We start from the raw sequence: 72,089 nt of genomic DNA, 5'->3' as shown, positions 1-72,089 counted from the left end.
TTATCTGTTTAGTGTGATTAATGTTCAAATAATTTTTCTTGCAGTGTTGTTTTTACTGTGTCGGTTACATGAGGGGAGGGGTGAAAACAAATTTTATCGTAAAATAAAATTTGTACTAGTGTAGTTTCTCTTTCTGATCATTTTTCTATAAAATGTTTTTGCGTTTTCAAAATAAAATAGCGTTCTCTATGCCCAACAGCTCTTGCTAAATTACATCTGTGTTATATTTTGGCGTTATTGGAAATTATACCTTGAATAAATATTATTTTGAAGTAAATTTCTTGATCAATTTAGGATTGATTATATGTTTGAAATATTCCCAAAAAAATTATCTATATTTTGTGCCAAAATTATCTTTCTAATAATTTTTCTATTAAGCATAATAACCACAAATTATAAATGTTTGAAAAAGGTTTTAAACGTAATTTATCTTGTTTGAGACAATGGAGAAAATCGAAAGTTTCGAATGAAAAAATGCCTGTAAAACATATCTAGAAATCGAAAAAAGAATCTCTTACACGAAGAATGCACAATTATGATTAATTAAGAACCTTTTATAAGTATATTTTCTTAATGCTTTAAAGCATTTATTGGAAGTGTTGCCAAAGAATATTATCTAATTTATCACCGCTCTCAATTTTAAAACTTCAATGGCAGTTTTTAGAGGCCAAAATAATGAATTGTTTTCGTGACAATACATATATTAACTTTTTCATTCTGCCTGAAGCAGAATGCATCATCAATAAAGACAAATTAAAATCATTTTTTACATGCTGTGAAATATTTGTTCGTGCTGATGATAAAAGTGAAGGGTTTTTTATTCTTTGTCGTAAACAGAAACAAAATTATACTCTATCGTTGAGAAATATTTCCAAATGAACGCTTTGTTTATTGCGTCTTGTAAAAAATGATTTTGCAGCATTATTTGCAGTTTTTTTTTTCTTATAAATTTAAAAAATCTAAACATGAGAAAACGAACGAGCTCCCTGATAGATTAAGGCAGAGAAAAAAAAAAGAAATCTGGTGATTTGGAACAATTTCGTATTTTTCGGTAATGAGCAGGCTAAATATTTGAGTAACTTGATTTTGAACGAAGGAATTAAACTTTCAAACATACTGTGGATTTCATAGTAATGCTTATTGCAAATTGAACTCCGAAGTGTTTTCCTAGATTTCAAAATAAGAGTGAAATTACAGGGGTTTGGGGCAAGATGGATACGTCACGCGTGTTTTTCTCCGGTAGGCCAATTTCCAACTTTTGAAAATTCTATAAATCATTTTTTGTATTATACATTCTATATTCTGCAATACTAAAACCAAAAACTTTTTCTGACAATGATATAATTCATTGTCATGTTTATTTCAATTATCAAAGCAGCATTTAGAACGAAAAACTCTTTTTTTTTTCAAAAGTGTGGCTTATCACGTTCTTGCCCCAAGTCATTCAATTACGGTAGCATAAGACTTCAAAATAAAAATCACTGTTTCGTTCTGAATTTTGGTTGATATAAATGGCTGTTGTTACTCCTCAAAAACACTACTTACACGAAACACTCTCAGTATCAGGTGATTTAAGCACTTTTGTGCAGTAAGGTTAAAACTTGTACGACCACGAACTATGTACGAGACTTTTTTACATGATATATATACTCGTATATAAAAAAACAGTTTTATGTCAAGGTGATAAATTCCCCCACCTTGATTACCTAATAGATGTTTCACATATTTGCCGATAAATATCTGTAAGGATATTAATGGAGATTGAGTTAATCATCATGTTACGATCAATGCACAATCATATGAGAGACTCGAAGCTTTTCTTAAGTATGACTCTAGTCAAGTAGTGCCGAAGTATCCAGCTTATCGTACATTGCTTTGTGATTTAAGAATTCAGGTATAAAACATCAAATGCATATACAGTGAAACCTGTGCATAACGATACTGTCTATAACAATAACCTGTCTATAACAATATTTTTTTTTTTGGCCCCAGCAAAATGTCAGCATGAATAATCAAACTGTCTATAACGATAACCTCTCTATTTCGATATTTTTTTAGGTCCCAACAGTATCGTTGTAGACAGATTTTACTGTACTTTGATTGATGAAGGATTAGTTGAAGCCATTTTAGAGCTTTAAGTAGTATTTATTGCAAAAGATGTTGAATGCATCTTGGATTTTTATTATCTCGAGTAGCTTTTAGGTTTTCTTCTTTTATGTACTAGTCGGAAAAATAGTTAAAATTAGATTCTTAATAAAGATTATTTTCAGGATATTAAGTTAACCACACCAATAAGGTAACGGCACCAGTATCAGACACGCTTAAGACATCGCTCTCAGTTAAAGTATTAAGACTTTTTAACCTGTTTTTCTCTCTTGCAACCAGACCTCATATAACGTTTGGCTGCTTCTGGATCCTCTAAATTAGTTAATTCTATTTTTATTTGCTCATTTTAGAAAAAAAGGTCCGACCCCTCAGTAACAGACACCGAAAAATATGATGATATCTGTAACAGATAAGTTCAATCACCGAAGCTCAATCACCGTGACAGACCTGCCTTATTCACTCGATTTAGCCCCTTGTGACTTCTTCCTGTTTCCGAAATGGAAAATGGTGCTCGGGGGCGGCACTTGGAAGATGTGGAAACCATCAAGGCAGAAACGACACGGCATCTGAACAGCATCACAACTGGAGACTTTCACAACTGTTGCCCACAGTTAAAACAGCGTTAGCAGAAGTGCATCTTGTCTCAGGGAGAGTACTTTGAAAGAGACAATATTTTAATACCTGAATAATTGAAAATAAAGTTATTATTCAACTTTTATACGTATTTTCCGGGCAGACCTCGTACACTTTAATATACTTCTTCATGTGCTCCTTTTGCAGCTCTGAGAAGATTTAGACGCGTGTTATCTTAGCACTATGCACTAGCGCAGCCAGATTTTTCCTTCTGAAGAGTTTGGGTTTGATCACAACGGGACTTATATGGGCATAAAATGTTACACAATGTGTGTTTAAACCAAAGGTTCTGGATGTTGACCCTCGAAACTCCGCTTACGGCGACCCTGGGAGTATTTTTATTAGCATAGACGCCATTTTCAGATTTTAATGTTAGCGCCAGATGCATGCCTTTAACTTACATTGTACCAATGAGGAAAAACAAAACGTGATGCGATAAAGATTAAAACTACAAAAGCTTATGTATTATACAAATCTCTAGTTTTTTTTTCCCTTAATTGTTCTTTATCCGTACAGAACTTTATAAACACCCTGTATAAATTTATACTTACGTACGATAAGTGATAATATGGTAAGTGAATCATATACCATGGTCTGTTTTATGGAGTTACTTCAATCGTGAATAAGATAAGAATACTAATGATCTTGAGTAGGAATAGTATTGATTGTGCATCTTTCTAAGGAGGGTTCATCATATTAACATTAAATGCACATCCGAGGACTAATTTAATATCAAGACTGAAGCGTACAACTAGGTCCTCTCTGATCTAACATGCTGCTAGTGTAAAAGTAACGCATAGAGTCATTAAAACTACATTAACCCATTAATCAAAAATCTTTTAAAATTGTATCTCTGCATTTACCTTTCAATAATGAGATGAAATAATGCAGTTATTTAATTCCTATTTTCTAAGAAATCATTTAAGTTAAAATACATTAAAGTAAATAATTAAAAACCGTCAATTAAAACTAATTTTATGCTGCCTTGCGTTTAAAACATCTCTCCTCGTGCTAAAATGTTAATCGAATTCAGTGGGAATAATTTACTTTCGGCTTTTACTTTGGAACAATTCCAGCAATTTCTTGGATTGATTAAGAAATTTGCACATCTTTAGCCTCATAAGCACTTTCATGATTTCGTATGCACTACGTCGCTTATGCTTAAACCTGACACTCATTTAGCCTTGTCTGCTTTAGAAAAGCTCCGAACTAATGAAATAATTCAGGGTCTTGATTTAACCGCTCAATCTTCTGAGCGAAGACTTTGTCTCGTAATTCTTGGGTATTTGTATTTGTTTTCAGTGAAGATAGCACTTGATGAAACTTGCAAAAGTTTCGAAAAATAACGTAACATTTATTAGAACTATATAATTTATTAGATGCCCGTAACTTAGTTTAATATTACTTACCATTATAATTATGTATGTGATTTTTTAACTTAAACATGTTGGTTATATGAAACACAGTACAAATAATATCATCACTAAACTAAAACAAACTTTTTGTCGGATGTTTTTTTTTAAATCCATATGCTCAAACCATTTTATATCAAAAAATGGATTTATTGTAACCCGAAACACACGCCTGCGATGTTTTATCAATTTATGCTTTTGTAACGTCGTTTATTCTATTTGTAAATGAAATAACCCTTTTTCGCACGATGTGCATTTGCACACTTTTTTGTATAAAATCTTTTTTTTTTAATTTTTTTTTATGGACGTATAGATTTGTAATTTAAAAAAATATTCTATTTGTTAGTATTTTTTACATTTTCATTTATAGGTCACAGAAAATTGTAAACCAAAATATTGTTTTTTGTCAATTCAAATGAACTTTTCCCTCATATTTTATAAGAGCATCAAATGCATCATTGTGTCGCACCCAATTTTTTCCCCCGCTAAAAACAATTGTAACAAAAAAACGAAAAAAAAAAATCAAGGAAATTATATTAAGACTACTAATTTTTCATGATCTAATGAAAACTTATGATGTATAGCAAATCAGGGGCGTGCACAGAAATTTTGGTGCCCCTCAAAAATGACTTCTTCATCCCCCCTCCCATATATTTCACCATTCATTTAAAAAATATAAGGGCCCCTTCAAGATCGGTCCATGCCATGAGGTGTCCCTTCTCCCCCCCCCCTCTGTGCACGCCCATGTAGCAAATAATAATCTACTAGCTATTATAAATCGATGATATGATCAAAAATTTAGTAAACTCCCAAAATGCTTTTTATCTCCCAAAACACGCTTTATCGTCTTAATTAAATACGACGTTATTAATTTCATATACCAAAAAATAGCATGACCAATGCTTTTACAAACGTTTTTCGCTTATAAATAATGCCACTGTAGCCCATAATTTTTTTCAAAAAGGTAAGTTTCGCTAATAGGAAAATTTTTTCAGCAATTTCAATTCATCGCAATTTTTCTGTTAATAAGTAAAAATATTAAATCTGGGTTCATTCATTTATACTAAAGTATCGTACTTTCTGTCACTTCATATGTTATTTTTTCTAAATGTAAAACTCAAATGGATTACACTGCCGTATGCAAGTAAAGGGCAGTAACTGCAAATTTTTTTTTTTTTTTTTTTTTTTTTTTTTTGCATTTTTGTCATCTATTGTACGTTATCTCTATTTTGCAGGCTCGCTTACTTGGTCTCCGCTGAAAAAAAGGGGCGAAAAAAAGTCTAATTTCAACATTTCCCTATTGTTAGTATTAAATCCAAAACTCGTTTCTTCAACTATCTCGGAAACTCATTTCTGAAGATACTGCCGTTTACCTGCACATGGCAGTATAGTCGTGTCCTTTTTTGTGAGGTGGCAATACAACTTAAATGAAAAATTAATTGCTTTAAGTGTTTCTATTTCATCAAATTCTCAATATAATTGTTATAAAATTTTTACTATTATATTTCTCTTGTGTGCTCTCTAGTTTTCTGAAAATTCGATAAAGTTTGACGGAAAACTTGTGTTATGAGCCATAATAAAGGAAACAAATTGTTATTTTGAAAAAAATACGTTATCTTCGTGAATATAAGTGATACTTGCACGAAAATCCATACATTTGTTGTACGTAGTAATTAACTAATTACTGAAAATTGTAGCTTATTCCCTGGCGTTTTAGATGAAAATTGATCAAAAAATGTTTTTGGTTTCCTCTATTTGTTGCTAGTCCCATAAGTGCATGGGTAATTTAATTTATATTGAAACATTTGAACTGAAGCATGCCTTTTATGTGACAAAAATTGCAAAAAAATTTTTTTTTTCTCTCGAGAAATTCCTTATAATGTGCATTTTTACAAATGATGGTAGTTTTTTTTTCCTTTGTCTGCCACTGTATATGTACAGTCGAATCTCGATATCTCGATGCTTTTATCTCGAATGCTCCTTTATCTCGAAGTTTTTCTTCGCTCCCAAACGTTTTCAGACTGTTGTAAAAACTTCCCGTAACTCGAACTACCAATATCTCGAACGTTTTATCCGGTCCCTTGGGACTCGAGTTATCGATTTTTAAGCTAATTTTTCTTTTATGCGTAGTTATTGGAAGGATGTATTGAGGTTCTGTTTTTTTCTGTTATTTCTAAATAGCGTAATTACAAATCAACTTTTAAGAACTGTTGAGAAAATACACCTCCAAAACCTGTGGCACCATTTTATTAAAAATACGCAAATGTATTACGCAAATTCAAGTAAATACTTGATATAGAAAATGTTTTCCTCGAACCGAGAAATATTTCTTAGAAAAACAATTTAAGGAGCTTTTTTGCAGCTATCTGAAGTTCGAGAAAATTTTCCTGTGATAAATTGAGGCTATTTGTAAAACATCTTTAAGCCACCTGAATAGAAATATGCTAAAATGTTAGCGAAAAAGTGTTTTGCAAGTTGTTATGTACTCAGATACATGCTTTTTGAAATGTATGGTTTATAAAATTAATGAAAAGTGGAATACTAATATGAGAAGTTTAAAGCCCAGAATCTACAGAAATAAAATTCTTGGATATTTGAAGAAACTTTTTGGGTTCCCTCTTCGTGCTTCATTTTCAGCGGAAACCAAATAAGCAAGCCTGTATATTAAAGATTAAGTACAGTAGATGAAAAAAAGTAAAAAAGGAGAAAAAGTGTAAAATTTGTAGATACTGCGCTTTATTTTCCCACAACAGTAAGGTAGATCAGGGCACGTTTTACGCGGGTTTTTTTAAATAAATTTCGAAAATTCTAATTTTTGTGTTTAAACTTCGAACGTTTTTGACATTATGGTTTTATGAAACAGTTAATGAAGTTAAAATCTGTATATTCAATTGTTGCTTAGTTTGTATTTTTACCGTAAAAAAAAAAATATTTTTGAATCTAAGTCGGTTTCGTAACTTGCCCCGAACACGGGACAAGTTTACGCATCGAATGGGGCACGTTTACGCACATTAAAATGATACCAAGAAGTAAGTGAAATCGATATTTAACCAAATTAAAATTTTTGTTTTCTCTTAAAACAATATTTAAAAAGATGAAAATTACAAATAATTCTTTAAAGAACATTTAATAGGCTAAACTAAAACCTTAGAGCTTATTGCTAATTAAAAACAGAAACTATATATTCTTCTTCATCATCACTGTTAGATATAACTATTAAAAATAAAGTTTTTCCTCTCCTGTCATGTCCCTTTTTGAAGTGGTTGTGTGCTTTCAAACAATACTTAGATACGCACACAATTTTCTATTTCGTCGTCAGAATTGTTCACTAATTTCCTCTTCACAGAGTGCACTAAATTTCGTAGTACTAGGTTTTTGATTTCATACTTGTTATTTGCTTTACTTTAGCTTTGCTTCAATAGAAACTTGTATTTTTGTTTTGTTCTGCCACTATTATTATTATTCTTTTTAGCTTCTAACTGCTCTTGTCTAAGGTACGATAATATAAAATTAGCCTCAGAAAATACACTGCGCGGCAAAAAAAAAAAAAAAAAAAAAAAAACATCAAAATGCTTCTGGCATCCCCCCCCTTCCATCACGGCCCACTTTTGTAAATAGAGCCAGCCCCACCCCCCTTTTTTCCCCAGTTTTTGACAGTTTTATTGCTGTCAATTTTATTTGGAGGGGAATGGACCTTTCTATTAACCAATAACATTCTTCTGAGGGATAGAGAGGTGCAAAGTTCAAAAGCATCATTTAAAGCAAGTAGGGAACTTATGTGAGTATTCCTCCTTAGATATTTAAAAAATTACTAAAACCGATCTTTTTTACAAGGGGTTTATTTAGCTATTTTTTAGCTTATTTTTCGGCGTAAAACCAGAGTATCGGCTCTTTCATATGAGGCTCATGTCTAATTTTCTCTCCTTTTTTTTCTTTTTTTCTTTTGTAAAAATCGTTTTTAAAAAATGTGGGAAACATCGCATGTTGCATAGTCAGAGCCGCATCTTCAGTGAAGAATAGTGTTTTAAACAAATGTCAACGGGGGAGAACCTTTTAACATCTAACGTTATTCTGTTAGTACTTCGAACAAATAACTTATCATCTTTAAAATAAAGAAAATTTATTACAGGCTGAATAGTATATAAAGTTAAAATTGAAGAGGCATAAAGAAAGATAACTATAAGTTACGAATCTGTTACTAAATTACAAATTAAATGGTGATTTTTAAAACTAAATTGCCTGAAAATGTTAGAAAGTTTTGCGACAAAACGGAGCCAAAAAAAGTGTCAAGAGCACGTTTAGAAGTAAGACAGAGTAGTAAAACACAATAAGAACGTGCGTAAAGGTGCCCCGATGTCAATGTGTAAACTTACCGCGTCGCCAAGTTTGGATTTTGTTTTAACGTATAACGAAATTCAATAACATTTCTGTTCATACAAATACAATTTAAAAAAAAAAATAGGATAAAATTCTGTGAGTTTTCTATATATTTGTTTATTTTTAACTACGTATTATTTATTCACAATAAGCTTCAAAACGCTCAACATAAAATTTACTGAACTTAGTTAAAAAAATAAAAAAAAATTCCTTTCCGCATACTAGACCGAATGTCAACTGACACTCAAAAACTTGCGAGAGTATTTCCTAAAGAGCAGCAACAATCTGTTATGAAATCTATTGGAAAAAGGACACTGCGTAAACGTACCCCAGTCAGCCCTATAATAAAATTTCGGAAGAAAAATTTCTAAAACTTGCTCAAATTTTGGTATTTTTCTATCTTTCCTTCGTCGATTACATTTTTGTAATTTTACTTCTTTCTTTTTTTCGGTCGCTAAATGCATAAAATGCTACACGACTATACTACCGAATATATAAATATTTAAAAAGCTTGCTATAAGTCTCCATGAGAAATGTATAAAATAGTTTAGATTATATATAGTTAACGTACAAATTCAAATAAGGAAACACGGATGATAATAAGACTAAGAAGATTAAGTCAGTACGAAAGAAATTTTCCGAAAAAGTCAGAGAATATATATAAAATATTTAATGCCTTCTACAAATAAGGAAATACTTTTTGCATTAATTTTAAACCAAAAGTATAGTTAAATGCTAAACAAATGGTAGGAAGTATATTTTTACATAAGTTAGTGTATGAGATATCTAAGGCTCATTACTTTTCCAATTAAGACAAAAGAAAAAAAGAGATAGTTAAACTTTTCTTTACGTAACCAAAAATAATACGATTCTCTTCTGTAGCAAAGTCGCTTTCTTAGAGATAACTCTCATTTTAATGTTGTCTGAATACTTTTTCCTCATTTGTATTTTTAAGCATTGTTACCCCTGTTTCCAATATGCTTTTTATTAGAAAACGCTTTTTTAGGTTAATTCCAGATGTTTATAATTTGCTTATCTATTTATGTAAACATACTAAACTCGGTAGTACAGCAGCTCTTGGGGGTTTAGGTCTACAGTGTCCTATTCAGTTTTCCTGACTGAGGGCTCTGGGGTTCGAAAGCAAATGCTACGGTTAGGTGGTCAGTAGGACGCGGAGCCCCCAGTGTCTAGTTTCCAAGTACGCTTGATACTCATTTTCTCTTCTCACTGAAGGGACAAAAGACTGAGTTGACCATGTCCGACCCAGCGTTGCGGCGTGGAAGGACAAAGCGCTACCACTAAGCCACTGGGCTTCTATTTATGTACATACGCTAATATAAAAATTGTAGTACTGGGAACGAGAACATCAGAAAAGTTTTTAGTGATGAAAGAAAGCAGTACATTTTTCAGCGATCTAAAACAAAATTAAATGCTTATAAAAAGAAAATGACAAGGGTTCAATGCATGCCGTAACTACGAGTTTGTATGCTGCCATTATACTTGGTGGTTGAAAAAATAATATATGCATTTTAAAAACAGTTCCAAATTCATTACATTAAATAATTTGGCAAGAGAATGAAATATTCATCGATTTGTGTTTTCCGCTTTTTTTTTACTTGAATTAAATCACAATCACTTATATGAAGTTACTTTTTTGCTCTTCTTAAATGAGAAATGTATCTGAAAATTAAAATAAAAAAAGGAAATTAATATTTTTTTTTTAAATGTAAAAAAGGAAGCTTTATGTATGTGATTTTTTCATAAATCGTAATTATTTTCTGATATTAAAACCATGCGGACGGACTCAAATTTTAATTGAAAATATTACACTTCAGTATTATAATAGATATACCATAGATTTTTTTTCCTAATAACCAATTGTTATCATCACATAATGTTCTAAAAGTTAAACACAATGCGAAAAGTATTTCAGATTTATATAAAACTAATGCTTCACCACGAGAGCCAGAAGCGAACTTTTTATTGTGCGACTCAGATCCTTTTGATGCCGTAAGTTCCCAAAAAGAATTTTCCGGTCAGTTAGATGCACCTGAGTCCGAGTTCTGACCTTTAGCTGGTAGTTTGTAAAGATTTTGCCAGGAATTTCTGAGAGTCGAGGATCGAATATTTGCGGTGTTTTCATTTCGAAACATGAGAAAAATATTTTACTCATATCAAAATTTTTGGCTTGAAATTATTTTTAGTTGTATTGCACGTAGCCGAAATTACATGTCATGTTATTAACAATACTAATCACTCAGATATTACAGTAGGACTCTTTCAAAGAAAACCACATTTAAATTTTTTGGTTCAACTACTGCTATGTGTGAGCTGTGTTCAAGACGATATATTTATCGAACTTTAAAGATATGTGGAAAAATGAAACTCAAGTTGTCTTCCACGTCAAGCGCCTGAATTAAACTGTCGATCGGGCCGTCATGTCTCCAATTTTAGCCATTATTTTTTTACGAATAGACATCTATGAGAAAAGCTCAAACTAATTTTTTTTTTAGCTTTTTTGAATGAAAATCACGCTTTTGGAGAATTTTTTCAAGAGTTTGATTTTTGATCATTTTTCGGAGTCACCGAGTTTTAGCAAGAATTTAGAAAAATCCCTTTAATTTCTTTATCTTTCAACCAGTTAAGCTGAATTTGGCATAATTTCAAGCTAATACTTTTATCTTTCACTGTGAACAACAGGGGAGTGTTGGGTTTGCCACTCCTTATCCAAAGTCGGTTTTTATGCTTTTTCAATACAGAGATTAAATAAGTCATCTCTGGAGTTCCAACTATGATCTGCATCAGATTTTTCTTTTTTGCAGCATATTTCAATCATTCTCTTTCTATGTAGAAAAAATTAGAAGGGTGTTTTTTGTTGTTTTGAAATTCAAAAAAAAAAATTGTTTTGCAGACAATAAAAGTTTCCTATTACTTTAAAGCCCTTTTCAGCTTAAAAACACCCAAAACCTTTTCAGAACAATGAATACTGGAATGTCAAAGGATAAAAATTGATTTGTATGAATAGTTAAAAAGTTGTTCACTTTGGAAAGAATTGTGCAAAAACCTCCGTTTTAGACTTGACATTTTTTTGTCAAGTTTTGACAATTTTTTTTGGAAGAAAAAATTAGTTGAAAATATACTATTTAGAATAATAAAAAGAAGACTAGTGCAAAAAAAAAACATTTCTACTGGCATTATTTTGCATAATTTTCGTCATTGAAACACAAAAAAAAAATCAATTACATTTGCAAAGTTTTTATATCATGAACTTGTTTAGACTACGTAACACCTGACAGTGATCATCCACTCTTACATTACTCATGCAGCACAACTCTAGATTTATCCGAAGAACATTATTTTTGCTGATTGAGGTGTATTTTTAAATCTCTTCGAAACTAATTTAAAAATTAATAAAAACTCGGGTTTTCTCATCTTTTGACACCAAAGTTGTGTTCCATCTGCCATCTTTTTAAAGAGATCAAACAGAAAATATTGAAGGAAATTTTATAAGTTTTGCAAAAAAGAAAAAAAGGGGGTAAGGTAGCTTTTAGTTTAATTAAGAAATAGAGTAATTTTTTTAATAAACGCAGTCCGCACAATCATGCCTTTCACTTCACATTTTATAATCGACGAAAGCTATGTGTTAATTCACTTTCAAAGCGCAGAAGAATGGTGTGTACAATGTTTGTATAATGTGTGTACAACAGTATTTTTTGCATTATTAACACAACGTAAACAATTGCTTGTACTCGTACCAAGTACAAAAATTACGTACTTCTTACTGCAATTTTTTTTCTCAATTTTTCCTCAAAGTAGTCATAATAAATTAATTTTGAAGGTAGTGAGTATGAATCAGATCATTTAGGTAACAGCGAAACCATTGCAAAACTAAATGAAACCTCTGAACTAATAATGATTTCGCCACTATAGTTAAAAGTGACCAGGTTTGTACCTGGTACTGGTACTAGTACAAGCAGTTGTTTGTATTACTTTCATAATGCAAGCAACAGTTTGTAGGCCATATTACACATCATTCTTCTAATGCTTTGAAAGTGAACCGACACATACCTTTAGCCGATTTTAAAATGTTAAATGAAGGGGATGCTTATGCGCTTTGAATTTATTTTAAAAATTTACTCTATTTCTTAGTTCAATTCAAAATTATCTCACACTTTTTTTTTCTTTATTGCAGAACAACTTACAAAATTCCCTTCATTACCTTCTGTTTGATCTCTTTAAAAAGATGGCAAATGGAACACATTTCCTTTGTGTCAAACGATGAGAAAATCAGAATTTATATCAATAATTTTAAAGACATTTTAAAATCTACTTCAATCAGCAAATATAATCTTCTTCAGAGAAATCTAGAGTTGCGCTTCATGAGCATTGTAAGAGTGGAGGATCATTGTCAGGTGTTACGTAATCCAAACAAGTTTATGCTATGAAAACTTTTCCCCCAAGAATAACAGTAAAATATCATTCTGTCGTTTTGAGGCGACCTTATATATTTTTCTTATGCTTGAAATGAAACTATTTTCTTTTCTGGTAGTCCTTTATTAATGATTTAAGTACCTTATAAATTTTCTTCCTCTACATAGAGAACTTTAATGCAGTTGTATTCACAGTTAAATAACGTTACTGCACTAAACGCAATTTGAATTTATAATTAAATGGCAATATATTTTCTACGATCGAGTCGTTCAAGAAAATTTGCTCTCATGTACTTAAATCAATCAAATATTTTAAACCTAGAAACGACATGCCTCAATTATCGTACTGCTTTTAAAACATCCTTGTCACGAAAATAACCCATTAATTTATCTCTGTGTTACCATCGGAGTCTTAGAGATTAATTGAGCGATAGAAGACAGACGCGTTTCATTTATGAATTGTGCTACGATTGTGCAAGAGATAACTGTATTAAATTCAGTTAAAACTTTTCTCTCTAGAGAGCTGAAATCATTTGTGCAATCAACGTTTTGGAAGAACATTTTCCAATTATGCTAAAAATTTGGGAAACCGAAAGTTACTAAACTGCTATCTTCTCAGTGTTGAATACATATTTTTTTCTTGCTTTTAGTTTTTGATAAGCAGGAGAGATACTTCAGCAAATAGTCAATTAGATACATAAATTATACGTTAGGGTGGGCCGAAAAATAACTTTTTTTTTATTTCGATGATGGGTAGTGCGGAAATGGTGCCATTGGTGGAGCAAAGTGCGCATAAAAAATTGTGAATTTTTTGGCACAATTCCTTGATCTGCCGCAATTGGGTTGAAGTTTCGAAAAAATGCTGTTTTTTCATGCTTTTAGCCAAAATTAGTAAAAATTTTATGTTTCCATTTTCAATGATGAGTTGCGCGGAAAAGCTGCCATTGGTGGCTTTAAACTCCAATAAAAAATTTGAGGTGTGTGGTATACTTCTTTCCTTTTCCAAAAATTAGTAGACGTTTTGGCAATTTTCAGTTTTTTTAGCATTTTCAACAAATTTTCTAAAATAGTAAAAATTTTGTTTTGCATTTTTCTCTGCCATAATTATATAGTTTTCTCACATGTGATGCATTTTTAGATGCGTGGTGTTTTATAAATTATCTACTTATTGCGTAAGTGCTATTCGTAAACTTTGTGCTGCTACGTTCTAAATTAAGGTTAAAAAGCACAGAACTCAACAAAGAACAAACGATGGTGTAGATGTACAGTACATATCTTCTTATACTTTCAACGGAGAGTTTTTATCTACACTGTTTTAGGTAATGAAAGTTTTTTTCGAGTTGAATTTCTGCATTTTTGTGCTTTTACTTCTGCTACGGTATTGCTACAATGAAAGCATCTTTTCCTGCGCGGCCATCTGCAAATTCCGTGCTAATTTAGTAGTATATTTCTATTTACTACACACAGATGGCGTAGGTCTTCAGATTCTAAAATTGTTTCAGATGCTATGTTTATTCCAGTTCCTTGTGACGAAAGACATTTCGTGATTCAAGGTTGACTGATATCGGTTGAGAACCAGACCGGAGCATATCGTTGTATTCAGTTAACCTGAATTTTAATTTTGAAACCTTAAACCTTAAACACTCGAATTTCTCGATCCTTGTTTCTTCTTTTATAATTGCTATTTATTTATTCAATTAATATTCATCACATTGTTTCGATACCTTGGCTTTCGTCAGTTTCCATTGCTGTGGTAGCATTGTTGTGAATTCTTAGGATGACCGTGTGTATTTACTTTTTTAAATCCCTTTTGCGTACCCTGTTCGTTTCTTTAGGCGAATCATACATGTGGGCAAATCAAATAATATTTCGAACAGTGCGAGACATCGTAATTCATCTTAGGGTTTCGACGTACTTAAGTGCAAGCAAAGAGTTTTGTAGGCAGCTGTAAGCCATCTGACTACGTAATAGGCCCTGGTTGGCTGTCTGGAAACTCTGGAGAACACAGTCCAGTTGAAACAGTTGCACAACTATAAATTACGTGTTTTTCGTCTGTGCTCAAATTTTCAGTTTTCACTATTGAGCAATCACGATTGCTTATTGTTCTCACTTGACTGTTTTTGACGTTCCTTTGATTTTTCCCACCGCCACCCTCCGCACCATCACCGTCGACGGGCTCCTCACGATGCTGCTCCTATAGCGAAAGCCGTCTCCAGGTTGCATCCATGTCCTACACACAGGCGCATACATACACAACTACACACACACACACAAACACATACACACACACACCTACACACACATACATATACACACATACAAACACATACACACACGCATACATACAGACACCCACACATACACACACAAACACATGCACACACACATACACACAACTACCCACACATTCATGCCTTCACACCGACAAAAACACATATACCTACACACACATACACATACCCCCCCACACACACACATTCATACACACAACTACCCACACACTTATGCCAGCACACAGACACAAACACACATGCCTACACACACATACATATAACCCCTACACACAAACACATACCCCCACACGCAAACACACACGCCTACATACACACACTCGTGATTGCGAAGAACATAATTTGAATTCAAGATGTCAAAATTCAATTTTTTTTTCTTGTTCTTTTGCCGATGTAGAAATACTCGACAGAGGTAACCTAGAATAATAGCATCAGTAGATTTTTGCATGCCATCAGCTTGGGTTTGATTGAACCAGAAAGTACTTAGGTTCAGTACTTTCGCTATCTTATTTATAGGGTGTCAGACCAGGAGTTCGTTCGTATGAAAAATGTACACCAAATGTAGCAGTTATTTATTTATTTACCTATTTTTTTAACACCTGCAATGGCACCGTTGTGTTTTATTTTTCTTTTCATGTTCTTACGGAAGTGTCAATTCACGCGACTGTTTTCAGTTCTGAGATAATGACTTTGTTCTTATTTAAAAATATTTACCTGTGATTAAGAACGAATTCTGCGTTACTCCCGTTGGTTTCTAACGCAAATCAAACAGAGAGTTGCACTATTTTTTGTAATAGTGCATATTTTAAATTAAAAAATTTACACGCAATGAGTAGTTAATTTATAACACACCACGCATCTAAAAATGCATCACATGTCTTAAAACTATATAGTTATGGCAGAGAAATATGGCGAAAACAAAATTTTTACTATTTGAAAAAAATATTCAAAACGTTAAAAACACTTAAATTGTTAAAATTTCTACAAATTTGTGGAAAAGGAAAGAGCTATACCACAAACTTCAAAATTTTTATGCGAGTTTAGTGCCACCAATGGCACCTTTTCCTCTCAACTCATCATCGAAAATAGAAACATAAATTTTTTACTAATTTTGGTTGAAAAATGAAAAAAACAGCATTTTTTCGAAACTTTAACCCAATTGCGGCAGATCAAGAAATTCTGCAAAAAAATTCAAATTTTTTGTGTGCACTTTGCTCCACCAATGGCACCTTTTCCGCACTACCCATCATCGAAAAAAAAAATTGTTTTTCGGCCCACCCTATTACACATATCATTGGAAAATTCAGATAGTAATTGAAGGTTTTAAACGAAGAAACATACACAACGTTGACTTTCAATTTAATAATCAAAATGTTCAATCACAATGCGTTTCTTTTTTTTTTTTTTTTCAAAGGACTGATTTGAATAATGAACACATAGACGTTGTTAGAAAAATACGTTTATTTTCTAATATCCGTCTTTATTAACAGCTTTATTTTGTGATCATAAAATTCTTTTAAAAATAATAATTTCGTATAATTACAAAAGATCATAGTGAGGACCTAGGAAAACTTAATGAGATTATTTTTTGTAAAATTAATCTAAAAAAATATTTTAAACTTTTCAGAAAACAAAGATTGATATAAACGCATATTTTTACTTTGAGTGTTCTTAGAAATTATGGCATGTTTGTTGCTGGAGCTATGTTTTGTCTTTTCTGAGAAATTATGAATTCAACCGATAAAGACTTCACAAAAACAAACGCAACGGACTATGTGTGCTATGTACATTATGCGATTAAAATGAAAAAAAAAAAAAAACTTAAATAAAGCCCAACTTGAATGTAAAACTTGATTTTGATTTTCTTGACAATTTGTGCTTTATTTCTACTGTTTTTTTTATGTTAATCATATTCCAGGTGAAAGCGTTTTTTATACCTTTCATTTATTATATTTTTTCTAGTTGAATGCCAAAAAAATTATAGTTATTTTTCATGTGTTTTAATGTGTGTCAAAATACATAGTTGAACTTTTTAAACTGAAGTATAATACATTTTTGAGGCTGATTCAAACGGAAGTATAAGTACATAATACTATAATATTGTTTTAGACATTTCAGTACATGCGCTGGAATGTGAAAATGCTTAAAGGCAATTTAGATGTTACGTAACATTTTTATTCGATTTCAATGCATTATATGAAACTCTGCTCTTTGCTTTTAAACCGTTCGCCTTTTTGTAAACCGTTCAAAAAGTTTCAGTACAATTTAGTTTCTCTCTCTTTAAATCTTCAGTCATTTTTTAAGCACACAAGCAGTAGTTTGAGGTTGTCATAAAAATTAATATACATTTTTTTTTGTTTTCTTTAGATTAGCATGATTTAGTTTTTAAACTTTGAAATAAAAGGTAAATAATATAAGGAGTGAAATTTTTGTCTACTCAGAAAAATTGAAAGATTTCAGTAGGAGTAAATATGCATTACAGCATATTCAAAGAAATTTTTAGTTCATTTTAATGCAGATACATGAATCTGGACATCATTTTTGATGCTGCAACAAGAATTTCTATTTTATTTGAAAAACAGTATGGACATTATATAGTTCGCTTTATTGTGATAATATAGTCAGGGGTTATGAGTTTTTCAGCTCGCATAGCTTTCGCAAAATGTGAATCTTTGAATTGCATGTAAACATTGAAACAGTCAGTCTTAAACCTTTTAATGGTCAAAAAGTTACGGGTGTAACTGTGATGCTTGAATTTTATAGGTTTGGCTTGTGTAAAATAACTTTCATAAATGTATATCCTACATGAAATGAATCTCTGGTAATGGTTCTTTTAAAGATTTTTTTTATTTTATGCAGTAATATTTTTATTTCAACTATTCCCTCAGTAACACCATGTAAAAATTTTTGAAGTTCATGTTTATAACATCACCATTTCCTACATTCAGGTTAAAGGCGATAACAACAGATCGGTTTTTAACCGTTATTTCAATTGGGAACAGAAATTTTCATGTGAATTTGCATCACAAACCACGTTTACACCACCTTAAATGAAAATTGTTACATTGGTGAAAATCACGTATATGTTGAGAAAGAGTGACAAAGAGTGAGAAGAAAGATATTGAGATAGTAAAATTTTATTTTAAGATATTTAGATAGTAAAATTTCATTTGCCCAACTATTCGATAGTAAAATTTTATTCCGGGAGAACGGTAGTGTACAAAAGGATACAAAAACACTATAAAAAAGCATACAGTAAAACCTGAGAAGTTGATCACCCTTGTAAGTTGACCCACCTGTCTAAGTTGACCGCTTTTTTCAGGCACGGAATTAACCCTTATCATATAAATCAACCTCTGTAAGTTGACCACCTGTTTAAGTTGACCACTAAAGTGTTGCACTGCAAGTGGTCAACTTACACAGGTTTCACTGTACATACATTTTATACAATAGTTATTATTCCGCACAGAGTAATTGTACAATTATAAATTTTCGCTATACAAAACAATATTACCTGAAAATAAGTATGAGTAAAATAACTACAAAATTCACGTTATACGTGGTGAGCCAATGCATGAATTATTGAGAAATCGACAATCAATCAAAGGCGAGTTCTCTTACACTCTCGACTTCATTTCAGTTCTTTGCTAGTTCGCTGTATTGCACAAAAATTGAGGATGCATTTAAAATAGATAAACGTAGATGACAAATAAAGAGCGCGAGTAAAGAACGTGGGTTATCACTATAAAATTGCACGGAAAATAAGAGTAGGAGTGAAATATCTCCGCAATGTGTTTAGATTTTAGATAAATCTTGTTCATTATTTAAGCCATTATACATTTTGCTAAAGCAAAAACAAAGTTTAAAGCTCATTAGCACTACGGGCTCAAAAAAATGACAAAATAAACGAATTTAATTTTCACTGCAACATGTTAGAAATAAGTTTTTGAATCCACCCTCAAAAACAAAAACAAAAAAAACCTCGACGCACCGAGAAGGAGTCGTACGAATAAAACGAAATTTCACACGTGTGATGTATTAAAATTAGAAAGTGATAACAACTGAAAGCAAAATATTCATATATCACTAGAAAAACCCAAACGAATGGAGGTTTTTGGTGGTTTGTTGAACCAGCTTTAGCTTGAATGTACGAGGCGACACAGCCGAGCATTGAGGTATAGCAGTCTTATACTTTTCCCTCCATCATTTCGTACCACATTTTCTGTAAACGCGCCACTATTTCACTCAAACTCTTATGTTTTCCAATTTAACATCTCAAATGGTCCCAGATATGCTCGATTTGGGACTATTTAGAGCGTCGCGCAGGCAAGAGAAGTTGATAATGTGGAAGAGGAAGTTCCTTGATACAATTACTGTGCGTGACCGAGTATTTTCCTGTTAAAAAGCGGCTCCTGGGAGCCCCGACAGGAGCGCCATCAAATGTGACTGAAGTAGAACACTTACGTACCATTGGGCTGTCATAGTGCTGTGAAACAGTATTAGGCCTGATCATATTTCGTGTACGATAATACCTCATAACGTAACTCCAGCTGTGGGTACCGTGTGCAGCTGAAAATCAAACGCTTTATTAGGGCATTCACACTATCGCATCCACTTGGAGCAGTGTTGAGTTTAACGGGATTTGATAGCAACCGAATGCATCCAAATCGTCTTTAGCGATTAATCCAGATGAAATTTGGAAAATGATGACATTTGTGTACGCTTAAGGAGAACCCATTGTAAACTCCAAAATAGTGCCTTTGCTTTTTGGCTGCACACCGCACCCACAGCTGAGGTAATGTTGTGTGGTGCCATCATATACGAAACATGGTCACCCCTAATATTGATCCATTGCAACGTGACAGCATAACGGTATGTTAATGACATGCTTTCGTCACATGTGTTGGCACCTATGCCTGGGCTCCCAGGAGCCATTTTTATACAGGATAATGTTCAGTCACACACTGCAAGGGTTTCAGAGGCTTCTTCCTTCACATTATCACCTTGTCACAAATTGAGCATATCTGGGGTAATTTGAGGCGATAAGTTGGACAAACTATGAGTTTGATCGAATTAGTAGCACGTTTACAGTAACTGAGGCACGAGATGACGTAGGACATCACACGAAACTGCTATACCGCAAAATTCGACTGAAGCGCCTCGTACATTAACTCTAAATGTGGCTTAGAAGGCTAATAAACCTCAATCATCTGGGATTTTTCCATTGATAAATGATCATTTTGCTTTCATTTTGTAATCACTTTCTTATATATATTGCCCTCACGCATGTAAAGTTTCGTTTTATTCTGACAACTCCTTCTTGGTGCGTCAATTTCTTTGTTATTGATTGCATATAACGTGTGTAAAATTACAAATGTTTGCGAACATATAATTTATAAACTTAGTGGAAAAACACGTTTTGTGCAGAAACAAATGAATTTCTTAAAATTATCTTTAAAGTTTCTAGCCTGTTGTCTGTCTTTGTTTCCACCTGTCAAACGTTTTTAAGCATGTCACGTTGAAACGATGAAATAACAAAATTTTCTGATACAATATTTTATTTTGCAACTGTACATACAATATATCCTTATGCCCCTTTCATTCATTTCTTTTTTTTTAAATTTATGTGGATCTTGTCGCATGACTGAAATATATTTTTTTCTATGGCCCAGTGAAAAAAGCAAAAATTAGTGCTTAAAAGAGATATCTGTATCTTCATTGAACCATTCTTTTCAATTTCATCTCAAATGTCAAGTAACATGTTCATCCATTAAGCAAAATTCTTAGTTTTACAGATTAGTCTCCATTCACTCAAAGCAACTTGAAGTGTAACCAGGTAGAAAAGTGAAAAAAATCTCCTGGCATCCTTTACTCGACAGTTCACTCATCAAGAACGCCAGGCACATGTGCCGCTACCTTACTCTTCCCGATGAAATGAATCAACTGTTTAGCTGATTCAACTCTTCAGGACATTACCAAGCATTCGCTCTGCACACGAGTACACAAGTTGAGTCATCTCGGTTCAGTTTTAACTGCATTGTGAAGCAGCTACTTTGACAAATTCGGCTTATTAGAATAATAAAGTTGATTCAACTTAGTTGCGTCGTGTGAAGACAACGAAAAACAGTTTTAACTGCATTGTGAAGCAGCTGCTCGGACAAATTCGGCTTATTAGAATAATAAAGTTGATTCAACTTAGTTGCGTCGTGTGAAGACAACGAAAAACACAACTAGGCAAATTTTCAAAAAAGTTATTTCAACTAACCGATTCGTCTGTAGAAGGATTTAGAGCACTTAATATGGTCTCATAGGTTTTGAAATGTGCTGAAAGGATTTTTCGTGAAATGCCTTACCTTTAAAACCTTGCTTATATTGCAAAATTTCTTTTTCTCAAAACCTTTGCGAACCTATTGGAAATTTTGTGAAGAAGTAGATTAATTCCAAAATATTATTCAAGCTATCGTAAAACTCTTATCTATTTAGGGTTGTTACGTAGGTGGTATCGCTTTTGTTTAGCAAATATTGAAGTTTATATGCTTACAAATTCCCAAATGTTAGCTTTAAAGTTTTTGTTTTTAAATTTATATCTGGGGGGGGGGGTATAGTTCAAGGAGTTCGAGTCATTACTAACACCAAATATACTAAACGGATGTTCTGTTTACTTATTTTCTAAATTCCTTCCTTTCAGAAAATTAGAAAAAGAAATCGACTAAGAAGGTTTATAAAAAGGTAACAGTTCATTTCATGAATAAATGAATCATCTGCCTATGAGTACCTTGTTTATCTTTCCAAGAAGTTCATTTATTTTAATTATCTATCGGGAAGCTTTATTCAATTGAGGTTAAAAGTCCAGTATCAAAGATAGTGGGTATGGACAGTAAAGGTAACGTCATTATGCTAATGAGGAAGAGGAAATTTCATTATCTGATCTTTTGCAGCAAAGTGATAAAAATGCGCATCATTCAGTGTAATTGAAAAATAAAAGACCATCGCGAATGTATTGCTAAAATTATTGCTATTAAAATTTTTAAATGCTAGAGTTATTCACCTTGAAAAATTTAGCACTTAAAGTAGTTATATTTATCCAGTCATTTACCGTGCTAAATTAAAAGTGAAAGGTTAGAGCCGTCGAGGCAACAATTTCTTTTAATTTCTCCTTAGTATTTAATTTTCTAACAACTTGGTGATTTTTTTCTTTTTAATTAATTTAACTTTATAATATATATAATTTATTCGTTGATGATTTCTGCTTTTGCTATCACTTTGACTATGATTAGAAAATTATGCACACTTTTTTTCAAAATATAGAAAATTATCACTAAGCAAGTACACTACTCCATAGAAGATTTGCCCGTAGTAACAACTTCCAAAACATTTTGACAAAAATAGTATATGGTACTGTCGCATTTATCAATGAACGACGAATTTGCTAAGAGCTATAGGTTATTGGATTTTAAATGTGTGTGCATAATTGATTAATCGCTTGGAAAGGAAAATTCTAAAAAGTATAGCGTTCAAATTCAGATGAACACATATAGCTGTCTAAAGTAATTTTATAAATACTATAATTCTGCCGGGGGCAGGTAAACGACAGTATCTGCAGAAATGAGTTTTCGAGATATTTGATGAAATGTGTGTTGGCTTTGATTCTAACAATAAGGGAATGTTGGAATTAGACGTTTTTTTCGCGGCGTTTTTTCAGCGGAAAACAAATAAGCAAGCTTGTAGAACAAAGCTAACGTACAACAGATGACAAAAATGCAAAAAAAAAAAAAAATGAAAAGTGAAAAATTTGCAGTTACTGCCCTTTACCTGCACATGGCAGAATTGTCATGTGAGCGTATGTGTGTTGAGTTGACATCATTCAGATTATTTTTAGCTAAGGTCAGTTGTGGTAAATGGAAACAAAATGTTAATTTTTTGCCCTCTTTGAAAATGACTGGATATGAATAATTTCAATTTATGACTGTATTTGTCAGTAAATGAAATCATGTTTCCTTTTGCCCCAGGGTGTGTGTAATGAATTTGAATCAATAAATACACACAAAAGTGTACACACAAGAACACACAGAAGTGTAATTTATATAAAAAAATGTAATTTCCCCAAATAGTCGTATCAATTTACTCTAGAGTACAGCATGTATTGGGACGCTTTAAAAGTAACAGGGAAGGTGAAATTCAAAACTAAATGTTTTTAGTAACCTTCCACGTAAAACTAATTGAAACGAATTACCTCGCATCTTGTAGGAAAAAGAGAGCGCACTAAACTTTTTTTAATAACTTTTTTCAGTGCCATCCTTAAGAAATGATGACGCCTACCCAATTGTTTGGAAGCACGCATAAATATCAGAATGTCTTTTTATGTTGCATCTTTACGTTTTTGTTTTATGTTGTCACTTGTTGCCTTGTCTTCAGTTTTAAAAATCACCGCAAGTGTCACAAGATTCCAACTACGCCATGTTTTCGTCAACCTCAACTGTTCATAAATAATCATAAACATATTTCATGAATATCACTGCAAAGTTAAACCAATATATAATACATTACTTTGAAAGCTGGGAGAAACTAATAAAACATGCTACGTTGCTAAAAACTAGAAAATACCTTACATAAAAATTATGATAAAAGCATGTGTATACTACGAGTGAGAGATTAAAATAAAATTTTGTGTGAAGGCAACCCAAAAACCAATCGCAGATATATATATATATATACATATATATATATATATGTTGTAAAATGCCATTTAAAGCTATTTTAGTTCGCTGCGATTGGTTTTTGGGTTGCCTTCACACAAAATTTTATTTTAATCTCTCACTCGTAGTATACACATGCTTTTATCATAATTTTTATGTAAGGTATTTTCTAGTTTTTAGCAACGTAGCATGTTTTATTAGTTTCTCCCAGCTTTCAAAGTAATGTATTATATATTGGTTTAACTTTGCAGTGATATTCATGAAATATGTTTATGATTATTTATGAACAGTTGAGGTTGACGAAAACATGGCGTAGTTGGAATCTTGTGACACTTGCGGTGATTTTTAAAACTGAAGACAAGGCAACAAGTGACAACATAAAACAAAAACGTAAAGAGGCAACATAAAAAGACATTCTGATATTTATGCGTGCTTCCAAACAATTGGGTAGGCGTCATCATTTCTTAAGGATGGCACTGAAAAAAGTTATTAAAAAAAGTTTAGTGCGCTCTCTTTTTCCTACAAGATGCGAGGTAATTCGTTTCAATTAGTTTTACGTGGAAGGTTACTAAAAACATTTAGTTTTGAATTTCACCTTCCCTGTTACTTTTAAAGCGTCCCAATACATGCTGTACTCTAGAGTAAATTGAAACGACTATTTGGGGAAATTAAATTTTTTATATAAATTACACTTTTGTGTGTTCTTGTGTGTACACTTTTGTGTGTATTTATTGATTAAAATTCATTACACACACCCTGGGGCAAAAGGAAACATGATTTCATTTACTGACAAATACAGTCATAAATTGAAATTATTCATATCCAGTCATTTTCAAAGAGGGCAAAAAATTTTCTCTCTCAATTCATACAAAAGAAAGGGAAGGGTCTCAACTTGAAACAATTAACATTTGTTTCCATTTACCACAACTGACCTTAGCTAAAAATAATCTGAATGATGTCAACTCAACACACATACGCTCACATGACAATTCTGCCATGTGCAGGTAAAGGGCAGTAACTGCAAATTTTTCACTTTTCATTTTTTTTTTTTTTTTTTTTTTTTTTTTGCATTTTTGTCATCTGTTGTACGTTAGCTTCGTTCTACAAGCTTGCTTATTTGTTTTCCTCTGAAAAAACGCCGCGAAAAAAACGCTTAATTCCAACATTCCCTTATTGTTAGAATCGAAGCCAACACACATTTCATCAAATATCTCGAAAACTCATTTCTGCAGATACTGTCGTTTACCTGCCCCCGGCAGAATTATAGTATTTATAAAATTACTTTAGACAGCTATATGTGTTCATCTGAATTTGAACGCTATACTTTTTAGAATTTTCCTTTCCAAGCGATTAATCAATTATGCACACACATTTGAAATCCAATAACCTATAGCTCTTAGCAAATTCGTCGTTCATTGATAAATGTGACAGTACCATATACTATTTTTGTCAAAATGTTTTGGAAGTTGTTACTGTTGATGATTTTTAGAGAGTAAACTATTGAATCACATTAAAATTGCCAGTAATGGGGAAATGACATTAAATTGGAGTAAAAGGAAATCATGTGATGCACACATCAGCTCGTTTTTTTTCTCCCTTGAAAAGAGAAGGATCTAAAACTAAAACTGATAAACTATGCTTTCATCTGCTTTTCAATTGACCCTACTGCATTCTGAACAAAAATACACTCAGACGTTCTTGTCTTTTTCTTTTCTTTTTTTTTTAATCTGATCGCTCTTTCTTACTTCCGATTTTCATGTAAAAAATCATGAGAGGAATTATTGTTGAAAACAAAAAAATAAGTGATCGATAGTAGAAGACTTCCGGATTTCAACAAATATAATCATTAAACCATTTTAACGGAAAGCAAATGTCTTCTTGTTACAAAAGTCAAAAATATTTTAGTCTTTCGAATGAAGTTTCCCTTTCTAATTTAAACATATCCATGTCACGAAAAGTATTCATTATTGAGCTTTTCGTAGAAAAGCAATTGTAATATTTTCGAAGGGTCGTTATTACGATATTCGGCTCGTTTATTATAACTAACAATTGCTTTAGGGTGAAGCTTATCTAATGCTACAAAAATAAAAATTGACAAATGTTCGTGAGACAGTGTAATTGAAGTGCAAGTGCATTGTCTTGTAAGAAGCAAAGAAATTACAGCCTAATGATATCTCTCTTATTTTTGTATTTGTATTAGCGGATATTCTTTTTAAAAAAAAACATGCACTTGAAAGGTCAATAGAAAGGGAATTTTAAGTTAATGATTATGAGTTTAAAATGCATTATGCATTGTTTACGCCCATTTCTTGAACGAACTGGGAAATAAGAGTTTATTTTTTAAATGATGAAAAATATATAAATAAAAAATAAATCTCGTCGAAGTTTAAGGAATTGTCCAAAACTCTATGTTTGACCAAGTTTCAAAACCTGATTTACTTTTTCTTTCCTTTTGGTCTCTTACTAATAAAGTAGGTTTCCCGACACAACTTTTAAGTTTTGTATTAGCAGATATTCTTTTTAAAAAAACCATGCTCTTGAAAGGTCAATGGAAAGGGAATTTCAAGTCAATGATTATGAGTTTAAAATGCAATATGCATTGTTTACGCCCATTTCTTGAACGAACTGGGAAAAAAGAATTTTTTTTCAATTATGAAAATTATATGAATAAAAAATAAATCTCGTCGAAGTTCAAGGAATTGTCCAAAGCTCTCTGTTTGACCAAGTTTCAAATTAAACTTCTGAACCATTAGGGAAAAATCTGATTTACTTTTTCTTTTCTTACTAACAAAATAGGTCTCTTACTAATAAAATAGGTTTACCGACACAACTTTTAAGTTGTATCTTTTCACTTATATCACGAAATAATTAACTGGAAATTCTAGTTCTCGTCGAATTTTTTTTTGTGAACTTCGTGATGTTTGCTTGGTCGTTGACGATACAGCGTGTATTACACGTTTTACCTGAAGAACTTCTATTTTCACATATGTTAGTCCTAGATGCAAATGAATCTCCCTGAATGAGAAGAAAATGTTTAATGTTTTAGACAACTAGAAGCGTAATAGATAAATTACACGGCTATGAAGAGAATCGTGTTGATTAAAAAATATGGCATTTCTGCAGAGAAATAAAGTATCTGAGTTTTTCAGTAAACACATAGAAAAATTTGTATAAAAAATAACTGAGATTAAATTTTAAAATGGATTTAATCTCCTGAATGAAGAAAGAGTTTAATATTTTAGACAATTAGAATTGTAATGGATAAATTACATGGCTATGAAAAGAATAATGTGGATTAAAAAAATACAGCATTTCTGCAGAGAAATAAAGTATCAGACTTTTTCACTACATACATAGATAAATTTGTAATTTAAAAAAAAAAGAGATTAAATCTTAAATTTTGTTTAAAATGTTTAGGATTTTGTTGACGTTTTTCAGAGACAATTTAAGTTGCATGTTATTGAAAATTTATATCATGGTGTTCCTTAAAAAACTGGTTCTCCCTCTCGTTTTTATACTGGTCTTTGAAAAACACCTGAAGTCCGTAAACGTTAGATGGCCGGAAAGTATTGGATTGTTCAAAAGTTAAAAGGTGTGTCGTAAAATTTTAGAACTTCCGCTGAAAATCTCATCAGATAAAAGACTGAAAACTGAGGTCATCACGATGAACTTTTTTTTCCCCTTCCTGCTTTTATATCTCTTCCAAGTAGTGTTTTAGCTTGTGACTCATCAAATGAAAAGGACTTCGTTCTGGTGAAAGATTTAAGGAATAAAAACTAGTTTTAGAAAGTAAGTTTTGTTAAAGAATTTTTCTGTTTTACGAAAAATTACAGCACATTTTGTTACACTACGAACAATCCAAAGTAGGTTTCTAGATCATTCTTAGATTTTCCATTTTAAAAAACAATTCATTAGAAAATTTACAAATGTATCATGTTTATTTATCTGTTTTGAGCATGGTTAACGCATTTTGTTCTCTCATTTTTGCACTATTCAGAATTTCTCCTATTATTCGGTGCATTATAAACTACTAATAAAGAATTGCTCGTCATATAAGTCACAACAAACAATCAAATTTCATAAAATAATAAACTTTTGAAAAGAAATTCACTTGTAACGATCTAATACAAATGTACAAACATTAAAGTAAATTATATTATAAACAGTCTGTACTCACACTAAAGCTCGTTAAAGCTAACATACATAAAGAATTTCATTGTCTTGAATTAAAGGTTTGTAAAAGAAGGTGGAAACGATGCCAAAAATGTCCTTTGAGTAACTCGATACCTGTGTAATAGTGAGAGAGTTGTCTGTACTCTCAAATTTTAAATCAACGGTTTTCGTTGCGAACTTATGAGCAATCCGTCGAGGTTCGAATTACTCTTTTAATTTCAACTCGTATCAAATTATCCAAAAATGTCCAAATTCGTCAGATCTGGCTGTTTGAGAATCTTTCCACATTGTGAGGAAGTGGTCTATTTTAGAAAACAATCCTACTGCAATTTCTTCTTATTATTTTTTTTTTACTTTGTCTTCCATTTGTAATTTATTCTTGTTCACTTTTTTTTATGTGAATGGCATCTCCCTGTCATTCCTTATTCTTGTTATTGGTCTATACATTTTCCTACTTTTATTTTTTGATATTCGGCTTATGTTTTTTTTTCCCCCTTCGATCAACTGTTTTTCCTTCACTCTGTTTTTTCTGCCTTTCTCTAAATGTAACATTAGCTTCGTTGCATAATTTATTCAGAAGTGGTTTCATGCAAAGGACAAAATTTATTTCTTATTGGATTTCTAAAAATTTATTGCCTAACGATTTTTCTTCTGATGGAAATTGTGTATTAAATTTCAGCTCTGGGTTGCATTTTGTTTTGTTTGCTTTGTTAATCTCCAATCTTTCTATTTAACCTGTCTTGCATTCCACTGCGTTGCGTTTTCAGTCGACTTTTCATCCTAAAGCTCACACTTTGCATTGAGAAATGGTTCCTTAAAACCCCGAAACGCAGGTTTGGAATCAATTTACCAATTTGTGCTTAATATACGTTGATTACTATTTTGAATTTGTTGCAAGGGTCCAAAGGTTCATTTCATAATTAAAAGTAATTTTGACTAAAAATTTCAAAAACATAGATAAAAAAAACTGAGCATTGCATCCGGAACTTTTATTTAAGGCAAAAAAATTTGCACGTTGACTTATAACAATGCAAAAAAATATATATACATTAAAAAACAGTTACTGTCGAAATTTGTTGCTTTCCGAAAAATATGAGCTCTCATAAAAGCGATTTCTCTTCTTTTTACAAAAAAAAAAAAAAAAAAAAAAAAAAAAACAGCGTAAAAAGTCTTGCTTTGATGAAAGATCTTAGTTGTTAGCCTTGAAATAACTACTTGCAGCATTTTCTTCTTGATTTGTGCTTGATTAATGTTCATTATTGGTATTATTCATGGATTTCAGAGTGGATTGTTTAAATTTTTTCTCATTAAAGGTTTTTAAATTTTTAAAGCCGTCAAAATTGCTGATTTTCGTATAAAATAATTTCAAGTTATAGATAGATGACAAAACCAAACGAGCACCAGTGAAGTAAGAGAAAAACTTTATTAATAGTGGGTTGCACCACTCTTTGACTTAATTATAGACTATGCCATGCTGGATGGAGTCATAGAGATCACGAACAACATTCAATGGAACATAAAGTTATTTTTCCCGAAGAGTAACAACAGATTCCGATAGCGTAGAAAGTGAGGGAAATCGAGCTCAAAGTTTCGACTACAAAAATATTCCAACGAACGGTTAATACAGTCTACTCTCGATAACTCGAAGTCCCAAAAAACCAGCTAAAATGTTCGCGTTATTAGTCGTTCGAGTTATGGGAAGTTTCCACAACAGTCTCAAGAGTTTGGGACCAAAAAAAAACTTCGAGATAAAGGAATATTCGAGTTATAAGCTTCGAGTTATCGAGATGCGACTGTATTGTTCAAGCCAGGAGACGGGGAGGGGGCAAGCAAGATATCCTACTTCTTCTAAATGCTCTTTGAACCATTTTTGGACATATTTATCAGCACAGTTAAGAAATACTGTCGAACCCGCTTAATAGAATAGCCATTTTGCCACGAAAAAATGTTCTAATAAGCGGGATATTCCATTATCCGGGATCGAAATTACACATTACATTGGTTTGGTACTGTATAAAATTTCATAATATTCGGAGATGGTGGAGTGGGGACGATTTGAAAAATTAGGTCAGTTGACGTGAAATGACTCTTTCCCAACGCTATACTCCAACACAATACTCTTTGGACGCCCCAAGTAATTTAGTTTCCATCACACAGAGTAATCAAAGCACCACACTGCAATAAACATGCCTTTTTCGCACTCTGACAAGCCAGTTATTATTGAGTCCGAGTTTTTCAGAACGTAAGGTAAGCGCATGCAACTCTTATGACTGTAGTTGAGAGAGGCACTGTTACCTTACCTTTCATAACCACTAAGGGACAACTTTGAGTGCAGAGTGATGTGCGCGTTCTTTTTCTTTGAATCGGGATCGTGCCTTTTTCATGAGTGTTCGTATTATTTTTTCACCTATCTGTATACGTATGTTGCGTTTTTTCTTAACACGTTTTATTCTATTACTAATGGTTGCATGTGCTTAAATACAGTGGCTCCCAAAAGTGTTCGTACACCTTGAAATTTTGAAGTAAAACCAAAATAACTCGAAGCTGAATTCGAATATGAAGTTCGATTTTTTTTTTCACACCATTCCTATGCCATTCTGAATAAAACCCGGTATTTTTTTTTTTTTTTCAAAATACTGCCAGATTTTATTTTTGAAATATGTCAAAAAGCGAAGAGACAGAAAAAATACGCCACAAAAGTCATCGTACACTGAAATATTTTCGAATAAATTCATGATTAAAATCATCACGTCGTTTTTTATTATTTTTGCATTATGTTGACACTGTTAAGACATTTTGCTTTTTTTTTGTTTATTTATTCCCTAATATTCTGCTTATTATATTTAAATGGCAGGTAAACGTAAAAAACAATAAACACGATTCGAAATTTGATTTTTTTTTCCCTCACAGTAGCCGTAAACTGGTTTGAAATGCCTCTAAATTAGTTAATTTATACCCTTCTATAGTGTAGTACTTGAAAAAATGCTTTAAGGACAAGAATCGGATCGAAAACAAGGTAAGAAAAGGTCAACCGGCAAAGTTAACAAAGCGTGATCGGAGATTTAGTTAAAAAATTATGAAAAACATACATTTGAGTGCTGAAAAAGTTTCTGCAGAATTGAATGAAACATTTTACGTTTAATGTGTTCACCTAAAATTGTTCGCCAAGTTCTCTGATTAGCTGGAATAAATGGGACCTCTTCCAGCAGAAATTTTCTTGTTCGTGCGAAAAACAGAAAGCTTACGCTTTCCGTTGTAAAATCAATGATAAAGAAGCTCAAAACGTCTTGGAACAACGTCTTACTTATAGATGAAAATAAATTCTTCATTTTGGGTCAAATTGTTGTATCATTGTAAATAGAAGAAAAAATGAGGAGTTGATCTTAAGAACTTAGTTGGATCAGTTAATCAGAACGGTGAAGGTGTTCTTGTGTGAGGGTGCATATCAGCATCAGGACTTGGAAGTTCGGAATTTTTTGATGAAATAAAGAAACATGCTGTTCATTTAAATATTTTAAAAAACATTTTTAAACTATTAACCCAAAATTTGGTAATCGGAAACAACTTTGTTTTTCATCAAGATAATGATAAGAAGCACACGTTTGCGTTTGGTGGCTCAAAAATTGTCCTTCAGCTTAGAAATATCTCCTCAATTGCCAGATTTAAACTTAATGCAACATATTTGGAGATATCTGGTGGCTAGATTACCAAAATACACCATTGAAACGAAAAGCGAACTACAAACAGTAAGACTCTAAATGCGGCTGAACACTTACTCAGAAATTGCACAACGAAAGAAAAAAAACAACGAAATCTATTCCCAGACGTTTAAAAGGTGTTGTTGATACTGCATGATATTCTACTAAATAATAACTTACGACCAAACGGCACGACCTTGAGGGTCACGGATTTGGGCAAAATTCTAGATATAGGTCCATTCCCACTAGATATGAGCCCAGGTAAAGCGGTTTGACTGCATAGGCCGTAGTTTGGCTGCAACGAGGGTCCAAAGTTGCTAGTTAGGCCCCAGAAATGCAATGGCGTTTCCATTGGAATTTCAGACTTCGACACTATGTTCGACGTCCCAACAAATTTGGTATGTTTTGTTAGTACAACGAGTGGAAGGGAGAACACCTATTTATTTATGAGCATTATTTAAGCTACTTGGAAAGTTGAAACGATCTTGTATTTTCGTTTTTTTATGTCCCATGTGCCATAAATTAGAGATTTTTCTCCTCTCCCTCTTTTTGCTTATCATTTTGGAATATCTTTGATAGCAGACGATAAATATCCAGTTAAAGTAAATGTTTTCATTAACAAAGATAAATACTTTTTACTAGCAGAGAATTAATATGAAACGAAAATAATAAGTTTCATTTGCAAACGATAATTATCTTGTAAATATGTTATTTGTTATAGCATTCAAGTTATTAAAATTTAAAGTGTCCAATTTAAATTTGAGAATAATTTTTTGTAATTAATTCAAAGGTAAGTTCATGCAAATGACTCATACTGCAATACAATAGCAGAAAAAGGGGGTAAAAATGGTAATTCTAAAAGAAATTCCTTTGCAATACTGGGTCAAAATTACCAACTTTGGACCCCCGTTGCAGCTGAACTAGGGCCTATGCAGTCAAACCCCTTTACCTGGGCTCATATCTAGTGCGAATTGACCTATACTTAGGATTTTGTCCAAATCCGTGACCCTCAAGGTCATGCCATTTGGTAGTTAGTAAAAAGTTAGATTATGTACTAATTGTTTGACATTTTTCCAAAGTGTACGAAGACTTTTGTTAGATCAAATTTCAGGCACTTTTTGATTATTGATTTCTTAAAAATCAAGTTTATTTATGTTATTAAAAATTTTCATGTAGTTTTTTTGAAAATAGAGCATATATCTCATAATTAAATACACATTGCGAAATATTAGCTTCAACGAATGGATAATGGCGTATTTCATTGAATCGTACGTGTACGAATACTTTTGGGAGCCACTGTAAATGTTATGTAAATGTATTTACATACCGGAAACCACACAACGCAGCTACAATTCAGAGAAATGATTAAATTGGTGTTTTCAAAACCAGCTTTAAATTATATATAAACTCGAATTCGTTAAAATCTCTCATTCGCACTTCAATCTGGTTGTATCAAAGGTTTTATTTTCAGACGCATATGTTTGATATCAATAAATTGCGCCCTAAATATTGCTCGAGTTGCTTCCAATATTAAGCAATATGTATGCAAATTTTTCGCTGCCCTAATTTATCCTTTTTAAAATACAAACGAATGTTCCTGAGCTTCGTTTAAACCAGATGTGTTATTCCTGCGCATTGTCATTCAAATTTGCAATCGCTATCTTAAATTCATAAATTAACAAATTACATTTATTTTAATTAATTTTCAGTTAATAGTTTTATATGACTGGGCTCCAGAATATCTGTTTTACTTGAAAAAAGCTTTGAAAGTCATAGTTTTTAGAGTATTTAAAGAAATAATACTGTCGATCAATGTTTGCTTCACCTAATTCGAATCCTTTCTTTAATTTAAAGATTCGGCACGAAAACAAAAATTCATCAAATTTTTTATTTCAATATTTTTAAAAGTACGTTTTCACGCATATGATTAATATACATAGAACTTGCATTATTTTTCTTGTATGAAGGTTATATTGTTACCACGTTGTAACACAAAATCCAAATTTGCTTTGTTTACCATTTCAGGATGTGTGATCTTATTATATGAGCTCATCATCTTTCTGCATTATTTCGTTACTTGATGCAATTTCATTATGTGTTGTACATTATTTTGTAGTTTACTAACACTTTTTTATGGCAAAAAGCAGTGTTATGTTGTTGCACATTATTATTTTCTTAATTGAATTAATGTTTGTAGAAAACCAGCATAATTTTGAAGCAATAATTTCTATGCTAGTATCTGAAGTGTGTATTATATTTAAAATAAGTCAAGAATAAAACTTCATTCCATACTTTTAATCACAACACTGATATTTTTTCTTTAATGTGTAAATTCAACCACCAATAGTTTTGTTGTAACTTGGTTGGATGAGTCAATTTAGTGATCAGAAACAAAACTATTTTGCATTTCTTTTGTCACCCCGATCATGTTTTAATTGCGAAATTTAAAAGCGTATTTTATGTTTTTCATTATTTATATTTTCATTTCATGCACTAAGAATACATTCAAATGCAATTAACACTTTGAATTGCAAGAAATCAGAAGGTTGATTCTTCATATGGAGTAAAATCTTACTAGTTAGTTCATGGCATAATTAGCAGTTTCCGCACAGCAATGGCCGCGCTGAGCATTTAAAAGAAGTCTCTTGAATAAATAAAATCCACCCTCCCCCCCTTCCTGATAAGAAATAATCATTTTCGTTCACTAAAATGCGTACACACCCTTTAAAAACTCATAAAAGTGTCTTTGCGATCCTCTTATATATAATAGCCAATAATCGAGTAACGCTCCTGACGTCTTCAACAATAAAACTTGCGCCACGGCATGATAATTTGCTAAAATGTTTTGGTAATGTTTAAAATGTAGGGAAAGGTTTTATTGTGACAAGGCTGAACTGGATCTGGTAACTTAACTGTTTTACTGGTAAGACTGTTTCATTTAAGGGAAATGAAGAAAGGAAAAAGTGGTCAACAATGAACGCTATCTATTGCAGTTTAGGGTTAATCCAATGGAGTTAGGGTTAAAATTTCAACTATCAAACGATCACCAAACAGGCAATAACTTCGCTCAAATGTAGAAGCAATTTTCACCCGTCCTATCTTTTGACAGGCGATTTTCTAGTTTTATATAATTAGCCAGAACATAGGATTGCATTTACAGTTGCTTTGAAAAGTAAAATAATTCGCCAAATCGCTTAACGCTTATCGCTTAACTTACCAAGTGACCTCGCTACTGAACCAAGCGGCTTAGCAAGCAAGGAGGAAAATTTTCTTTTTCAGATTCAAAATATTTCCCTAGATAAACAAAAAAAAATTTCATAACAGTAGCTTTCAAATGTAAAACAATCCCACAAATCTATTGTTCTTCGCCAAGCTCTCCAAGCGACAACACTACCGTAATCCAGTCGATTAGAGATCCGAGATTTTCGCAAACGTTTAAATAAAAGTCCAACTCTTTCACTTCAGCAAAAAACAACGTAATTTAAAACACAATACATCTAAAACGAAAAGGAAATACCACTTCTCCGTCCCCCGCATGAAAAAGAATTTAACTTGACAAAAAATGAAATTTTTAAAAAAGTCCCTTAAACAAATGTAAATCCTGCCCCCCCCCCTCCCTCCTTCTGATGAAAAACAATATACATATTTTAAAACTAAAATTAGTAAGTACCTATTTAAAAAACTTAAAAACAATTCTTTGCAATTTAAAATAAATCGCCAAATCAATTAAAAAATACATTTAATTATATTAATAGTAGCTTTCAAATGTATGACAATTCCGCAACTCTATTGTTTATCGCCAAACTCTGCAAACGACTACTGTATAGTAACCCAGCCGATTAGCAAGCGACGTGAACTGCGATCGATTAGCAATCTGATCTTTCTATCGAAATCGTTTAACCAATAATCTCACTCTCTCGCCTTCCTCCACAGAAAAAAACGTAATTAAAAAATACATTATATCTGGAACAGAAGGAAAATCTTGCCCCTTGGAAAATTAGAATTGAACTGAAATACTCAACGCAATTTATATAATTATTTCGCATCCCCTAGAAGAAAAAAGTTTAAAATGAAAATACGCATTGCAAATACAGCAAAACGAAAACAAAAAGCATTAGCTTCGTTTGAGAAAAGGAAAAAAAAAAGTCTTGATGGATTTTTGAAAATCTTTTTCAAATTCGTGGTCCAAAAAAGAAAAGAAAAGAAAAAATGGCATTTTTTATTGAATTTAAATGTGCAATAAACAAAACAAAAAGAGATCCCTTTATGAATCCGTTTGGCCTTTACGAACGTTTATGAATCCGTCCTCACTAAATTTTTAATTGATTTCAGCAACATTTGAGAAAAAAGGCAACAATTCAAATGTTGGATTGAAAATTGAGTTTCACCTTACTTAAAATGCTTATATCTTTTTACTTCGTTAATTAATTGCCTCCTTTGTTTTTTACCGTAGGTGGAAAACCTTCTAAAAGTGTTTTTTTTTTTTTTCGAATGAAATCAAACTTGAAATGATACAATAATTATTTCGAGTAGAAAGATCAATTTTTGGATGAAAAAGTCAAATTTCGAATTAAAAAAAAAACTTTTCATCGATTTTTTTTTTTTTTTTTTGGAATGGTCTATAAACCTTCTCAGTAGTAACCTAGACACAATGTGAAAAACTAACGAAATCGGTTAGGTAGTTTCCGAGTTTACACCGGACAAGTTTGGGGTTTGTTAAAGATTGTCGCATATATAAACTAATTTTCAATTGGTCAGTCCCATAAAATTTTCGTTCTTGACATGCAAACATTGCCATTTTGACCAAACTTCAAAATAAATATGAATACATTATTTCGTCTAATATGTTTACAAATTTTCAAAGTGGCTACCTTTAGCCTTAATACAGGGACTTAAACGTGTCACAAAGTTTTCGGCTCTGGGCCACAACTCATTTACTGATATTTTATCCCATCCCATGCATAAGGATTTCTTTAGGGGTGCCAAAGTTTTAGGAAGTTTGGCACACAACCTTGTGTTCAGGACCTTCTTGCACTGTTAGACTGCATCAACGCCCCCAATGTAATGGTTTGAGATGGGATGTGTGCTAGTGGAAAAATATCACTTCTTTTTGTTGATCATTGGATAAAATTAGTCACGAAACATATCGCAAACGCATTTTGGAAGATATTGTCTTACCCGGGTCGCAAAAGTTCTTTGGAAACAAAAGATGGACCTTCCAACAGGATTCTACACCTGCACACAGAGCTAAAGGCACTCAATATTGTTGCAAGACACATTTTCCGGACTTCATTGGAGCTCCAGCATGGCCACCGTATTCCCCAGATTTCAACCCAATGGATTATTTTGTTTGACCCGTCGTGAAGACAAGGCTATGTGCTAAACCTCATAACACTTTGGCATCCCAAAAGAAATCTTTATGCAAGGCATAGGATAAAATATCAGTGAGTTGCGGCCCAAAGTCGAACATTTGTGACACCTTTAAAGCTCTGTATTAATCCTAAAGGTAGCCACTTTGAAAATTTTTTAAATGTATTAGATGAAATAATGTATTCACATTTATTTTGAAGTTTGGTCGTAATATTTTCATTAGTATTAAAGTTATGGTGTATTACATGTGTCTAAGTTATTTCTTGTCACCCTGTACTATTCTTTTTGTTCATTTTGTGCAGTTTTTGTGCTAGTCTTTTGGGTTTCCTAGAAATTTTAATCAAATTTTGGTCAAATTAGGTTTTTATCAAAGTTGCCAGCTACCGGCAACTTGGCTATCTACTACTTGTGTCTTTAATCCATCTGAAAGTTTTGAAATTTTTAAAAGTACTATATCAATTAAAAATCTAATTTTTGGTATTTTTTGAGTTGTGTCACTATTCTTTTCAAGCGACGATTTGTCATTTCGGTGTAATAACTTTTGCTCTCTTCACCATTTGCGAATTTACATTTTTGAAGTAACTGAACCTTCACATTTCAAATATTTTCTCATTTGAATAAGTGGTGAAAAATTGGAAGCACAATTGAAAACTTTTGCTACTCACACACGTGTGTGCGTGTTGTGGGAATGAGCAAGTTTTATACTTGTAAATACAACATAAAACTCATTATAGAAAATCGTTTTTTTCTTTTTTTCCATTTCTGTAAAATACAGTTATGTTTACGAGGAAAATATAGACATCATTTGACGGAATTCCTCTAATATTTTACGCCTAATGATAATCAAAAAAAATATACTGACTAGCCAAACAATTTCGAAAATGAAGTGTTAACAGCGGAAAAAAAGATATCTCCTAGAACAATAAGGATCACTTTCATAATCATGCTGTGAATTAATTAATGAGCTTATTAGCGCAGATGTATATTGTCCCACTAACAATTAACAACATCATTACTCAAACGTATCGGAAACTACACAAAAGAGATAAGAGCATTTATTAATGCATTAATGACAAGGTAGTCAACTGGTAGCCCTGATAAAAGCAAATAAAAATTATAGACGCCTGAGACTGTTTTTGTGCCAATTTTAAGTTTTAGCAGAACTGCTTGTGGTTTTAGGTGAATTACAGCGGTAACAAAAGAACAATTTTACAAAAAAAAATGATGTATTTCTGTCTGTGAGCATATCAAAATTCATATTTTTTCCAAAATCCATAGACTTTTATATACTTCACAGTAAGTTGCAAAAAAAGCCAAAGCCAAGAATTTTTTTGTTAGTAACTTTTTTTTTAATCAAATTTAAAAAACGGTAACGGAAGGACATTTTGGCGACATGGTTTTCACGCTATCATGCTCTTCCCAAAAGTTCAGCCAAACTATAAAAGGGAAAATTCTATAAAAATTAGAGCACATACGGGAGTGTTCAATCATTACAATTTCACCATTAGTTTTAAAAAATAATTATTTCAAGCATATGAATTAATGTGCTGAAGTATTTATTGAGGGTAACGGAAGGACAAGAAGTCCAAAACAATTAAACTTGGTAAATTTCAACATAAACATTTATTCAGCTAATACAGCAGTCTGAAACAATGATATTTAATGCCTGAGCCAACTGTTACAATTCTGAATTCTATTAATGCGCAATAATTTTTTTCGTAATCCATAGAATATTTATCTTTTTTCTCAGCAAACAAGAGGATCATTCTCACACTATTACGCATTTTCAAACAAGATACGTCTATTTCTCCATCTTCTGTATGAAGACCCTGTGCAACATTGCTCTTTGTTAAATTCTTTCCCTTCCATCCATCCAGCAAAACTTGTCCAAACGTTAATGAATCCTTTGGCATATTCTTATGATTTGGTGCTTTTGATTCAGCTGTATCTTCATTTTCAACGTTATTTATTGACTTTCAAAGTCAGCCTGTTGACTTTGAAGTGAAATCTTCTTCAACTTGTTGAAGTATTTACTATATTCAATAACATAACTTGTTACAGGATTCAAATAGCGCATATTTTGTGTGTCAGGATGAGAATGGTTCTTTTTGTATCCTTTTTTTCCCCATCTTTTTGAAAGCTGATCTATGAATTTACTTAATTTACTTATCTCTTCGCAGTACGTTTAACGGTTAAATCGATGCTGTCAACAGTCCTTTCCTGTGACTTGTGGCAACAAACCTGAAAGCAGTTTCAATATTGTATTGTTCCAATATAAATTTCAAGTTTTTAAACATATGTTTCTGCTTGAATTGGCTTGTCATATCATAAACATGTCATACCAAAATGATTTCCACATGCTTAGGAGTTTTTAAATTTTCATGATTTTCATCACATACAATAGAAGAAATAAAATCCCGAAACGGTTTTTAATAAATTTAAATAAAAGTTGAAACTTTAAATAAAAGCAAATATATAATTGTAGTACAAATATTGCTTATACAGTGGCTCGCAAAAGTGTTCGTATACTTTGAAATTTTTTAGTAAAACCAAAATAACGCGAAACTGAATTCGAATATGAAAACCAATATTTTTTCACATCATTCCTAAGTCATTCTAAAAACAACCCAGTAGTTTTTTTCAAAATATCGACGGATCTTCTTTTTGAAATGGGTCAAAAAACGAAGAGATAGAGAAATAGCACGCCACAAAAGTCATCGTACACTCAACTATTTTCGAACAAATTCATGATTAAAATTATCATATGCCGTTTGATTAATATTTTTGCATTGTGTTGACACTTAAAAGTCATTTGGCTTTAATTTTTTCGTTATTTATTCCTTAATATTGTGCTTATTACTTATAAATGGCTGGTATCCGTAAAAAAAACCACAAACACCATTCAAAATTTGAATTTTTCTCACATTCATTCTCACAGTAGTCGTACATTTGTTTGAAATGTCTCTAAATTAGTTAATTTATTCCATTCTATAGTAAACTGGTCGATAAATTGGTTTAAAGAAAAGAATCGGACCGAAAACAAGGTAAGAAAAGGTCAACCGGCAAAGTTGACAAAACCTAATCGGAGATTTACAGTTAAAAAAAATTATGAAAAAAACACATGTGAGTGCTGTAAATGTTTCTGCAGAGTTAAATAAAAAATTTTACATTTAATTTTCACCTAAAATTGTTCACCAAGTTCTCTGATTAGCTGGATTAAATGGGACCTCTTCCCGCAGAAATTTTCTAGGTTGTGCAAAAAACAGAAAGCTTACGCTTTTTGTCGCAAAATCAACAATAAATAAGCTCAAAACGTTTTAAATTACGTTTTACTCACAGATAAAAATGAATTTAACATTTTTTGTTAAATTGTAGTATAATTGTAGGTAGAAGAAAAAATTTGGAACTTATTCTTAAGAACTTAGTTGGATAAGTTAATCAGGACAGTGGAGATGCTATAGGCACGGTGTGAGGGTGCATATCAGCATCAAGACTTGGTAGTTTGGAATGTTTTGATGAAATAATGAATCATGCCGTTCCTTTAAATATTTTAAAACCCAGTTTTGAACTCTTAGCAAAAAATTTGGTTATTGGAAACAACTTTGTTTTTTATCATGACAACGATAAGAAGCACACTGTTTTCAACGTTTGCGTCTAGTACCTCGAAAGTTGTCCTAAAGTTTAGAAAATACCCCCTCAATCTCCAGATTTGAGCTTAATGCAACATATTTAAAGATATCTGGTGGCAAGATTACGAAAATATGGCTTTGAAACGAAAATAGAGCTAGAAACAGTAAGACTCAAAGTGGTGGTTGAACACTTACTCAGAAATTACGCAAAAAAAAAAAGAAAGAAAAAAAGAATGAAATGTATTCCCAGGCGTTTAAAAGGTGTTGTTAATACTGCATGGCATCCTACTAAATAATAACTTAATAAAAAGTTAGATTATTCAATAATATATAGACATTTTTTAAAGTGTACGAAGACTTTTGTGAGATACAATTTCCGGCACTTTTTGGTTTTTTATTTTTTAAAAAATTAAGTTTTCATGTTTTTAAAAAACTTTTAATGTAGTTTTGTTAAAAATTGATCATAGATCTTATAATTAAATATCTATTCCGAAATATTAATTCTAACCAATGGATAGAGGCCAATTTCGCTGAAAGTCATAGGTGTACGAACACTTTTGGGAGCCACTATATGTTTTAAATGTGACTGCTAACTTTAAATAATAGTTTGTTTTGTACCAGCATTCTAAAATTTTAGCCTGTACCAGCTTATAGTTAAATGTCCTTCCGTTACCATATTTTTCTGTCATTTCGTTACCATTAAAAACCATATAAATTAAATCTATATAAAATTCTAACTATGCCTCTCTGACAAGGGACATAATTCTGCTTTGCATAAAAACAACATTAGTTTCTTCACCCAATAGGTTCTTGGTGAAGTAACTGAGATGTGGTACGTATTTTGGTAACGGGAAGTACATCAAATTGTCACCTTAGTAATGGACCTATTTCATGGTTGAAAAAAAAAAGGAATTTTAAATTACTTACCAAAAAGTTTAACTACACATTCAAAAGATAAAAGTTGACCTAAATATTATATGCTGATAACAACTTTATTGAAGTTACAGTATGTAAGAAAAAATAGATTTTGCACTCTGTAGAAACATAGCGAGAAAACTTGATTTTGCACTTCATTTTCAAAAAGTCATCAAAGTATTTGGGAAAAACAAGTTAAGATTCAAAAAACTCATTTATTTCTGACGAGAATGGTATATGGCAAGGTGACAGAATATTATTTTTTAAAATTCAAGTGTCATGTCTCCTTTTTCCTGGAATTCACCTTTAACGAAATCACTATGCGTATAGGTATTGTTTCACTAGAAATAATGTTTTAGGCTATTATTTTATCCTTTATGAAGATAGCCAGTCATGTCTCGAGAACTTTTAGGAAGAATTAGATAGGTTCATTGTAATTGATTAGAACCTTCCTGGTTTAACAAGAGAGCACCAGGAACTTTAATGCAATCATGGCCAAAGCTGAGACAGAATTGCAAGGAAGATCTAAGCATCTCCCTTGCCTCCAATTCTTGCCTTGCAAAGCTGCAGGTATCCAGTGATTTATTCGCTCTCATTAGGAGCTTAGTCAATCTGGATGGGTCGCAATCGAACTATAGCCGATACACTTAATAAACACGCTCAGTTAATCTTTAAACTGGTAGCTGAAAATAATTTTCACAACTATGAAAAGTCTGCATTTGTGCAACTTGAAGCAATTCAGAAAACTTTTTTGCAAAGATACTTCATTTTACGGGGAAATAGATGAAAACCTGAAAAATCCCGAAACCTTCTACGGAAATAATCAGTAATGTTTCGGATTTTTTTTATAGTGCAGTCATTCATATAGCGACACTAGTAATGTGTAAGCAAAAATAATAAACATCTCATCAACTGCGACGAATGTTGACGTTTCTATTATCACCAGTTTACCGATTTGTTTTTAACACTTTTGAAACTATTTTGGTGTTCTGTAAATTTTCTGTCACTTACTCATATGAGAAAGTATTTAATATTTAAAAGTTAAAGTCTTACTTTGAAAGCCATTATTAGTTTTTTTACCAATTGATATTTTCAAACATATTAGAACCCCCTGTGACCAATAGACTGGGGCTAATTGGTCACAGGGACACTTTGGTAGAGTCTCTTAAACGAATATCATTGGAAAAGCAGCGTCTTTCAAAGAACCAGCTAGAATTTTTAAGCTTTGGCTAACGTGAGTAAATTTCATCTAATACGAACAGACGCTTTTTTATGACATAATAAATTGTAATTTCTATTTCAGAAAGTTAATTGCTTTTAGTTATCGCTGGGTCTACTTGGAAGAATTATTTCTTACATTTGTGAAAAGAAAGAATAATGATACGCAGCTAGCTGACCCATTAAAAATGGCGCAAGTCATCCCGCTCGAATATTACTGACAAAATTATATTTTGGATATGAATTTTCTCTTCCGTATTAAAATGGTTTTGCATTTTCATTATATAACACCATGTTATGAAGTAGAGGTGAATGAAAGATATTTTTATTCATGGTTAATTTTTTTTATTTGTACGAAATGAAATACATGTATAAGATTTGATCAAGGTTTGCTCATTTATACAACTCCTACATTATCAAAATGTTAAATAAGTGATGAGGGCCAGCTTACCCCGCTATAGAAGCAATCGGGCTCAAGCTACTAAGGTGTCATCCTAGTAATTAATTTTAATTAATCTTTTCTAATTAACTTTCTTCATCAAATCAGAAGAAACCGGATCAATTGCTTATGAATTTCAAAGCTTTCCCTTTATTTTTATTTATTTTTCCCCAGCAAATATAATGAACAATTGATTTATTATACGCACAAAACTACAGATAAATAGTAAAGTAAATTAGTTGCTAAGGGTAGAAAAATACATAAATTAAAACGATGCGTTTATCTATATTTCACCACATATGTTAATCTCAGTCACATATTTTGACGTAAAATATAAGATTTGCGCCAAAATATATCTCACTTCGATTAATTTTCTTTTATTCAAATAATTTTAATCTACAGCTTTGTACTCTATGCCCAAGTAAAGGATTCTCAGATTCCTAAACAGTTAAGTGCTGGCTGTGATTATCATGCCCTGAAGCGTTCAAACTTTTACACATCCACACTTAACGCTAGACTACTCTGAAAGGTTTATTGTTAATGGATGCTGCTATACGGATGTAGAGCTCAATCTCCCAGAGGTGAAGTATATTTCCCTTCAGAGAGTTTTGGACAAAGTACTGGAGGATGCCCAGTTTTATCGGGTTCCCTCTCATGCATAATTGATAATGTATTCGCCCCATTCATATCTTAATGGGGGGATATTAAAGTTTTCCGACAGAATTGATGCCATCGAAAATTGTTCCTAAATTCAGAACACTTTAGTTCATTTTAGCTGTTGCTTGATAGAAAATTGGACACCTAGTAGAGTCTAGTTTTTCGTGTAAATTTGTGAGTAAAATATTTTAAAGAATTGTACAGTAGGGTGGTTCAAAAAAACTTTTTTTCAGCTAGAGTCCAGGACACTCCCTATTTTTTTAGACTTACTAATAGAGTTATGCTGTAAAAATTTTAGCTTTTTACTCAAATTTTAAGAAAGTGCTCAATGACCCCTTCATTTAACATTAACCGTAGCACAAAAAAAATGCCACAAATTTAGAAACATTCAATTTCTGCAGCTGTTTTTTTTTTTTTTTTGTAAATTATTTTATTGCAATGAATATGAATATTACTAGAGTATATTCTAATATACACTAGTAATAATAATATGTTGCATTGTTTTTTTCAGTTCAATGTATTTTTTAACCCACCTCCCCATAGTAATGAAGTTTGGGGGAGGGGGTTGAGCACTCTCTTTCAGTAGAAATAAGAAGTTAAAATTCTTCCAGTATATTACTATCCACAAGTCTAAAAATACTGAGGGGTGTCCTGTTATCTAGGAGAAACTTTTTTCTTACATGTAATTTTGACCCACCCTTCTTTATAGATTAGAAATTTCATTTTAAAAATTTATTTTTATAGGCAGGTTATAGTTCAAGTTTCTCTGTTTAAATCTACGTATAACTCGTTCTAATAGGTGTATTTGTTGCATTTTGGTACATTATAGGGTCATTTCATAGTGACGAACGTAACATTCAGAGTCTATTTCGTTGCATAAGATAAGTTTTAAACGTTTGATAATCATTCGTTTGTAGCTTTGGAGAATTTTGAGAAAGAATAAAACTTCTTGTTACACTTCATATAAGAAAACAGAGAACAAGTCCCATAAATTGGTTTTTGATACTAATTTACTATACTGTAGTGAATGTAACATTTTTGGAACCTTGAATATTTACATGAAATTCAACTCTCAATTTCTCTAAAGTTTAAGTAGATATTATAGTAAAAACAATATATTGCGTTTTTTTCATTCCTAAACTTTATTTTTCATGCAGAATGATACTTATTTTTGATAAAAAATTAACAGAACCTAATATTTATTCAAAATATGACGCGTGACGAACGTAACTCTGAAGATGGAATATTTTAGAAATAGACACGTTGTTTTAGATTTTTGGATAGGTACGTGTCTAAATATTTGATAAGTAAGCACTGATACTTTATCTTAAAATTCAGACTTCTATCAACAAATTTTCAACTTGAGTTAAATAAAGCTTTTTATTTGCTTTGAGCAAAATTTATATTTTTCTCTGTTTGGAGGGAAACTTTTCAGCGAGGACTTAGAATTTCTAATCCTCAACCTTTTTGATTGACGGAAGTGATGAAGTTGTTTTTTAATTGTTGCCAATAAAACAATGAAAAATGATAGCAATTATAAAGTTTGTTTTGTTAATAAATTAAACAAATTAATTTCAAGGCTAACTTTAAACAAGCATATATTTGTGAATTTTGGGTATTTTTAGCGTTTTAAAGGAAGTATAAACATGTTGAATAAGACGATTGGGGAGAGTTATGAAACTAGTGCCTTGCTAATCAGAGTGGAGTGTCCAGTCATACATACCTACAAGTTTGTATGCGGTTTCGTGTGTTTTCTAGTTTGCCTTAAGTTTGTAAGCACAATTACGACACTCTCTGCTTAATAACTTAGTAAGCATGAACGCATAAGGAAAAACTGTTTACCTTTTCCTCTTGTAAACATTCTTTAATTGTTTGCAATTCGGCGCTTTTTCAATTAACTTCCACCATTTGATTTCCAGACTTCGTTAATTCTTGTCCAGAGCATTTGATTATCTTCGGACATCATGAGAAAGTACTTTGTTTGTGACGTATAGCTTTTTTTTTTTTTTTTTGTGAAGTAGCAGATTTGACTATCTTGCGATATGCATAGCATACTTTCTTTGAAAACGTTTGATTTCAAAACAGAAAACCAGGAAAAAAAATTTACTTAGCATTCAAAACACCAGATAAGCAGATCAGGGAAAACATATTATTTACTATTTTTTAAATGTTATGAAAATGTTTTATTATTTCAGAAATTTTGAGCGATATTTGATAAATTTGAAAAAACATATTGTATATTTCGTTGGATAATTGCCTTTCCTAAAACAAATAATTTTTCCTTTTTCTAAGAACTTGAAAATTTCAAAATAAAACTTTAAGTAAAAGAAAAAAGTAAAAGTGCACATTTTTTTTTTAAATTTGTTATAATGCAATTATTTCAATATATTTTGATAAACATGTAATGTTGAAGAAAAAAGCAAAAAAAAAGTTTTCTTTGATTTTTACTTATTTTTTTATATTACATAATGAAATAAAAATCAATCAAAAAGACTTATTGCTTATTAAAAACTTATTATTAGAAATAAGACTTATTATTTATACTTGAAGCTTTATATAATATTCTCTATTATATTCTAAGAGTCAAAACCATATTTTATGTGCATTTTCATTCCACCCTCTGTGCATTTCAGCAAGAATTCACCCATCTCTAAACTCAAAAGCCCATTCATGATTTTCGGGAGAATCAGTTCGTTAACTTGTATTAAACTCATCCCTAATTTGTGCTTGGCTGCTCAGAAAGCTTTATTGTTAATGGATGCATTCCGTGCTTAGACTTGGTCAGGCGGTCAATAGAAACTGGGCTCTCCTTAAGAATTTCCATACAAAGCTGAAATTGAGTAAAGAGTGGTAATAGTTTGTATCAATGCCAAATTCCTTTGGAAAATAAAAGTTGTCTCCAAATCGTTTTTTTCTATAAAGCATTGCACAAGTGCACACTGCTTGAGGGCGTACATTGATAATTCTTCATTTGAAATTAGTTAAAATTTGTAACGTGGTTTTCCTTTTTATTTTTGCTATCTTTTCTTAACCAATTTGTTTTATATATTATGCAAATTAAAACATTAGCAGAAAAAAAAGTGAAACTCTTACACAATTTATGTACTAATTCGAAAAAAACGGCTGATTTCGTTTTCGAAAGTTACTCACTGTAGGATTATTGTTTTCAAAAAACAAAAATGTGCTATAAAAGACATTTTCCTCCCTAAATTACCAGACATTAAAGTGATACAATTTCTCATACTATTTATTGATAAAAGGTTAAAATGACTTCAAGTGTAAGTAAGGGTTAACTGGTAATACTTTTTCGTCTTAAATTGTTTTGAAGCTTACATATATTTTAATAATAAATGCAATGAAAATATGCTTTTAAAATTCATTTCAAGTTGTTATTGGGAACACAACACAATTGTTATGTTCAGAGGTAGTTCCTTTTTTTCTGTTCAATGTTAAAAGTCGATCACATAGACATTTTCATTTGGAAATACTTAGCATATAAAATATTTTAGTTTTATTTATTTTGATATTTTTGTTGATTTTAATAAATTAAACTCCGATAAAAAGCATTCATTCATTTAAAACGTTTAGTAAGAGGATTTTCATAGTTTTGCTGTAAAATTGTATTCGCAAAATATTTGACAAAAAGCTTTTCCATAAACGCTGCCTGAATTCCCGTTTCATGTTTATAACATTTTTTTTAACGCAATAGGTGAAATCGTACGCTTTCAAAAAGTAATTTTAAAGCAATACCTTATTCTTTTGTTACATAAATAAGGCAAGAAATTTAAATTGCAAACCGTCCATAAACTCAAAATGGTTACTATTAATGGTTTCACTGTTGCTACATGAAAGTTCGTTGCAAATAAAAACGTTGTTTCATTTATAGTAATTTTTTTACATTTAACAGTGCATTCAAAGTTCTTTAAAAGAAATCAATTACTTAATGCATAGTTATTGCACATTTTTTTTAAATTAGGTAGCAAGCTAAATTAATAATGTATAAATCATAATTGAAATGCAATATCAGCAGTGAAACTGTTGGATTACCGCTCATGGTTCAAACCTTCACTGCCTTTCCTAGCGAAAGCGAAGTCAGATACGAGAACTACAAGATTCTTTCCTGCCAGTGTAGTAACTCATTCCACTCTTTTAAGAACACAATCAAAAGCGATTGTTAATAGCATTGATATTTTTAAAATGAATTATAAGCGTTTATTCAACAATTAGTGGCCAGTGTTTCAGTAGTGGCCACTTCATGGTTTATATTTGAAAACATAGGATTCCAGGTCTCTCAGTGGATTCAAAAGTGCATCAAACGTGTTTGAATTCATTGAGAAACCTGGAACCCTATTTTTTTCAAATAGAAACCTTAAAGCGGCCACTACTGAAGCACTATTAAGCACTGGACAGGACACTACTGGTGTGTTTACCTTATGCGCGCAACTTAATTTTATAATGTCTTTCGCTCAATGGAAAAATGAATATACCACTCGACTGCAAGCAAGTTCAACATTCAAGTAGTTTTTTGAATTTCACAGCACCAACATTTAAAATACATAATTTAAATAGATAGCTTTCATAATAATGTAATCACATTTTTGGTAAAAATCGAGAGCCCGCCTAGAGCTCTTTCTTTACAATGTCTTACCAAATTACTTAAAAAATCCTGATGCCTCCCAGTAGTTATGTTATTCATGCTATTAATATTAATCCCAATTGATGGTGTTACATATAAATCAAAGATTAAGACAACTAGAATGGTTGCAACTTATGAAATATGGTTAATATAAATAATTTTTCTATAGAAAACAAAGGTCCTCATAAAACGTCGGCTCCAAGCCTCTCTCTGACAATGTCCTACCAAAACCAAACCACTTAAAAAATCCTGATGCCTAGCAGTGGCAATTCAAAGCATAAGAACTAGAATGGTTGCATTTTAAATTCAGTTCATAAAACGAAAACAAAAAAAAAGAAAAGAAAATTAATTTGAATTTTGAAATTTTGAATTCAAGTTATGTTTTTCGCAATCACGAACTGAGACAGGACCCTACTCATTGGAGTTATTGTTTCTAGAAAAGGGTTCTGTCCCCCCCAAGTCTGCCTCTCCTCCTGGGCGGTTACTTGTGCATAGTTGTGTGTGTGCGTAGACCTGTGTGTATGCACGTAGGCGTGTGTGAGTGTATGTGTGTGAAGTCGTGTGTGTGCATGTGTGTGAACGTGCGTGTGTGTAGGATATGGACGCCTCCGACCAGGAGAAGCGGATAGCTCAAAACCGGAGCAGCCGCGCCGCGCCGCCAGCAGAGGACGGTGAGCGATGGTGCTGCAAAGGCTTCTGGTCCAAGTTGAAAACGGCACGGACACCAAAAACGGTCAAATGAGAACAATAAGCAATCGTGATTGCTCAAAAATCCTAACTCTAAACAGCCAGTAACTCATCGTTGAAGTTCCTCTGTAATTTCAAATGTCTTTGCATGCACCTTACGTTGGGAACTACTGCTCCTGGAGCTATTTTCTACAGATGACAGCACCTATCGCTTACACCTTACGAATGTCATGGTTCAAATGGTAATGACAGTTTGTATAAGGTTTCTGATCCTATTGGTTAGTCTAAAAAAATCAAAAATTAATGTAAGGAATAACTTGAATTGCTTAAGGGTTTTTTTTAAACTTAAATTATGTAACTTTTTTATCATTAACCTCACATAACTTTAGTTTTAATTATATTTTTCCTTTTATGCACGACGACTAAAACCTTTTTATGCAGCAATTTATAACTCTACAGAGCAACCGGTAGCTATTTTTTATTTATTTTTGAATTCCATTACAGTTGACAAATAGAAATTAATTAAAATCTTTCAAATTAAAATTCAACCAGTTTTTATTCAGCGACACGCTCTAAATAACGATAATAAAAGCATTTGAATGTTTAAACAAAACTTGCTGCAGCTGATGCACGCATCAGAAAGCCCTGAATTTCAAGCAGCATAAAACACATCACTGCGTCAAAGGTGTAAAAATAAGTATTCTTTGTGCTGCAGGTGAAATTTTCCTTCCGTATTACGTTATGATAAGAAACAAAATAATTTATCAACGTTCCCATTTACAAGGATGAGAAAGTTTCATAAATGAATAAATCACCATTTATGGTTACCTTGTTTATCTTCGTTAGAAGTTCATTTATTTTAATTATCTATTAAGAAGTCTTATGAGAATGTAAATAGGTAACATCAAAAACTGTGTGAACGCCGTCAAGATAACGTCATTATGCTAATGGAAAGATGCAGATTTCATTTTCTGCTCTTTTGTCGCAAAGGCAAGTAGTAATAAAAATGCGAACTGCTCAGTTAAAGGGGAAAACGGTGGGAAAATCGTGCATTTGAATCTTCTGCTCCTGGCATCTAAGATAAAAGGCTGCTGTGTTCACAAATAAAAATATATTTTTCAAGACATAATTATTTTCACTCCGTACTTAGATGCTGGAACTTCTTTGAGGGTAAAATGAAATGAATGGCCATGTGATTACTAGGTTAGTCACATCAGCTGTAATTTCCTACGCAGCAATAATAGTTAATTGAAGGGAACTAGTCAAAATGATGATAAAATTAGATAAAGATTTCTATATTAAAAATACAACTTTATTTACTGGCGGATAAAATGTTTCGAGTTATTTTATTTTATTTATTTATTTATTGATTTTTAGATCTCTTTTTTCACTTGGTTAAGATCTAACTTTAATGCAAAAGTTTGCATCATATTTCAATCCGGCTGTTTATTTTTTCTAGTAACAACACGGCAAACAACCTTTTACGCGTGAAGTGAATAAATTAGTATACAGTGGCCGCTGTTTATATGAATCACGTATGTTCTAAACAGTTTTGATTCCATAAAGCGGCTAATTCAATAAAGCTGGATTTTGTTCTGCTTTTGACGATTTGATTCATTAAAGCGGTTGATTTAATGAACCACTGATTCAATTAACCGGAGTCCACTGTATAAACTTAACCTTACACAGCAAAGCATTAGTATCTCAAGGAATGATATTTCCCTATTTAGGGCCGAAAAGATTCGAAGAAAAGTTTGGCAGAACGTTTTAATCAAAGTATTGGAAATGGGTCATTATTATTATCTTAAAATAGTGTAGAGAATGCTCGCTTAAAATGAAGCAAGTTATTATTCCTTAATTTAATATTTGAAATAAAGAACTTCAAATAATGATTTTATCCTTTGAAAATAAATTAATGTTTAAAAAAATAGTCCATGAACTGCGCAGTACAGCCGTGAATTTAAAACAAAAACTAAGTGCAAAGAACGTCATTATAAAATATTAATGACTACGCGAGAAAAAAAGAGTTTCAAGGAACTGACAATAGTCGAAGCAGCAATCACAGAACATTAAGTACGAAACACTACTTTCGTAAAAACGTTTCATTAGCAGTGTGGAAAGAGTCCATCTTTTTTTCGTTGTTCTAATTTTCCAATGAGCAATTTTCGTCAAAACCAATCATTCCAGCACCATTTGTGATCTATCAACACGCAGATCAATTTGCGCATAAAAAAGTGGATCTTGCCATTCAAACATTTTGAATATCGTTCACTGTAAACATGGCACTGCGTTGCCTAAATTCATCACAATCTCGAGTGCATACCTCCAAATCACCGTATAAAAAGTTCTGGTTCGGTTTGTTCAGCGGATATGCCGCTAGAGCTTCCTATATAGGGGAAGTTACTTTTGGACCACCCTTTATGTAGACACTGTAAATGGGAAACGTCAATGAAATAAGCGGAAAAATAGGCGTCACGTGAGCACGATGGTTTGAATGAAACAAAAAATATGAAAGCCCATATTCTCATGGCCGTACTATTTTTTTTTTTTTTAGTGGGAGAAATCTATATGACTCCATGTAATGCGTGACTCCCTAAATAATTTTAAAATATCCATGCACTATGCAGTTTTGTTTTAAACACGTGTTTTTGCTGCATATATTGTTATTCCAGTATTTTCTAAGTTTCCATTTTTAATCCAAAATCACTTCCAAAATTATTAGCATAAAAGAAAAATACATTGAAAATGATAATTTAAAAAGTGAGTATCCGTTGCCAATCTAAATATTGAGGAAGTGTTTCTATTATCAATGCAAGAAAAATCATTAAGAGATTGAGTTTATCATTTTAAATAAATAATTAAAAAGTGCTTTTTCTATGCAAATTATCATCTCGATGCAAGTTATAAAAAAATTCTGTCTCAGAAACAATAATTTTTAAACACAAAAAAAAAATTAATCATTGAAGAAACTGATAAATCTATTTAGTTTTTGTTCAAAAAAAAAAGTTTCGAAACTACAGTTAAGAGAGCCGTTAATACACTATTCTGCACCTAACTTCTTAGAACTTCCTGAAACATTAGATCAAAATAGAAAAGCGGATCTTTATTCCACCTCAGTCACTTCCGAGACTTGTCTTTTCGGATTTGAGAGGACTTGCACATGCTCAAGCTCAAAAGCACTTCCATCATTTTCAAGAGCATCCATTCGTTTACTTGTTCTAAATCCATTTGTACTTTGAGCTCGGTTGCTCAGGAAACTTCATTGATAACGGACGCGTTTTGAACTCGTGTTGTGTCAGTAGTTTCACTTTAATCGGAGCCACGATAAGTAGATAGAATTTATTTGGAAAATTTTGTGAAGATTTTTTTTTCTCACTTCTCCTGGTTTTCTAAATTTTACATAAGGGGCTGTCAGTAAATGATGTCCCACTTTTCCTCCTTTTATCACGAAGTGTCACACTTCACCATCTCTCCTCTCCCCTCCCCCCTCCCTCTTTGTCACATGTCACGCTATTTTTTATTAACCTATTCTTTAAAAAAATGCGTGATATCACATTTCTTGCTACCCCCTCCCTCTCACTTATCACGAAGTGTCATAACTTCAAAAAAACCCTTTTCCCCTCAAAGCGTGACATCATTTGTCGATAGCCCCTAACTAGAGTTTTCATTTGATTATTCTTTGGAAGGTATGATTTTTAAATGAAACTGGTAACTACATCTAAAGCGAAATAGGACGAATTTTGAAGCACCCATCAGGCATAAACTGTTTGGCTCAAAACCTCCAATACCGACTCTTATCACTTAAATATAAATATGAATGTTTTGACAAGTCCAATAGTATTCAAAATGCTTTTTTTTTACATATATAGTTTCGTTTGGAACTACTATAAATAATTTTCAAGCTGAAATTTTCTTAATTTGTTTTTTGCATGAGTATAAAGAGTTTTCTTATTAACCTCTGAAAAGTTATTAGAGACAAATGTTTTTTTTAAAACTTGAAATAATTTTTGAACCCTGAAGTTTAGTTAGATAATTTTAGTAAAAATCCTAAAAATTTATTTATTTCAAGTATTATTCTTCCTGGTACCCCTCATCTGATTATTAATTTTTTTTGCTTAGCACATCTCTAAAGCTTATTGCGAAATGTTCCGTTCCGGAAAGAATCTTTACTTGGGGTACTTTCAAGTAAGCAGTTGGTCGTCCTAGCATCAACACGTCATAATTCATGCAACCTAGTATATGCACTGTAAGTAAACTAATTTTGTTTACTTATTATGTGTTTAGTTAATGAATTTTATTTTCAATTGGATAAATTCCTGCCCTCCACTAAATAACAACCCAGCATTTAGCATAGATAAAAAGCTCGTTGCTTAGCGAATCAGCGGGATAGAGTAAATTTATCTTGAAAGTGTTGTTAATGCATATTTAAATGTTCATGTACTAATTGATTATTTTTTAACAATAAAATGTTCATTTAAGGTCACTTACAAAAGTTATAATAAAATGATTAAGAGCGTCAATGTCTATATTAGTGTGAAAGAGCTGTTACCTTTGGTTAACTGTTAAACGGTCTGCAAAGAGTTCTCAATAACAGTACCAGCGATTTGAAATGATAATAAGTAACAAGAAAGATTTACGTGCGTAACCCAATGGAATAAGTTGATACAAAAAAATAACATTAATTTTGGAAGTAGCTCTTTTCAATAACTCTTTTCGGCTGTGGAGTTTGGGGGGTTGTCCAAATCAGTTGCACCCAAAGTATGCTTCTTTTTTTTGAGTTAATGCTTCTTATCTGACGTTGTGGTGGACGGAGCGAACTGAAAAAAAAAAAAAAAAAAAGCTACGTAAAAAAAATCTTCCATAGGTCAAATGGGTCTATTCTCAAAATTCGCCGTATTGTGCACGCATTTTCTTCGTTTTTAGTACGCTGAATATAATAAAACAAGTTTCAACTCGACATGACTTACTATTCAGGAAATAAATGAATTTTTACTAACTCGAACATTTTTTTATTTATTGCTTTTTCTTAATTTTAATTTTTATTTATTTATTTATTTATTTACTTTTTTTTTAATTTTTCAATATTTCTAGGTGTCTTATCTACTTGAAAATTTGTTTTCATACTGTAACCAACATATACGTTAAACCTGAAGGAAAATATTTCTCGAATAGTTTTAATTTTCTCTATGTTAATTTATAGTAATTCTCATAAATATGTCTTGCATCTTTCGTAAAAGCATAGTTTCTATCGGCCAGTGGACTGTTTTGAGAACATTTATGGAATGCGGATATTCTTAGGAATTTACACTTGAGCAATTTGAACTGAAAATTATTTCAGTTGAAATCGTACTAAACAAATGGCGAAATGGACTTTAGCTCAGTAAAATTAACTTAATTTATAAACCAACGTTTGAATTTATTATTATTTGAGTATGAACATATACATATTGTTTCGGACTATTGAAATAGATAGTTTATGGGTCGGACTCTGAATTCAGCCGTTTCTTGTCGAATAATCAATAAGCTTTTGAATCAGATCAGTACTACAGTTGCCTGTATAGAGAATTGCTTTTAGACACGTATTTTGCTTTAGCAAAAATGGCCCTTTTGTGTAGTGAAAATTTATAGCAAGTCCGAACGCATGCCCCTTTAATTAAGATGAGAGTAAAACTGATATTATAATTCACAAAAAACTAATTTCTCCGTAGAAGATTTAAAGTATTTTCCTGTTTGCTTTCCAATTTCCATTCATAATAACTATTACACGCCTGCATTTTAAAGCTGAATGTTTAAATCATCTTTCAAGCTATATGCACACCATAAAAGCTTTAAAAAGAAAGAACTGAAGAAATATAAAAAGAAGACGATGTATTGTAAGAATGTCTGAAAAAGTATATTTAGGGTGCGTCTTACAAAATAAAATTTTGAATTTCTTATGAGGCACCCCTTTAATTGCATCCTTTTGAGCAAAAAGCACACACATAAAAGTTTCATAGAATTTAAATAAAATTTAGAGGTTGCTACCAGCGATTAAAACAACGTCCATTGTGAAAAAAAAAAGATGTAAAAACTAATTTTCATTTTTTTTACATTAGAAATCAACACGAAATGAGGTTAGTTAAGCTAGAAACATAACCCAAATACTTATTTCCTAGTAATACAATAAAATAATAAGCATTTCATGGTTGCTACGTTATGTAATAATGTCAAACAAAAAGCGTGCATAAGTTCGATTACGCCATTCATGTCATATGTTCTAGATCAGGACATCTCATTCCCTTTTTTCACTTTTTAATTTTAAACGTTTTCGTTCAAGTCGGAACAATTGAAAAAAAGTAATATTAGTGTTCATTTACTGCATAAATAAATTTCGAACTAAAAGTCTGATATGCTTCGAATAAACTTTGATGAGAAAAAGCTTTTGATGTATATTTTGCACAAGAAAGAGTTTCTGACTTCGCTATTTTTAAGGTATTTTTCCGGACAGTTCAATTTTTTAAACTAACGTTTCAAATTAAAACTTTTTTATCTGAAAAATTACCTACGTTAAACATTATGTATAATATTGACGCATCAAAAAATTAGTTAAGATTAAGATTATGTTCTTAGTTTTTCTTTCAAGAAATAGAAAAAAGATACTAATATAAAAAGAGAAATAATTTCGAAGCGAAATTAATTCAGAGCGTGAGAAGACTGGTGAAAATTTTGCTTTGATATAATAGGTATTTGATATGTAAGATCTTTATTTTCTAAATTGATTTTATTTATTTTTGTGACAAATATCTTAAGAAAAAGGGATTTTTTAAAAAAATATATTAGTTAATTTAACGTTACTTTTCTTCGTGATGTATTGAATACAAACCATTTTTACATGGTTAGACTTTTATTTGTTCCACTTATTCAAGTTTAGAATTTGCTTTGGTGATTTTTTTTTTTTTTTTTTTTTGTTTATTTGTATGATTTTTATTTTCTTTTATATCTGTCAAATTTCATATAGAGGAGGGATCTATCATGAATTTCTAAGTTTCAAGTCTAGTTGGAGTTCAACAAATCTAGTTAGAGTTTATTGAAATATGATACCTAACACATACATAAAATGATTGCTATGTACTTTTCCTCCTAACTTAATTTCTTTTCAAATGTAGATTTAACTCTTAAAATTTTATACATGCGTAAAAGTATTTGACGTCCATGAAAGTCAGGTGATAGACATCGCTGCTGTTTGAAAAATCGACAGCAGACTCGTTTAGTTCGGAGCGAATTTCTTGTTTAATCTTATAAGTGCAATAGAGCAAATATACGAAATTTGAAGGAATTATTCCTTAAAAGATTCATTAAAGGTGACGCAAAACGTAATCGTTTTTTAACGTAAATCGTGTTTTTAATAAAAGATTCGTTTTCCTTTTTTTATATAGATTTTTCTCTCTCTTTTCCTCTATCAGACAACTTTTTAAAAAAAAAGTATATTATAAATCTTTCATGCAAACAAGGCAATTATTCGTTAAAATTAGCTAAAAAATTAAAAAAAACGCGTATTTCTTGACTGAGGTATAAGGGGTTTCGTCAACACACTTACTTATAATTGCTATGCTTGCATTCGAAAAATTATTTTAAAAAAAACACTTGATTTCGCGACTAAAACAGTCAAGTCAAACTTTAGCATCAAGTACAACACAATGTTGTAGTGAGAGTGAAGATTATCAAAAATGATTACCCTTTTGCGCACATTTTTAGTAAAATTTCGAGTTTTCGAAGTTAATCTATGAATTTTCTATTACTCGTATTATGTTTTTTCCCGTTGCTTTTTGTAGTTTAACCTCAATGTTTAATAAAAAAAATATTCCGTAATACACTCCAATTGTTCCGAGAAAATTATGGCAACTAATTCAAAATTGTGCTTCATTTTCTAACACCATTCATTTGCTCTTAAAAAATAGCTTTCGTTACCTCTCGTTACTAACTTTACTCTATAATTCTGACAGATTGAAAAACGACAAACTTAATTGATAGTACCCTCACAAAAGTAAGAATAATAATTGAAACAGCACAAATGAGACAACGAATGAATAGCTCAGTTCGTTGAAATTTAAAATTGGTGTGTTTGTTTTTCCTTCTTCTCAAAACAGAAACAATCTGTGATATCTACAGAACTAGTGAAAAATAAACTATGATCAATATGTTGATTTTTTGCTGACTGAAGAATATTTTGAAATCTCTTTTGAAACTTATTTAAAAATTGATAAAAATTCTGATTTTCTCATCTTTTGGTATAAAGCTGTGTCCCATCTGCCATCTTTTTTATAGAGATCAGGCAGAAGATACTGAAGGAAATTTTATGAGTTGTTCTGCAATAAAGAAAAAAATAGGTGTGATAAATTTTAATTGAATTAAGAAATCGAATTTTCTTTTAAATAAATTTAGTATGCCTAAAACACGCATGCCTTTCGTTTCACATTTTATAATCGACAGAAGCTATGTGTCGATTTACTTTCAACGCGCAGAAGAATGATGTGTACAATGTTTGTATAATGGTGTGATATCTACAGAACTAGTAAAAAAGAAACTATGATCAATATGATCAATTACTTCATGTGTTGCATCTGAACAAGTTTTCAGCATAAGAGGATTACACATACAGGTTTTGACTTATTGTTATTCGCAGACGATTAAATAAAAGATAATTTCATAATTCCTTAACATTAAATGCATATTTATGGCATTATTTTACCGCAACGTGCTGAAACCAAAATTTGCATTTCCTCATTAGCATAATAGTTTTATCTTGACGGCGTTCACCAAACATTTATGTTGTTCATTTAACTTTTCGTGAAACGCTTCTTGATAGATAATTAAAATGAATGAACCATTAATTGAAAATATAAACAAGGTAACAAGTTATAATTTATTCATTTTTCGATGCCTTAAGAAATAAGGTTTAAAATAAACCGTATTTAAACTATTAAAACCTTACGGGTGCGTAGTTCAGGAAGTGAGTAAAAATTTACATTTCCTTTATTATATGTAATGAATGACTGATTGACTTTGCAGTTAACATCAAAACGCATATTATGAAATGTACCCTATTGACGAAATGCCTAAGTTATACTAGTGCGCGTTCTATGACAATACGATTCAGAGATTTATTTATGTATCAAATATTTCAAGTCTTGTGAATTTTTTTGAAATAAAAGTCATAAAACCGTGAATATTGACCAAAATTTGGAGAATAATTTGGTTCTCCAATTGGGAGGAATACACTTAGGAGAGAACATATCACTCACTTTCCAAATTCGCGGCAATTTTAGAAGCATTACCAAATGGAAATTTTTATACGTTCTTTTTTTTCCCCTTTGGTTATGTGTAGTAAATGTTTGTATTCATTTACAAACAATGAAAAATAATAACCGAATCAGTTGAATTTGAAACCTTTGAAATCAGCTTTCCGGAATATTTTGCGTTGCTTATCAATAGAAAAACTTTTTGACTACTGAAGTATTCTTACTCGCGTATAATCGAAATTTATACGTTGGTATTACTATCTCGAATGCTTTTATTTTATTTTTCTATTAATCCACGAATAGTTTCTCGGTAAATGAAAATCTTCAAGAAAAAAAAATCAGACTTTGAATTGAAGTATTTTTTTTAATGTAATATTAGTTAAAATGAACAGCGGGGTTTGACTATATTAATAATTTGACTATAAGGGTTAGAAAACCATAATTAATTTTAGATTTTGTGATTCGTAAAGAAATGAAACGTTTGAAGAATTTAAATTATGTTTCTAAATCTCTTGTTACAACATGTTCTCAGTTTGAAGTGTCCCACTGGTTTCAAATATAAAGATTTTGTGAGGAATTTTCTTTACACCGTCTGTATAACAATACTGTTTCATTAAAGGTCATTCATTTTAGATAGATATTAAGTGTGCGTGTGTGTATTTTAGTTCTTTAAAAAGTGGGGTAAAATTGATTGAAGTCGAGACGGTAATCTGGTCTCAAGCAATTATTTATTTCAACCGCATCGAAAAAACCTTTCACTTTAACAGTTTCTCAGTAGCGTATGACAAAAGCAGGATAGTGTTTTTCCACCACAGAATTCTCATTTCCTTTCAGCCAAGTATTCGCTTTTACTCAAGGGAGTTCCCTACACTTTGAAGGGCACCTGAGCCCAAAGCTGCTACTTTCTTCCCGGTGGATCATTCTGTATCGTTGACTTATGCGCTGTTTACAAACACTCCATTAAATTTTCTTCCATTTTGGTTGCAGAAGATGGTCGTTTTTGAACTTTTTACAAAACTACTAAAATGACGTTACAGTAGTTGCGGATAGCAAACCACTATTTTTTTATGGATGTCAGCAGTTCGAAGCTTTTGTTTTAATCTGGAACATAAAATTTATTAATGTTTCCTAAGTGAAAAAGTAATTACCATATCATTTGCTCCATGCAAACGCATCAATGAGTTTGGTCACCTTGATACACTTTTTCGTATCCTCATGGCTAAAGTAATTCATAAATTTGGGTCTCGTGGTTTAATTGCAAAAAACATAGACAAGGAAAACAAAAGAAATGACCATCCTTATACAGTCCGTTCAAATGTAAACAAAGCCAAAGTAATTGACAGTATTCTATAGAAAATCTTTCCGCAACAGTCCGTCACAATTAGGGTATTTTGAGAAGACCTCCTCAAAAGATCATGACAAAAGATTTGCATTTGTTTCATTTAAAAAATCATAATCTCCATGTGTTTACTTTTTAACCAAGCAAAATATAAAGAATTTTCTAATACAAAAGTAAGTTAAATGTTCCTTAAGAAACTTAACCAGCTTATGAGTTGGTTGAACGATAAATCAGTGAAAGGTATCTCTTCCAGCGCGGACTTACAGCCCGTCTCAAACGTTTCTGCCATCTTTGGAGTCATACGAATTTTTTTCTTCAGCAAGAGGCTGAACATTTTGGAACTCGTAAAACTTCTGTCCGAGCTCTGTTTTTGCCCTTAGTCGCACTTATCGGTCACAAATTCCCGTCTCTCGAACGACTTCTCTAGTGGAAACTCAAGGATTTCATTGAACTCTCTTTTGGATGGTCTGACGATTAACGGAAATGTTCATTTTTCATTTTTGTACACATCCTGGACGTCGACTATCATTTCCAAGCTACTTGAAACGGCATATTGCATCAATACTGTTTGCCGAGGCACAACAAGCAAACGAACTGTCGTTCTCCTTGGTTAGACACTTTTGAAACAGCAGGTCTTTTATTTAAAATTGTAAGACACCGAAAAAAAAGTATAAACTAGGAAATATATTTTAAATTATTTTCTAATAAAGTGAGAGACAAAAATGAATAAAGACACTCATTAAAAAGAAATTAGTTTACTTCCATTCGATGATGCAAACTTTGTCCGAATTTTTGTGCCGCACCCTATAAAATAAGCAAGAAATGAATAAATTAGTATACAGTGGCCGGTTTTTTTTTGGAGTACATTTCGCTTATATGAATCACGCTTAATCTAAACAATTTTGATTCTTTTAAGCGACTGATTCAGTTAAGCGGCTAGTTCAATAAAACTGGATTTTGTTCTGTTTTTGACTTTGATTCATTAAAGCGGATGATTCAATTAACTACTGATTAAATTAACCGGTGTCTCCTGTATCATTCTTAATAAATTTGATGAATGTTACTTTTTTAAAGATGTTATTTTAAATTTGTTTTAACTTTTTGTAGGGCCAATGACGAGTTATGAGCATGGATAAGGTTTTATCGTTTTTTTTTTTTTTAATTTTTTAATTTGCATTGTTGTTGAACTGTGATGTTGCCCTTCGAGTTCATGACAAAACTAATGCTCACATTGTTATAACTTAGAAATTGCATTTTTGTAGATGGGGAAATTTTCATTAATTTTCAAGTATGATTTATGTATATATTTTGACATAAATTGAATACACTGGTTTGACCGGTTATGGTCACACTCGCTTAGTTATGTTCATACTAAAAGTAATAATGGTCATGCTAGATAAACTCAATTATTTTTGGAAAATACACAAAAACGAGCTGATGTGTGCATCACATGACTTCCTTTTACTCCAATTTAAAACCTCGGTGTGAGCAAAGAAACACTTTAAATATTTTCACCCCATGTTTGTTGCGAACCGAAGCAAAGAAAACGTTTTATACAGATAAATTTTCGCAATATTGGCAGTTTTAATGTGATTCAATGGTTAACTCTCTAAATATGGCCAAATTGAAACCAGATTTAAAAATTTAAAAAAAAAAAAAACCCGCCAAATTCATCTCCAAGTTGGCGACAAAACTTGGCGACTAAAAGCTTGGCGGCATATTGCCAAGTGTTTGCCAAATTATAGCACCGCTTCAGTTTACATTGAATTTAACAGTGATTTTACCTCAAAAAAGTGTAAAAAAACCTCTTTGGAACATCTGAATGCATCCAAAAGAGAAGGTGCACAACTAGACCCCACTTGAAGTCGATGTACCAAATTTCAACTTTCTAGAACATACCGTTCTTGAGTTATGCGAGATACATACGCACATACACACATACGCACATACATACGTACATACGGAAGTCACGAGAAAACTCGTTGTAATTAACTCGGGGATCGTCAAAATGGATTTTTCAGGTGTCTATAAGGTGTCTACACGTTCTTTGGCATGTATCCACGAGTGGTCGGGTTGAAAAAAAAATCAATATTCATTCGAGGGCGAGCAAAATGGAAATTAAGGCCGATTTTTGAGTGAAAATTTTTTCGCGAATACAATACTTCCTTTTTTGTAAAAGGAAGTAAAAAGTATTCAACCATGTTAAAACACTTACTTTTCTTACAATATAATCAAATTTCAACTTAACAATTCGAGCAATATTAAAATTAAAAAATAGATGGTGGACAAATCAATTTTAAAAGGTTTGTCTGAACAACAACAAAAATAAACAAATGCATTTTTTATTTATTCTCTGTCAAATTTAGCTTATGTTTTATCATCAGATTCTAAGTAAAAATTTTGAGTAAGAATGGCTAATAGATTATGGTCATATGTGCTCATAACTGATGTATTTACTTTTACTTAACTAGTTTTGACACATCAACTTAAAAGGATCTTAAGTATCTTAATTGGTGGCAAAAATATATCTACAGGGTGTATTAGTACAGTGTTTACAGACTTTCAGGGTAGATAGAGTACACCTAGACGATGGAAACCACACAGCAATGCATGGTCGGAAACGCTTTCCTGGCGCGGTAGTGACGACACAAATCACCGAAAAGACAAGACACGAGTAAGAGAAGAAAACATGTTTATTATCTTTAGTACAGCAACAAACTAAAAAAAGAACAATAAGGAGACAACGATCGTCATCAAATTAGGTGTTCGAAATTACAACCCCGTTCAGTGATGCATGCCTCACATCTTCGGCGCATTGAAGATTGAACAGATGCAGAGATTTTGAAAGTTCACTGATAGTGTTCGTGGAATATCGATTACAAACATAATATTGTCAGTACAAAACAAATCTGCATATTACTGGTTGGGTGCTCGCAATTAGTCGTTATGTAGATGCAGCACAAAATGTAGATCATTTGATGCAAAACTTTTATTGAAAATTCTTCTTTCTTCTTTTTCGGCACTACAGCCTAGGGCAGGCCAAGACCGTCTCAATCAGTTTCCTCCATCCCGTCCTGTCAGAAACAGATTTCCTCCATCCACTGAGGTCAACAGTTTTTGAGTCTTTTTCGGCACAGTCGAGCCATCTGGTTGGTGGGCGGTCCCTCGCGCGCACCATCTGGAATTGTGAAGGTGACTTTATGGATTGGGAACCTACTACCTAGTCTAAAGAGGTGCCCCAGCCATCTGATGCGATTGGCTTTAATAAAGTGGATAATATCTGGCTGTTTATAGAATTTTTTATATATCTCAAAATTATAGAGAGTGCGCCATCTGTTGTTTTCCTGGACAGCACCAAAAATTCTTCTTGAAATTTTCCTTTCAAAAACCATCAATTTCTCTTCTTCTGCTTTAGTTAAAGCCCAACACTCACTTCCATAAGTTAGGACTGGTCTTAAAAGGGTCTTGTATATGTTTATTTTTGTACTTTGGCAAAGAAGTTTACTTTTTAATTGGCTTTTCAAACCAAAGTAGCATTTGTTTGCCATAGTTAGGCGGCAATTGACTTCAACGCTAATATCATTGTTTCTAGTGATGACACTTCCAAGATATTTAAACTCCTCAACGGATTCGAATGAGTAGCCATTAACAAAGAATGGGGTAGAATCAAATGATTTATGGTTTATTTCCATATATTTGGTTTTTTCAGCATTAATGCTAAGGCCCATTTCTTTAGAAGCAGCCTCAATAGCGATGAAAGCATCTGTGACAGCTCTTTTGGATCTTCCAATTATGTCGATGTCATCGGCATATGCAAGAATCTGTACTGTTCATTGAAAAATAGTGCCTCGAGTGTTGATACCAGAAGATCTAATGACTTTCTCAAGGGCAAGGTTGAAAAGGATACATGCAAGAGAATCCCCTTGCCTCAACCCTCTGTCGGTGTAGAAGGAAGGGCTCGGAGTATTCGTTCTGCATCTTCACCTGGCATTTGACTCTTCTAAGAGTTGCTCTCGTAAGGTTAACAAGCTTTAATGGGATACCGAGCTCTTCCATGGCAGCGAAGAGCCTGTCTCTTCTAATGCTGTCATATGCAGCCTTGTAATCGATAAAAAGGTGGGATGTACTGATATTAAATTCTTTTGTTTTCTCAATGATTTGTCTTAGGGCATGAATTTGGTTGGAAGTGGATTTTCCTCTTTGAAAACCACATTGATATGATAAAATAACTTTCTCCACGTGTGGTAGCAGCCTAGTGCAAAGCACGTAGGATAAAATTTTAAAAGCAGTATTAAGTAGAGTGAATCCTCTATAGTTGGCACATTCAAATTTGTCCCCCTTCTTAAAAATAAGGCAAATAGATCCATTGTCCCACTCATTGGGCAATACTTCCAATTGCCATGCTCTACAAATGATTTCATGGATAGCACGTAGCTGATCTTGGTCCTTGAACTTCAAAAGCTCTGCTTTAATTCTGTCTGGACCAGCTGAACGGTTATTTTATTAAAAATTTTGTGCTGAAATACATTTGAACTTGACTAAATACATGTTTTCAAAAAACCAAGAGGAATTTTAAATCGTAAAATTAAGAAAATGACTCATCGTACAGAAATAAATAATGCAAAACAAATATTACTGATACTCAATTTGATTTTCTGGAAAAATGAGTTTATTTTTTTCCCTAAGGATTTGTAATTCATGCAGGGTAAAAGAAAACATTGAAGAAATTTCGATTAATTACGCTTGCTAGAGAATTTATCATTGGAATGAATGAATGTTAACTTTGAACTTATTAGTATCTTAATAAAATTTATTATGTGATTTTCTTTTAGCTGAATATAAATAGATGTTTTCTCTGAAGAAAATGAATATAAACAAGTGTCGCTAATGTAATCTGTCGTCTTTAATAGAAAGTGCAAGTTTTGATTGCTTTCTTAATGATATTTTTTCTTTTACTTAGCAACTAATAGATTTGTTCGCACTCGGGGTTTTTTGAATAAATAACAAATATATTTGCTCGATTATTATTCTGAAGCTAGTTGTTTTCTCTTAATTTCATTTGATGCATCCTACAATAAAATAATTGTTAAAATCTTACATTCAAAACTTTTTTCTACTTATCTCATAAGCAAAATCAGTGTATATTATTTCTCAAAGCTGATAGATAAAATAGCGTATGACTTAGAAAATAAGTGAAAGAATGAATAAATATAAGTGAATTATTAAATGAAGGAATGTAAATGAATGAATCAATTAACTAATACGTAAGTAATTTAATAAGTAAACGAAATGAACTATTTCACGCTGTCTTATCAGTTTTGCTCAGCATGCACTTAACTAATTGTAGAAAACATTTGAAATACATATAACAAGAACTTTATCATTTTTTAAAAACATTATTTCATTATTTTTAACTACAACAAAATTTTACAATATGAGTATCAATTTTTGCAAAACGCTTGTATTATCATATGCTTTTGTCTTCAGACATAACTTTTTCTTGACTAGAATAGATTACATGCGTTACTACTTAGTTAAAATATTAACAGATAGGTGGCACTAAAAACAGAGTAAATATTACAAAATTTTATCGTCCCCCACATTCTCTTACGAAATCAGATATTTATTCAGTATATTGTTCAGTTAACCTAGTATTAGTAAAAGAGCAAAACCTACACTAGAGTGGAATGAAAAAATAATTTGTAATTTGCGGTAGAGCGGAAAATTTGCGTTTTGGCGTAAATTATGTAAAATAATATATATATATATATATTTATTGAATCACATCTTGAGGTGCCGCAAGTACGATAAAGTTTCATAAAATTTGAATTTTCGATATTTTCTAGTTTAAAAAAAAAAATTCCTTTTTTTTAATACTGCTAATAAAGCTGTTTCTGTGCAAAAAACACATATTTTTGAAAACATTACAGCCATGGAAAAAATTATAAGGACACGTTGAAAAATGAGTTATCTATGAAAGTAATCATAAACTGCAAACAAAATCAAACATAATTTACTACTTGTAAATAGGACACATTAGAAACATGTTGGTATAAAATTAAAGTACAATATATTTGTTAAATCACCAATTAACACAAATGTTTTAGGTGAAACAAATATAAGGACATTAACAAATATGTCCCGAAAAAAAATTAATATTCTACAGAAAGTCTTTTTTTTTTTTCAATTACTACACTCCTGTTTGTGAAAATTGCAACACCATAAAGGAAGCATCATAGCTGAATGAAATTTAATACACAGTTGAGTGGTAATGGTACAAATAAATGATTACATTTTCAAACCAAACAAACAATTAAAAGAGATAGAAATAAGTATTTTGTGTGGCCACCACGCGCCACAATAAGAGCTGCTACACGACTCGGCATGGAGTGAAACAAAGTTTGAATATCTGCCTGCAGAAGAGCATTCCATATTGTTTGTATGCCCAACCAAAGTTCGTCTGTCGAAGCAACAGAACGAGGATCACGAGCGAGACGCCGCCCAGCGAAATCCCACACATGTTCAATCGGTGACATATCCGGGGAATATGCAGGCCAAGAAAGAAAGCTGTACCTGCTGCGAATCAAGGTCGGATTTTACAGTCCTGGCGACATGTGGACGGGCATTATCCTGCTGGAATACAGCCCCTGGCAATCCTTGCAGGAAAGGAATAGCTTGTGGCTGTAAAACTTCGTTTATGCATCAGGTACTGTTCAAACTGCCCACAATTCATAGCAATTGTGATCGTCCATGATATTCTATGGCACCACAGACCATAACTCCGGGTGTTCGTCCACCGGCGTTCGATATTGCACCCGGAATGTGCCGTTCACCGGCATAGCGCCTGACACGAATTCGGCCATCACGGTGCCACAAATTGAAGCGGGATTCGTTAGAAAAGACGACCTGCTGCCAATCAGCACGCCAGCTCCTATGCACATTGGCCTATTGTATCCGCAGGCGGCGACGGTTTTGCGCACGAGGAATCCTGTATAAAGGAATCCTTGCGCGCAGCCCACGCTGCAGCAGACGTCTCCGAATTGATGAAGCACACGATGAAACACCTGTAGCTGTTGACCACTGTGCTGCCAATTGTCTAGAAGAAGCTGTGCAGTCCGTCAGCGCCATACGCACCAGGTGTTTGTCATCGCGAGCTGACGTCACATTTCGGGGTCCACTCCCGGATTTCCGAGCTGTCCGACCCTCGTCCGTCCTCTACTTCCAAACACGCATGATTGTGCTGCTTTTACGCTGCACACGAGCGGCTACTGCACGATAAGACAATCCAGCTTCACGAAGGCCAACGATTATGCACCGTTCAAACTCCGAAATTTGCTCAAATTTCGCTTTCTTTCGTCGAAGAGGCATAGTACAGATTCAGTTAATGTGTACTCTAGCATATAACCGCCAATAATCATACACGGCTCGCTACAGCCGCCTATTTATATCCGGTTCGATCCACCGTTCAGAGGGTGCTGCTCAGCATACGCATGCGCTACCGGTCTGCAATTCTAATCATTTGCATATTACGCCCTACCTTACATTCCTGCAATTTTCAGCTCACTCACGTAAGTCCTTCGTGGTGTTGCAATTTTCACAAACAGGGGTGTATGTAACTACTGTAAAATACTGTTTTTCTTGATTTGGGGGATGGGAAAGGCAGGGTGGAATAAAGCGCAACCACTTAAACTTGTTGAGTTCTGCGTTGTTAATGAAGAAACTATAACTGCATTACTGGCAAAGAGCTGAAAAATGCAAATGTATTGAGAAACATGTAAAAGTAGAATATAAAAGTGGAAATATACTGCTATGTGCAAAAAAATGCTAAAAATGACAATTATTGCTGAAACGGGATTCTGGAAATGTTTATTTAAGTCTGTCGTTATCTGGAATATATATTTCTTGCGTTTTTGGACCACTATGTGGGTCAACAGTGTAGTTTTCTGTCCTCTGTTGCACCTCGAAGACGACACATTACCGCATTTCATGTATGCTCTCGTATACGCTGACTTAATACCATTTGGACACCCGAAATAATTAGCTGCTTCCGCCACCGAGCAGCCAGTGCATCGCAATCTAAAAATCATGAGTTTTCCAAAGTCTGACAGATCAGTCATTATTGAGTTTTTCAGAACGCATGCAACGGCTATTACTGATGTTGAATGCCTTATACCATATCCTTCATAAACACTAAGAGGCAAACTTGGATGCTAAGTGGAAAAGTGCTTCTTTGAAATTGACCAAGTGTTTGTTTATGGGAGTACGTATTATTTTGTTACCCATCTGTACATACATACAGGTAGACACATATACACAGTCGAATATTAATAATGTAGGTATTTTTCAATTTTGTGTTTGTGTGCATGGTCCTTAAACAAAAGGAAAACCCATAATTATGCAGCAAAAACTTGAAAAAATAAATCTTCTGAAAATTTAGCGATCTAGTTTCCTATTTTGAGGACTACAAATAATATTTTCCAAAGAATGGTCTTATCTATTAACATGACTTTTATTTTCCTTTCATTTAATGTTGATCTTCGTGAAATTTCGATGAGAAACATTGAAAAGAAAACATTGAAGTAGATTATTTCAATCATTGTACTAAACCAAACGCAAAGGAACCTTTCAAAAATTTAGTTCAGTATTCAATCAAATTATTAACTAAACATCTATGTTATGCATATAAATTCTTCATAATCATAAAAATAACAACAATAATGATTTCTCTTTGGATCAATAGGTTATTTTGATATTTTTGAATTTCATCAAGCTAAAGTCATCTGATATTTCTCATGAAATGAAATGTATTCTTTTCTTTCAAATTCAATTTGAGGAATTGTTATTTATAAACAAAATAGTTTTTCTTGATCATATTTTCTTTTCGAAAATATCATAACGGTTTGTAAGACAATCCTAATAAGAGGAAATATTTTATTCAAGGCCGAATAAGTGGTATGATACCCGATGCCGTTAATGATATATTCATAATGGGTCAAAGAATTTTGACACAAATGCTATGTTGTTCAAGAAAGTTTCAAAACGGTTCCTAGGCAACAAAACAAAACAAAGTACAATTAAGCTACAATATGTAATTTTCTCATTTTGGTAGCCTCCCTGAAATCAATAAATTTATGATAAAAGATGGACTACATTTTATTTGATATGAAGTTTTAATAAGCAGTCTAATTTTTAGAATATGCAAAGCATGAAAACTGCCAGAAAGCTATTTAATCAGTTGGATCATAAGAATCTAATCCTCCCTCCTCCTCCCCTAGTTTTTGTTTCTTGGAAAAAGAAATTTTCTTAAGTATCATCAGTTTGAAAGCGATAGATCAATTAATGATTCGAATTGTAAAAGGAACAGATGTCAAAATACTGAATTAACAACATGCATTTGGATTCGAATAAAGGAGCAGATGTCAACACGTCGAATTAGCAACATGCATTTGGGGTCGCATAAAGGGACAGAGGTCATCATACCAAATTAACATTAGCACCTAATAAATACCTAAATACTTTTCTAATTGCTAACAAAAACAAAAATTTAGCAGAGCGAACATTCAAATAAACTGCATCGAGCATTTCTCACATTTAAGATTGTAAGATTATAAGCACCATTTCAATAACATTCATGATTTCGTTTCATTAATAGAACAGATGATGTTTCATCAATTATCTATAAATAATAAAACAGTAAGTTTATGTGTCAATATGTATGAGTGCATGTCTGAGACTCGTCTTGTGCCAAGACTGCTTGGTCAACTTTTATGAAATTCGACACTAAATTGGTTTGGAGTGTAAGACGTGCATCTCGAAGTTGTCTTCTAGATTTCGATTTATTCTTTTTTGTGTTGCTATTTTAAACCATTAAGTGTTGCAATTTTCAATTGCTTTTCTATGCGAGGAAATGTTTTAATTTTTGCACCATTGGTACAATTTTTGTTCCCAGAAATAATACCCTAATAGAAAATTTTCTCGTCGTTCCGAAACTTGAAGGGCCGAAATTAGTTGCACTTTTGCGTGTATTTTACATAAATTTAGGGCATAACTTAAATTTTTGTATGATTTTATTCTTAAGTGATTTCAGATTATATTTTTAGGATTCAGTGGACATGCTCGCAGATTCAGTATTCTTGGCAGAGTCTGCTGTTGGAGATTGTAAGTGCCGGGGGCAAAACTTTTTTGGAAACTGAAGATTTTAATTTTGGCTATCTTTCGGTGACTTAAGGCTTTGGAAGCTCTTCCACGGAAAATTTTCGAAGCTGAGGTATTAAGAAAAAGTTTAGGCTGTCTTTAGTGATGTAAATAAGGTAACTTCCCGAAAAAAATCCCGAAACTGATGTCTTAAAAAGGCAAATTTAGGACATTTTTAGCAAACTGACAGCAAATCGTGCTGGGGTGCTCTCCCGAAAATTTTGCAAAGTTGAATCGTTTCAAAACCGCTATTTCAGGACATCTTTAAATGAGTTAATGAGGAAAGAATTAGTTGGTGGAGATTCTTCTTGGGAACTAATAAAGCATTTAAAACTCAATTTTAAACTTCCTTCGGTGACTTCAAAGGAAAATTCGGAGGTCTACCCCCGAATTTGTTTCGTAATTGGAATCTTAAAAACGCATTTTTACATATTTTTACTCATGTAAGAAGCGTGAAGCAAGTGGGTTCTTTTCCTAGAAAAAAAATTCTGAAATTGGAACCTCAATAACACTAATTTAGGCCATCTGCGGGTTCTCCCCTGGAAATTTTTCGAAACTGAAGTCTAAAAACTGCAATTTTAATCTATCGTTGATTATGCTCGGGTGATCTCCTTTATTTGACCCTACTTAGATCTCAAAAGAACAATATTACTATTCTCGTACCGAAAGTTACATGAACTTACTGAATGTTGAACAAATGTATATTGTAAGGGTTAAATGAATAACAGTGCAGCAAACATCAATTTTTGAGCTACAATTGATTGTTACTTACAAAGGACGTTCAATAAAACCACAATCGAATTTCAATTTCTAATATTAAAACAAAAACCACAAAAAGTCACCGCAATGAAATTTTGGTACTGCAGCGAGAATGAGTTTTTTAGACCATATTCAAGCAGGGTGGTGAACGATCTCTCATTCGATTTTAGATACAGCAATATTTCTTCTATGGCATTCATTAGTTGTGCATATCTTATGGTATAGGCCCCTCGGTTTTCCAATGTTTCTTCTTGTAACACTACAGTGATTTCTTGAAAATGTTGTGTATCGAGAACATGTTCTCGATATTGCAATTCTGAGAACTTGAATGATGTTACAGGTGGGACAAATTAATTCGGATGTGTGGGAAAGGTTATGCATCGTATGGCAGTTCTTGAAACAACAACGTAATAGTAAAAAAAAATCATCATTTGTTTATAAAAAAGATGCTCATTTGATCGGTTGGCGTTAAATTCTCCAATATGAGAGTATTTCCACCTTTTCAACTCCAAAATTTACACTCGTAGATATTTTTGTAACTTTATTTATTGTTTCAGAAATCGAAATCCCATGGTCTACTGTGTACATTGTACGCCTATTTATTTTGAGTGAGTTTCGTCCAATACTTGACTCGCTAGAGGCCTCTGAGCACCTCACGTTATTTCATAACCACCCTCAATATCAGGGGTTCTCAAACATTGGGTCGCGACCCTTAGATGGGTCGCGGAATGGTCCAGAGGTTCGCGATCTGTGTAAGAAAAGTTCAAAGAAAATTAATTTATTGCTGTGTTTTTCGTACTGTGTGCAATGATATAGGACTTGAAGGAGCGCAAGGTAACAATTGTCATAAAACTACTGCATGTTTATAAAATCAGTAAGGTCAACTTCTGTCTCTTATTAAATAATTCAAGAGACAAAAATGCATGCTTATTTTACTAGTTACTTTTGTTTCTAAGGATAAAACTTAACCATTTGTGTAGTTAGCTTGTTTTAGGGTTTAGACAGAGTTAAAACTTGGGGGGGGGGGTCACCAAAATACTTAGTCTAAAAAGGGGGTCGCAATGTCTAAAAGATTGAGAACCCTTGCTTTACATAATGGCGAAGCATCTGGTCTTTTAATTTTTCTTTCACGAGCAACGCCGCGCCGTGCGG

This window comes from Uloborus diversus, chromosome 10 (genome assembly GCF_026930045.1).
Source record: "Uloborus diversus isolate 005 chromosome 10, Udiv.v.3.1, whole genome shotgun sequence".
NCBI classification, from domain to species: domain Eukaryota; kingdom Metazoa; phylum Arthropoda; class Arachnida; order Araneae; family Uloboridae; genus Uloborus; species Uloborus diversus.
This window is presented reverse-complemented; position numbering follows the sequence as displayed.